The sequence below is a fragment of the Anopheles marshallii genome, chromosome 3 (assembly GCF_943734725.1).
Source record: "Anopheles marshallii chromosome 3, idAnoMarsDA_429_01, whole genome shotgun sequence".
NCBI lineage: Eukaryota > Metazoa > Arthropoda > Insecta > Diptera > Culicidae > Anopheles > Anopheles marshallii.
In genome coordinates, this window is record NC_071327.1 from 36,647,109 (window position 1) to 36,719,197 (window position 72,089).

A 72,089-nucleotide genomic window follows, 5' to 3' on the forward strand; every position below is an offset into this window, starting at 1 on the left:
CACATCATCCATCAAAGAGAATGCTTAAGTGATGTATATTTACGCCAGTCGTAAATGTGGTCTACCCGCTTCTAAAGTCTCTAAATTCTAAATTCTAAAGTCTGTCAGAATTGTGACCAAAGCAAATTTATTGATCAGCATTAAAGGTTCCATCGTTCAACCATTTATCCAATATAATAGAGTGTATGGCAAATTTCGATACATTGTTCTGTTTTAAAATTGATTTGGATGATTTTTTATTCGTTTTCTAACTGTATTTACTATGCTCGTAAGAGCAGACGGGAGAACATTTACTGTTTGTTTATGTATATAGGATTACATGAAGCGATCGAACCGAACTTTGAGAGTTAATCTAGCTCTTTGATATGGGAATAGTGGAAATAATTACGAGTTTAAACGTTCACTTGGTTCCGGTCGGAACTTAGTTCTCAAGTCGATAAGTGAGGACTTTCCGCGAACCTTTGTTTTGAATTTTTTAACAAGGCGTAATAAAGGTGTCCGGTCATATCGCGTCAGGGTGCTATAGAGGAAGCAATGGGTCGTTATTTGGGGACATTAAAGACATCCCCACAGAGCCTACTACGATGAGGCCTTCACGACTTGAGGGTGCGTGTTCAAAAATGTGTTGATGGAAATGTAAAAGTATTGATGAATGTATTCTAAGTGCATTGGTTTAAGATAAATAAGGTTTGTTACTGATCCGTTTAATAGTTCCTGTCTAGATCCTGCATATGATATAATTTTTATGGATATTGGATATTATTTATTTATATAGTCATAGACATATAGCCTGTGTATACATATTGAAAAATATATTCTAGAAATATTGCATTTTAGATTAATGTCAATAAACATTAATTTATAAAAATAATTATTTTTAAAAATATCTCAGGTATATATCAGGATATCAGGATAATTAAAGTCTCCATTTAAGATAGCAAATCAATTCAAGTATTGTTAAATATTCGAGTTCTGAAGCGCTGTTTATTCATACATTCTCGTCAACTTTTATTAGACAGTGCCGGCAGACATGCCACACCAAATTCAATTAAACTTGCTTGGTGAATGTACCAGTTTTTCTTTTGCAAAGCGTAATTTCCCACCAGCCAAAACACCAGAGACTGTTCATCAACTGTAGATACAACTACAAAAAAAACCCTTGAAACGAAATGAAAGTTTCTTCCATTCGCCTTCGGACTTATGTTTGCTCTGTGTTTTGTGATTGCAATTCTTGCACCCCTGATCCGATTGCTACGGCATTAGCGAGTAAAACATAGTGGAACTTCATCTTCATCATCACTACCGCTGGTGCCGGAAAAGGGAATACATCAGATCCGTTTGTTTTATGGTGTTCAGGAGGTTCTATTCCAAGCGCCAAAGCTGCCCAATCTTTCCATGGATCTGGTGAGCCCCCGAATAAGCACTAAACAAAAAGTGGTGGATAAAGATTGCAGTTGCCAAACGTTTGCTCCACGATGCTGTGCATTAGTACGTTCTCATTTGATGGTCGAGCGCTTTAGTAAACGAACCGAAACAAATGCGGGCTTATTGTGTCTTTCTTTCAAAATTGATTGCTTATTTCATCAAGCAGTGTTCAAAAAATTGGCTTGCACTATGCAGTGTAGCAGCTTCCATTGAGACTGTTGGGTTAACCTAATTAATTATGTACAATGTATAGAGCAAAGGCTCCAAATGCTATGCGATTCTCCCCCATTAAAGCTGTACCTTTTTTTTATTTGCAGATAAACAACTACTGAATAAATCTTCCATTTATAAGATTTTTCTAGTCAGGAGGTAAAGGAGGAATAGCTGATCTACGTCTAATACTATAAGAAAACGGGTGGTAAGTATTTAGTAAGTTTAATTTTATTAAAAAAATATAAAATTTTTTCGTAATTCTAATTGTAAGTAAGTGTAAGACCAACCGGGTTCGAGTCCTATTGTTGAAATTTAAAATTTCCTATTCAGCTATTTATCGACGGTTGATTCAGAATCTCTTTTTTTAAGTTTTTGTGTGTATTTTTGGTGGATTCATTCAATAATCAACGGTTGAATTTGTGGAAAGCAATTTGTTCCTGTTGAACGATATTCAAATTTATTTTTTTTCTCACGAATAAACTAGCACGAACGAAATCCCATCGCTAGCTTTTTCCATTATGCCGGGAGTTCGTCTGATGTCCTAGCCATTGAACCAGAACAATGCTAGGTCGTTTGCGATTTGAGAAGCTTTTGGATTATTTTTATATGCGACGGTTGATGCTTCTGTCTTTTTGCAACGATTTTATTTTGTCTATTCTGTTTGATGTATGATAAAGATTATTTTAGCGTCGAAAATCGATTGCCATGGGTTGAAATATTTCGTTTAAAAATATATAGTGTACAGCAAAATATTTGTAATTAAGCTTAAGTATGTGATATTTCAGCTATCATACCTTTTGAATAATTTTTCACCACTGAACATATTTCACAGTGGGAACTAGGCGCATTTATACTAATAAATGTATAGGTATTGTCATTGCAATGAGCTTGCGGGCTTAATGCACATCGAATAATTATTTATGTTATAAGCTCCGCGTTGTAACCGTGAAATTCGCGTAAACGAAAGAATCACAAACTGATAAAGTGCCTTTATTTTTTTTCCTCCGTTTTATACAAAAGATATCTCCAAAACATCGGAACATACTCCGTAAAAGATTCCCGATCGCTTTAATGGTCTTCCCAATCCAATAAGCCGATTCTTCTGACCAGTCGGACAATTCGTGACATTTTAACCTGTAAGAAATAAATTCCGAGTTGTAGATTTACACGTGTGGCGTGTATTAGGGTTCATCGGATACGAATGAAGATGATTCGTTTGGGGACGTTCCCTAATCGTCGTGAAGTAGGATTTTCATGACTTTTTTTAAAGTTCTGTTAAAAGATGAGTTATAAAACTTACTCGAGATGTTTTAGGTTAAATTGATATTTTGTTTTATTTTCAATAGGAACGGCCAGGTCGTACTGCTATGTTGATATTTATATAAACGGTGAATTGTTAAAATGTTTAACTTCGAATGAAACATCTATTGAAAATATAAAATAATGGAAATGTATTAAAATCCGTTGGTTTGACTTAAGGCTTAAATATATATGTTTTAAAAGCCATTTACCAGTTATTGGACAGCTGCTTATCTAACTTAAGTTTGCTGAAAAAAAAAATCATGGATCAAGGTGTGTCACGGCGTGGATGGATGGATGTGGAGACGCCGGGTGTTTCTTATTTGGTTGTGGAGACGCCTGATGTCTCTTATTTGGTTGTGGAGGCGCCTGGTATGTCGCATTTTATGTACTTAGTTAATTTTCAATTATTACAAATTGTTTTTGCAAGTGCGAGCTACTATTTCAAACGATTCATACTGCTTACCTAATCACAAACTTCATGTAAAGTGTGTGAAGGTGATAAAGAAATCAATTTACATGGCATTATCAACGGCATGGAAAAATCAAACCGCGAAGCTTTTTAAAGATTGAAAGATTGAAAGAGCTTTTTTCCTTTCATGCTTTACTCATATGGTTGGTTATATTCGGCGACGGCGATTGTTGTTGCTGATATCTTTAACAAAAAGGTTATTTTTTCTTTTCCGGCTCAAATTGATGTTCCTTCTGCCCATTCACTTGCGTACGTTTTTAACAAATGTGATGTTTTATATCTCTTTCCTTGAACGTTTCGGCAGTCGCATTACTCACAATAACATACTACAAGTAGATTGTAAAAAAAATCCTTCCCTGTACAACAATTTATCTTCACAACTGCTAATGAGACTTTTTTTCATCTTTTCTTAAACATTTTTTTTGCACATTCTGTGTATGCTGCTCGGTGCGTTCCTTCCTTCACAAACGTTCAGATTTATACGCTGCACATCCGATATAGATGCATTAAGTTAATGCACACATTGTACTCTGGAGTGCAATCGCGGCGCAGAGTGAACGTTTAAACGGCCAGCGTACCTTTTGCAGGAAGTAAATTGTACAAGTTTTAGCGCTAGCTTTAAGGCGCAACGGTGAACGGTGGGAGAAAAACAATCTGCCAACGGTGGTAAAACGCTTTTCCGGGTGTCCATCCGGAATATCATCAGTATTACTAGTGCTATAACTATACCGTACATAAGGCTGGAATCAACGACGACGAAGACGACGCACGGCGAAACACTGAAAATACGACATCCAATAAATTTGCTGTCTTAACTGTAAGGACATTCAGAGGAAGCATCAGAGGCAGCAGAAGCAAAAAGGCCTCCAGAAAGAAGGAAGAAAGCACGAGTGGTCGTTACAATCATTTACGGACGCCGCACAACGGTTGACACTTCCATTATCGTCGATAGACGAAAAGCTATCCACCTTCCAAACCGAACCCGTCGACCGAAAAAGGACCCGGCAACGGGTGGCAACCAGCGAATCTGCTTTCGGTTCGTGTTAGCTAAAGGAAAGCACCAGGCAGCAGTGTGAAACAAAAGCGGTAACTGTGTGTAATACCTCCCTGCATCCATCGTCTGTTCATCGCCGCTTAACTGTGTCATGATGACGAACGGAATCGCTGATGCGCAACAAAATGGCGGTGGCCAGGAAGACTCAAAGACCAATCTTATCGTCAATTATTTACCGCAGCAGATGACCCAGGAGGAGATACGGTCGCTTTTCTCTAGCATCGGAGAGGTGGAAAGCTGCAAGCTGATTCGGGACAAAGTGACTGGTAAGTGGGCACGTAGAAACGTGTGGTGTAATGTCCGTGCGACGTATACCGGATTGACTTACACTTACATTCGGGCGGGTGATTGCTTACAGGGCAAAGCCTTGGGTACGGATTCGTTAACTATCAACGGGCTGAGGATGCAAGCAAAGCGATCAACACACTGAACGGCCTAAGGTTGCAAAACAAGCAAATTAAGGTAACGATTTGAAGCGTTTGATTGCGGTTTGGAATGTGCATCTAACCATCGATCTCTTGACCTTTCATCCCCAGGTATCGTTTGCACGCCCAAGCTCCGAAGCAATAAAGGGTGCGAATCTCTATGTGTCCGGTTTGCCGAAAAACATGCTACAGGCGGATCTGGAAGCATTGTTCAGCCCGTACGGACGCATCATTACGTCCCGCATTCTGTGTGACAATATTACAGGTAAGAATTTTTCGTTTTTTTCACAAAGTTACAAAGCACAATAACGCTAGTAGAACCTGATGGTTTACGTAGAAGCGTGTTGTTCATCGCACAAAAATGTCCATACGATATGACGTTCCTTGCTTAATCTTCATTGGCAGTAGACCGTTATGGAAAATAAGTTTAAGTTGTTTTAACAGCGTCGAAAAATATTTGTCGTTCTGGTGTGTTTAGAACTATTAATTTAGATATCATTAGCAACATTTGTTATTTTATATTAATCAACGGAAATCATAATCCATCAAATAGTCAAATAAAAAATCAAATAGTAATATTCTAATTGTGAATAGTCGCAGAGCGACTGTTATTTTGCTGAGGATTGAGATACGAACTGTCGCACAAATGAAGCAAATTTTTTCGTTGCGCTTGATTTTCAATTGTGTGTGGCAGTCTCCTAACAGTTTTTCTCATCTTGGAGTAGATCTCATTCCATGGGCCCGTTTTTTGCTTTGATGTGACAGATAACATAAACCTTTCCTATTGAGAGTTCTGCTGGAAGGAACTCTTTTATATCGCGGTATGCCTGAAAATTACGAAGGAACTGTTACAACGCCTCCCTTAACTGTTCGAGGACACCGAGGACTTCAACTTGAGCATGGAACAAGGTGTAGATTGAGTTTGTAACTGAACATGTTTTTAAAAAATTGGAACCCAACGATAGCAATTTGTGATAGTTGTTTGTTTTTTCAAAAAGAGTAGTATTTCCTGAACTGTCGTGCTGTATCATCAACTTTATTTGAAATCGTAGTCATGATATTATTTATTTAACTTGAAACTTCTTTTTTTTTCGATATGATTTATCTATTTTCTTGTATGATTATTCCTTTATCTTATTATTTTGTCTCTTGAAGCACGACAATACAGCTCTCCAAATGGTGGTGAAAATGGTAATGGTATGTATCGGTCAGCTATACCACGTAAAAATGTTTTGTTTTCCTTAACTAAACAAATTTAAATTTCGATAATAATTGTACGTCCGAAAAGCTCCCAACAAGTTTATACTGATTGTTTTGTGTTATTGGTTCTTTTGTTGTCTAAATAGGTCTTTCAAAGGGTGTCGGCTTTATTCGCTTCGATCAGCGCATGGAGGCAGAGAAGGCAATTAAGGAGTTGAACGGAACCGTACCGAAAGGTTCAACCGAACCGATCACGGTCAAGTTTGCGAACAACCCGAGCAGCACGAAAACGGTACCACCGCTCGCGGCCTACCTTGGTCCCCAAGCAGCTCGCCGTTTTCCGGGACCGATCCATCATCCGACCGGACGCTTTAGGTAGCCATTGCGTTTTTGTCTGTGCCAGCCACATGCTAGGAGCTTCATCTGGTATTTACATTAACATGTTTGTTGTTTTTTCATCCTTCAATACCATTCCGGGTACGGGTTGCGATCCAAAGCAGTGCCATTCCAAACTATCGATACTCGCCGCTGGCAGGAGATTTACTGGCGAACTCGATGATTCCTACTAATGCCATCGCGAACGGATCCGGTTGGTGTATTTTCGTCTACAACCTCGCGCCGGAAACGGAAGAGAACGTGCTGTGGCAGCTGTTCGGTCCGTTCGGTGCCGTCCAATCGGTTAAGGTTAGTGGATATTGTTCTGGCAGTTTGATAGATTTAGTGGCCGGTTATGGTTGGAACGGTTCGTATTCGTGTGCTGTAGGCAAGTGTTTACTTGCGGGATGTTGTTCCTTATTTAACCATTCTCTCTCCAACAACTATAACAAACTTTAGCAGAATTTATTGATGCTATGTACTTTATCGATCGTCAACCGCCAAACAAGACGTTGGCCTGTTTATATTTCTATGTTGAAGATGATTAAGTCTTTCTCCTATCTGTATTCTTCCGTAGGTTATCAAGGATCTGCAAACGAACAAATGCAAGGGCTTCGGGTTCGTGACGATGACCAACTACGATGAAGCAGTTGTCGCTATACAATCACTGAACGGTTACACGCTCGGTAACCGGGTGCTGCAGGTCAGCTTCAAGACGAACAAATCGAAAAATGCGTAAAATCAAGCGAACCTGCCACCGGAGCTGTTCGCCCACTGGCTGGCTCAGCTTTCGATCGTAGCCGCGGCTCGTAACAACATCGGTGAGCAAGAGGATTCATATCGCCGCAAGACGATGGACGAACGGCACCGGCAGCAGGATCTACTGGGATTGGCGCGCCGCCGACAAGGTACTCGCGATAGGGATCTCGCTGGCATGGTTGATCAGCGGCGTGCCCTCGATGGATGGATGAGCGAACTTAATGAGCTGCTGAAGATGCGTCCAATCAGATAAGATCCGTAATAGTGGACCTGTTTACTTATTTATTAATATTATCACCATTCTCGCATTTTCCATTCGTTTGAGGAGGGTTGCTGAAGGAATGCCGAGACAAAAAGAATGGGTGGTACCAGATAGCAAACAAACCAAAAAAAAAGTGTGAGTGAAGAAAACACACGGTAAAATAGAAAAAAGAATGTTAAACAAACACGGACAGTCCAAAGAAAAAGAAGATGTTTACACACACAAATCACAGTTCCAGTATTTGTGTAACTTCTTGCTTGGGGAAATGGTGGGTGTTGTTAGTTGTTCTTTGCACGTTTATTTCTCCACTGAAAAAACAACATGAATGAAAAAATACACACACAGCAGATCATTTACAATATGTTTACGCCTGTTGTCGGCGTAAAAAGCGGAATGTGCAAAATAGGAAAATAGGCCTTTGGGAATGGGACAACAAGTGCAATAACAGCAACAACCCGCGATCCCGGAGCTATTTAGTCAGGCTGGAAGCGTTATGCAAACCCGAACAGAAATGATAATGCTAGAAAAGAACATAATAAAAAACAGTGATACAGTTGTAAGCGAAAGTGCGTCATAATGGCCATTCTCAAAAGCGGCATCGCCTATTTCTGGTCGCCAAGCTCCTCCAAGTCAGTTTTGAGCAAATCTTAAACGCTCGCTAGCCGAGGTGGATTATAAAGGAGGTGTAATAGGGGCATAGGGGGGAAAACACGTGAAAAGAAATGAAACTTGTTCGTAAGACATTGTAAGGAAGGCAAAACATTTTTAGAAGAATTTTACACAAGGTTTTACACACGAGTAAAAAAAAGAAGCAAGAATCACCAAAGCGAAGGGAATAGGATAAAGTAAAGGAGGGAAAAACAGAAACGAATGTTGGAAACTGATTGAAACTGAATGAGGGAAACCAAACCGAGAAGCACACTTCACCAGGCAATGGGTTGTCGACATGTATGCAGTACGCCAGTTTAAAAAGGAATCGGAAACGATGATGTCACTATTGCCTCGAAACAGTCGTTTTTTCACTACCATTTCCTCCTGTCTTTCCGACACACACACACACTTATACACTTGGAAACGTGTGTGTTGGTTGGGTTTTGCGCTCCAACAGCAATCGATGTTAGACCATGTTAGATTAATTTAATTAACTCATTTTTGTTCTTTTGTGCGTTTGCGTTGATGTTCGATTTGTGTTTCTACTGTCACGTCAAAGTGGAACGAGTGGCCAGTACCGTTTTATTATAAGTATGTGTAAAATTTGCCTTTGGTTTTATTAGAACATTGTCCCTTCGAGTATGTTAAACGTTCACGTCAAGTGTATCACATCACATGAAGTGTAATTAATTTTCTAATGTTCCTTACTGTTTGAGTATATGTCAGTAATTATTGTTCGCTTGTTCACACTCACATCTGCCAGTGCGTGGGGCACGATAAAGAAACTAGCAATAATTTATGTTCAAATTTATTTATACAGCTAAAATTCACTGTCGGTTTACCATTGAAATAGACACTCTCGAATGTTAGTTATTGCGCTTGCTGGATTCTTAATATTCGTTTTAAATTGCATTATTAGTTCATTTCAGTTGCAAATACATGTTTCGCGTGTGTGTTGATGCAAGTTTAACTGAGCGATGTCCACACAAACAACAGAGAATATTTAATTTAAATAGCACGTGTTTGAGTTCGTTTGTATCATGATTTTGTGTTAGAAAGGAAAACCACTATGCAAGAAGCGTTATGGTATAAATTAGTTGCTTAATGATTTTGTTCAATGTTTTTCAATGGAAATGCTTCGAATCTAGGAGAGGGAGAGAGAGAGAGAGAGCACCTAAGCAAAGAAATGTAAATGAAAACAACTACAAAAAAAGTATCAAAACATTGATTCAAAACCAAATTGTTTAGTCTTGTTTTATCTTCATTTGTTTTATCATTTCATACATGATTGTTTGGTTGGTTTATGATTTTGTATTTTGTATTTTATATTCCGTATTTTGTATGATTTTTAGTTTATAGCAATCTACCCATCCAAACAGCACCGAGCAGTCTACGTTACCTTAGCAAAGTTTGTCAATGTCCGGCCCAAAACCACCTTGATCTGCGTTTCCCGTTTTCGTTGCATAGAATGCGAACGCAAACTAATTGGGACCATTGACCAAGTCGTAGCGGAGCGTCGTAGTGTTCGTGCAAAAACAATGGTAGATGTTTAAAAAAATACAACGTTTAAATCACTACTCTAGCACGCTTCCTAGCCATCACACGCGTATCATGCAAAACTTGCTGGACTATGTAGTCTTCTTGCCAATTCCGCCCATAATTGTTCGTAGTTTATACAACACAACAGGCTGTCGTTTTTGCATTCACGCTGGTAAACGGTCGGTTTACGGTAGCAAAGAACGACTGCGACTAGCAGACAGTGCAGTGCAGTGTGCAGTATCTTAGCATTTTCCGTTAGCCTTCTATTGCCATCTTTACTCTTCCCATTTCGTTGACAAACTGTTCGACAACCTCTAGTACACCGGAAAGTAGTGAAACATGGGCAGATTTTAAGCCTGAAATTCCATACACCCAAATAGAAAAAAAAACGCTCGAAAGCGGTTCCTTAAATCGATCGATGGTTAGATGCAGAACTATTCCAGTTGTGCTCGAACTTTCCCCGAAATGACGAGAAACTCTTTATTGCTAACACAAGCTAAAAACGACGAACTGCTCAATCGAAGGCAATGAGTAAATAAATTGAGGTTGTGCTAGTCGATACGATCCCCGGAGGAACCAACGTGAACGGGTACTCTAACCAAAAGCGGAACGCGAAGATGCAATACTTAAAGTGTAAACCCCGCAATGCAGTCACAATGGATACTATTGAGGTACCATTGGGTAGCCATACTGTGTTGATGGAGAAGATCATTTGCTGGGGGAGAAACTGGTAACACTATGATCCCTTCTGGAACCTGATCCAACGGACGATTAAGAATCCGAACTAGAACAAACAAACGAGAAACGGATCATAAACCGAGTGCGAGAGTCTACGATATTTATATATCTATACACCTATATAGTGAAATACTTTATGACGCTGTACAAGGAAGTAAGTAATTATATTTATAAAACTCTCTTCCGAGAGTGACTCGGAGCGGAAACAAATTCGCAAAACAGAAGAAGAATAAAACAACAGCAAACACGGAACAACAACAACAACTAATATTAAACACTACTACCGTACATTTGCTAGTAGCAGCAGGTGAGGAATTCAAGCAGAAAACAATAACAGAAGAAAAAAAGGTAATACGTTATTACAAAAAAAGAACAAAACTAACTAGTCCAATAGCATTATATATATATACATATACATATAATTCAATATTTACATTCTCAGATAGGAAAAATTAATGCATAATCGGATAAATATAATGCAAGCAAAAACGTTACGATTGGCCATAGCATCCGTAGGCCGTCGGATCAAAAGTGCAATAGTTAGACGTGTGGGTGAACGGCCGGACTAACGGCCCTGTTCTTGATATTGATTGTCCATCTTTATCATATTCACTGCATTCATTTGATGTTGTTTAAATACGCTAAATACGTATAGTTCTATATCGCAGAATTTTACCAAGTAACGTTAAATTAATCAGCCCTTAACAAACAACCAACCAGCAGGCACAATTCCCCACACAAAAAAAGGTGTACATCCATTACATTATCTATCGATGCATTACCGTTAGGTCCATATGTTTCTGTGTGATTTGCCGGGAAGAAAGCGCTAATTGAGACACAAAACCACTACCGCAAAAAAAACATCTTCCCCACAAACGAACTAATGATCGAATGAACTAATGATAAAATGAACGAACCGCATCAGTATTATTGTAATAGAATGTATTTCTGCTTTCTACTGTTCATGGTGCAAGAGGAAGTTAAAATAGCGAAACTAGAGCATACCTTAAACAGCAAACAACACTTCCCAAGCAAGCAGCGAACACGAAAAACATGGCGTACACTAATTTAGCGATAAAACCAATGAAACGAAGTTAGAATTGTAGCTATAAATGTTTATATTATTCAGAATATTCAATTATGTGTCCGCTATTCTTATTAAATACCTCTCTTTGTAATCACTAACGTTTCGATTTAATGATATCTCTCGTTCTTATTTACCTGTGAAACAGCTCCCTGTAGCAGCAAAAATTTATTGACATTGGAAATTAATGAAGCAAAGAGAAGTAGCAGAATAAAAAAAAAACAAACAGGCAGGAATTTATAACCTGGGAATATCTAACGCAAGCCATTATGTTGCAACACAGAGCATAAGTAAAAGAAAGGAACGGCGATAGCAATATGTTCTGCAAGCGCCACCAAAAAAATGAGAATATTAGTCTAGAATAGAACGAAGTTTAACATAATTTGTATTCTTCTTCTGCACGTTTACGTACGACTTTCTCTTCGAAGGACAGTTTAGGATCCAGTATAGGGTTAAACAAGACACCGCTCAACAGTAAGCACTGCAATACGGAACGACAGCAATGAGATAGGCAAACGGAACCTTTAGATAAATAAAAATACACTTGGGGGTCAGTTTAGCGTGCGATATGTGTGTATAAGGGAAGTTTTCAAGCTAATCTATTTTACATGTTTAGCAAACATTTTGCTAGTACCGTATATATTGATATATTAGTATATATTGATAGGAAATGTTTAACGATGATGCAAACAAAAAAAAACCGTAAACATAAGTAGTATTACAACCCCGGAACAAACCCAAAACTGGTCGGATTGTGTGGGGACCGGTGAAAAATCAAACCCAAAGTATTGTGTATCGATAGCTGTCGATAGAAAAGAAAAATGTGATCCCACCAATGTAAAACCAAGAAAAAAGTATTTGCAAAACTGTGTAAGAAGAACAACAAAACAAAACAAAAAAAGCTAACAATCTATAAGAAAGTATTATGAATGTGTAGCAAAAAAACACGTAAAGAAACGACAATTTTAGTACAGCAAAACAAAACAAAACAAACAGCAGAAACAGAAACACACATATATAAACAAAACCAAACGCTGCAAATAGCAGGTACTAAAACAAGCTCTACCCCAGCGAATCCTAGTGAAGAAGCGACTGAATTGAACCGTAAAATACTGATCACGCTCTAAGCATTTAGGGAACTAAGAACGAACAGTGCAGCAAGCAAAACATATTATCCCCAAAGGCAAGCGAACCATTAAGGAAAGGATAACGTTAACGTAAATGCGTCAAACGCGTTACTGGTAGACAGAAAGCATAACAAAAAAAGAAAACAAGCGGAAAAAAACTAACAAAATAGGGGCAATAAAAAAGGTAAACCAAAACAAACAAAACAAAACGAAAAACTCACAAAACATCTATTGAACAAAAGACGGTAAAAAATGGAAATAAGAAATAAAACAAAAATGTTAACATTTTTGATATTAACTTGTAAGCAGAGTTAGAAAAAAACGCAAAAAAACCAACCAATTTACCATTTACACGTTGCAAGAAAAAAGAAAAGTAAAGTAAAAATAAAAATAAAAAAAACATTTACGTGTAATAAGTGTAAGGCAAACAAACATAAAGGAGGGAGAGATTTTTAACGAAAACAAAATTTAGGAAAATAACACCCAATCGAAATCATCCTGCAAGGATAATACAATTGATAGAGAGGTAAAATAAAACGAGCGGTCAGTAATCAGTGCGAATGGGCTGGAGGAAGCATTAGACAAAATTTAAACAAACAAATACACCCATCTTTAGCGAATTGAACGTTGGTGGGCGAACGATAAAAAATTGTTAAAAAGAAAGCAAACGAATACTCTGGTGCAATTTATTGCCTGCATAATTATGTCATTACACTTTCCAAGGTTTAGTCATTTTTGGTGTGTAGAATGAATTTGAAGAAAACATAAGAAAACAAAACCTAGTTACCATGCGGAAGCAAACTAACGAACGGAAACAGAAACACACACTATGAAGCACAAGTTAGTAAGTAAATGAACTAATAACGTTATATCTGGTTATCTCTTCTACTTGCACCATTTTTCGCCGTGTCAATGTTTTTTGCATCCGTTCCGTGTTTTTTGCGATTAGGTTTAACCTAAAACCGACCCACCCCTACCCCTACTATCCCGGGGTAGAACCGAACCGCGATTCCAATACTGATCGCCACCAATGCACAGATCTCCGATCGGTCAGTAAACAGTTAGCTAACAAAATGGTAAAGAAACGAAGAACAAACAGCTGACTCTTCGGCACCGTAGAGTGCAGCAAAAACAAGCAATAGCAATCAATTTGTCATAGCAAAGATGGTTATCAGTTGGATGAGACAGGTTATAATAATCGGAGCGAAAGGAACACATGACCCTCGGTCCGTGGAAACAATCCCAACAGTAAGCAATACAAATATCACAAAAAAGAAAGCAAAGAGGAGCTCTGCGGGTGCGGTATATACGATGTGTAAGCATTTTAATCTAATCATTATCGAAATCAGCAAAATAAATAAGTGTACCGTGTTCCGTAACGTGACGCCATTTACTAGTCTCGACGCAGCAGTAGAGCCATATATAGTTTTTATCTTCCCACGGATGCGATGCGTGCGTTGCATTAATTTAATCTCACACTTCACACCAAACAAATGCAATTGATTTATTTATCGAAGAATAACATCAACAAACGTAACGAAAGAAACAAACACAAAAAAACACAATTAGCTTTAGTTACTCACTAGCCGTAAGACATATCGTAACGTATTAAATTCTCGTATTATTGTCCCTGTTTATCGAAAACCTCGAACAAAAAAATGTTTGCAGCATATTGATGTCTGGCTAAAATCTGTCTTTTACAATTATCACGTTGAAATACAAGTAACACAACAACAAAACAGAAACAAACATGTGGAAATAAACTAGAGAGCCAAAACAGATAGAAATGCACAGCAGTACCAATAGATCCAAAAAAAACACACACACACACAAAGACAGAACCAATCAATGTAAGCAAAACAACGACAACACACATACAAAACAAGTAGAAGAAAAAGGAAGAACAACAACAAATGATTATAATAAACAAAAACCTTTATATTGTGGAAAAATACTACTACATTTTGCGTGGAGTTGCAAATGTGATGAGTTCGGTAAATAAACATCAAACCGAGTCTCTCTCGTATTACTAACACACAATCAACACTAAACACACGAACGAAACACTAACACACACGTACACACTCACACTTTATTGAATTTAAATAAAAACTGGAAAAGCAAAGAAGCAACGGTGTTTTGTTTATTGATCTTCTGCCAAGTCTAATGCCGAAAAAATAGCATGCGCGCGAATGTGAATATGGATATGGATTTGTGAAAAACTGCGCTGTTATTTGCTGCACACTTTGCTAAACGAATTGTTGCCAGCAACACTATTCGATGGTTGCTCTATAGTTCTGCTGCACATATCAACGCCATCTTCTGCTCAATTCAGTAACTCGAATATATGCCCGAACAATATTATATTTGTTATAATAGTTATAGTATATATAGAATATATATAGAATTATATGTCAATATAATCCCCGTAAACCCTGGCTGGATATGGACATGCTGTGCCTCACTAACTCAGTATGGTTTGACTAATTGGAAAGGCAGCGGGCCGTCTCCAGCATTCGAGCCAGTGAGTTCTCTGTAGGACTATTTATCCGGAGTCTCACATATATAGCAATGACCTTCATTTCTGGGCTGACTTTGAAAGCTAGGTGCGAAGAATTCTGTTGTGAAACCTTGAACGCTGTCATCGGTATCAATGACTTAAAACTAACACACATGTGACGAATGGGCTCAACTCTGAATACATATGGGTCTGCTACAGGGAGGTGGAGGTGGTCTACTACTTGGGGGATCCGATCATGGAGGGCTAACCTCCGGATCCATTTTCAGATGTTGACTATTTAAAGTCATCACTGTTAGCTGCTCACAGTTTTCGGAGCACAAAGGACGTTGAAAATACACCGTTCTGGCTTTTGAACACGGCCATTTGTCACATCTCGGATAGGCAACGTCAAAAAGACAACAGTTGTAGTTAACTGGTGTATTCTGTGACAGGTGTACGTATCGATGTCCATGCTAATTGAATGCTGTTAGTGCGCTCCTCGATTAAGCCGACTCTCGGCCGTCTTCAGCTCCTTGTGGACAGTTTTCGATTTGTATAATTGTCGATTTGATGTCATCGTGGTATGACATCGTCTAAGTAAGGATAAATGTACACAGAAGGCCTATTGCTGACACAAATGTCTTAACGGACCATCCGGCATAATTTCTGAGGCTTGATGAGTTGTTAATCCGTAGGCGCATCTTATGCTTATAAAAACGTTTCTAGAAGTGTTGAATGGACTGACTCATTAATAAGATTTAATTATTTACTTTGTACACTACAAAGTATCCTAACATTTTGATTAAGTTAAATTGATTATTAGAGGTTTGCTTGATAAAGGTACAATAAGCAACGCAAGGTAATGTAGAATTACATATAACTTCTAAGATTTAGGTGTTATTAAGTTTTATAGGAGATGTGTTTTATTTGTGGTGTATGCCACAAATGTGCAATATCTTGCTTTTTCCAACTGAAATGTCATATCAAGAGGGTTTTGTCATGTTTTGTATTTCTTTCTCTCACGCATTGCAGTTTTTTCTGCATTCAGAAACAGATTTGTTTCCTTGGAAACTAATGTGACATTATCAATATATGAAGATGTTTTTATACAGGTACACATATGCTGATTTAGAAATTCGAAGTTTATATAAATAATATTGGAGTATAATTACCCCTTGGGGAACAACAATTATTAGTTTTTTTTTATAGTTGAGACCCAATAAGAACTTTGAAAGAGCGAATGCTGAGAGAATTCTGTATATACGGCGTAAGACGTGTATTAAAATTCCACACTTTTTTAGTTAATTGATGATAGTATATCGCCCTATTCTTTCAAACGCTTTTGATAAGTCTATGATGGCACAGTCCATTTGAAGTTTTTCATTTGATGTTTTGGTTAATATTTCTTTGAAGGAGGCGAAAAATGTTGAAGTACCTCTAACCGTTTTCGGAAACGTTGAAGAATGCAACTTGAAAAAAAGAAGTTAAAAAAGAGAGAGTTAGATTTCATACGCGAGAATGTAATGGGTTAATCTAAATCTAGTTACACTAATACTCCCAGGCCACAATTCTAATGCTATAACTTCCTTCTGCATTGTAATTTTGTTAACAAGACAATCCAAAACGCAAGCCTATTTAGTAGATAAAATGTTCTTCCGTGAGAATGGTCTGACCGTATAGCCATGCAGAGATAATTGTCATGAATACCAAATAACTTGATCATTCTCTAAATTTGCCTTACTACGGTAAACAAATCGTTGAAACAGTTTTGTACGTGAAAGTAGTTTCCAAGCATGGAAAAAAACCCGCAGCCACACTGCCCAATAACTGGCGCCGATGTACAAAACCGTTCCGTATTGGTATGGCTTCTGGCCGAACCATCGATTGATTTGTCTTGGTGGGTGTTTTAGACCAAGCATGTTTATTTATGGGTACACTTTCCCACCGGACTAATCGACAAACGACTTCGGTTCCTAGTGCAACCGAACCCCAACTGGTATGTATTACATGATGCTTCCCTTGAGGGAGAAAAAGAAATCTTACAAGAGTCTACATTTTTTCATAACTTAATTCAATTACCGTAAATGTATCGGAAAAGTCACGAATACCAAACAGCTAATGGTGTAGGTAGATATAGGCAAAGAGCAGTGTATATGTGCAACTACCGCTTGGGTGAACTTTCCTACTCGTACTAGTTAAAGTCCACTACGAAGGCTCGACAATGGATGAAGAGCAGGTCGTTTTTGTTTTATTTTCGAAACTACCATAGCGAGCCCATGGTTGGAATGCAGGCCTAGCAGGTTGCACTTAGCGTATGGCACACTTCGGTACATTTTTGCAGCTAATTCAATAGAGAAAATCGAATTTCCTGTTTCACTTACCGTTCGTTCGGCGTTTATCATATGCCGTTGGTGAGTTTACGCTTATGAGTGGAGAAAAAAGGCATTAACACGGACCAAAGGAAGTATGTACAGGGTGTGCATCAGGAGAAACATGATGATGCATTGTTTGAAGCTGAGGTAAAAATGGTAACCGGTTGAAATGTTTTCCAGCCCAACTCATCAGTTCAATTGATGTTTCTGCTAACTGGATGTCCAAGTTTATTCAACCCAGTAAAAAGGATGAAAGACAAAAGTGTTTTTTTTTAAACTATCGCAAAAAAAAATCTAACGATAGTTCGGTAAGCTGTTTGATATGAGTGCATGTGTGAAGCATCTGCTATAAAAGCTGCCCACCTGTTATCAATGATGTCGCGTTGTTTTGTGTTTTTAAAAAAGACTGTTTTAATATACCTGCTAGGTATGTCTTGTTATATGTTGTCCCAGTTACAACCATTTAAAACAATCCTGGATGACTCTTTGCAGCAAAACAATAGTTCCTAATAAGGACTTTCATTGTAGCGTTCGAACATTATGCGTTCGAACAACGCTTATAGGACTCTATTTGGTATAATATTGTCTTCGCTTTACTCATAAAGTGTACACCACCACCACCACCAGTCTGGTGGATGAAATGAAACCATCGACCACAGAATTCAGTTCAATGTTCAAAGCATACCTTTGCTGAATCGTGTATAAAGTTTAGAACACAGATACAAATAAAAGGAAGCAAAAAAAAGCACTGCTTGCAAGTTGCAGCACATTCGTGCAGGATACGAGCATATATTAGAATCGTTTGCTTAGAGCGTGCCAGGCGCTCAGGAATTCGCACAGACTACCAATGCCGTCCGATGGTTGCTGACCCAGAGTAAAAGAGAAACTAAACCCTACTCTCCATCTATCTCCAGCATCCAGAGGTGTGTAGTGTGATGTATATGTTCTTTACGTACATGCCCTCCTCGTTTACGTACGTTTACGTACATCCTCCTCCTCCACCCCCCCCCCCCCTCGTTTTGTTACGCTGAGCATCCAATGTGTACAAGACTTCTCATCTTGCCACAAGCCAAGAGAAGCACGTGACTGGGGCGTGCAGGAAACCGAGTCCGAAGCATGTCCTGCCAGTGTTCTCACTTGTTAGCTCGGTTTTAAAGGTAGTTTTTTTTATCGCTCTCGGAACAAAAGCAGGAACAGCGGGAAGGGAGAGAAGCCACACGAGTGCTTGAAGCAACAACCATAGAAAGCATTGGTGTGGAGATGTGGGAGCAGTAACGCCTGCATGCGCTTTTGGGTGATGCAATTCTCAAGGGTTCCGTTTCCGTTTTGGTTCAGCGTGTAAGCGTTGTGAAGTATAGCCAATACACGCAATCAAAAATAGTGTTTTTCGTTATTGCATAATTGGGATATAGATATCTTCATCAATTAATTTCCGTAATCGATTTTAATTAATAAAACATCTTTCGTTGCTGACAAAAGATTTTACCTTAAGCAGTCATCTTAGTCTAGTTTTGTGTCAATTTCACAAAAAATAGTTAATTTTACCTACTGCGAATTTGTGCACGTTACTTCATTATACCATAGTTATGGATGTACAACAAAAAATTGAACTACCGCACATATTCTGTCCATTAAAAGCTTTGCCCAAATTATGTATTATGTAGCTTTTTTATCTTTTATCAAAAACAACTTGCTCCGTACTAGGTTATCATAACAAAACCGAACAGGGTGGCCTCCAAAATAGCTTCCTATCTGTAGTTGTCTGTTTGCTAGACAACTTTACCACCCGCTTGTCTTGCTCGATCAAATGCTCTATCCACCACACCGTGTACCGTTCATTGGTCTTCGCACGTTTGTGCCGTCAAACGTATCAACGAACGTTCCCGTACGTTTATCTTCGAAAAGCGGAAAGCGTGTGTCTGTCGCCGAAGCCATCCGTTGACGTTGCCGTTCGGTACTGCATACGGGGACTAGGTCCGGTCGGCCAACACAGTAGAGGCTTTTGTTCCCCCCTCAAACCCAGGTGCGAGTGAATGCGATGGCACAAGTGTGTCGTCCCAAGTCCATGACAATGCTGGGCACTTTGACACACCTGTCCTGATAAAGTGTGCTTCAGGTGGTCAACTAGAAAACATTCGCTTCGTGTTGTTCGTCGTGATAGGTTCCAAAACCGCGTTGAGCATTAAAACGTTCAGCGGTGAATATTTCGGATAGTGTTCAACTACAACTAAAAGGATAGTTGTACAATTTTTGTTTCAACGTTTGACACAGTTTCTAACTATCGGATTGTTGCAGAACACAGCGGAAGTGGTCGCAGAGCTGAGTGCGATAAGAAAGCTGGGGTAAATAGTGATAATATAGCGGAACTGTTGCATTTTAAACTAAGGTGTGTGCAGTAGAGTATGAAGCAAGTGTGAATATTATTTGATCATTCTTCAATATCAGAAAACTAGAAGTAATACCACAAGCAGAAGAAAATCTCCATCGTGAATAGTTTTGACTATAGTTCATCAACCTCTTCATCATTAATTGTGAACTGTTTGTTAGTAAATGGATAACCAAATTTTAGTTTACATTTGAGGTCACTAAATTTAAAGCTAACGCTAAAGTTTAATTTACACTCGAATCGTAAAATGTATTAAAACATATGGTGCTCTAAACTCTTTTTCACTGGAAAAAGATCACCGATCATTTGGTGCTGTTGGTGTTTGGTGCAACGAGCTATAATTACACAATTCTCTGCTCGCAAAGAACATTCGAGTTTTGCTGCCAAATTTATTTTTCGTAACAAATTTGCGAGTGATATTGTTTTTTTTTTTCGTGCACCGGTCAATAATTTAACCTTTCCCATCGTAAGCCTAACCCACCTAATTGGCTCTCATCCGTCACGACATTTCTGTCTGTTTTCTTTTCTCGCTTCAACACTTACACGCGAATGAAGATCGAGTACAACGATCATGCAAATCGACAAACAAACACATCGTGGAATCTCACGGTACTATAGTGCTCCAAGTACCTATAGTGAACACGTGAACTGTTGAGAACGTTAGGAATGTGTGTGAGTATTGCGGTGTGGTTGTAACGCGTTCGAAACCGACTCAGCTCCATCGACAAATTGCAGTGGCACGGTGCAGCATGCAGCATGCAACCGTACCAAACCGCATTCGCTCCAAACCCCGCCCGTCAAAGCTAACTTTGGTCTAATGGCAGCTAATTGTTTTCATTTTTGTATTGACTTTACCTTGACACGATCTCTCAATCTCGTTTGGTTGGTTTTATTTGATCGTCTACGGATGCACCCGTGAGGGGAAAAGATCGTGCTGCGTCTGTGGTTAACGAGTGGATTTCATGCAATGATGGAGTTAGGTGCATGAAATGAAGTTGATGAATTAGATGAAAGATTAGATAAAAATAGTTTTGTGTGAAACAAAAAGTTTTGTGTGAAGTGATTTTGTTAGATATTTTTTACGAGGTTTCCATGTACTTTTTAAACTATCAAAACTACATAATTTAATTAATTGCAGACGATTTTTCCCAATTTCAATTTGTTGTTCAGATCTCGTAATAAGGACCAGTTTCTTTCAGAAACCTAGCTATTTCTCGATTTCTGATTATTTGTGTGATTGTACAACATCGATCTGTTGCTCCAAGTCGTACTTTTTCCGCAATATCCGCAATATCGCAATATCCGTAAAAATCCGTGAGTAAATGCTGCGCTATCGATTTCAGACCACAAAACCAACATACTAAAGCTGCTCCCTTCTCTGATATTTACGTGTGAGTTAGTCGCGTGTGGAGTGTATAGTAACTAGAATGATTGAAAAACTAATTAGAAACTAATAAACCAATTCAAAGAAACGGCTACTATTATAACTGAACATTTGAATTCAAACTAACGGGACGAAATTCTCACTCAAAAATTAATATCAAACTTGATTTGATCGATTTATTCGTGCGCATGCTCCTGGCTGGGGAAATCTTCGCCCTTAAGATAAGGGTGTGTGCAGTCGCGACACAAAGGGCTCGATTGGCATACCATCATATAGTGCTAGTGTGAGCAAATGCGTGTGTGTTTGTCTGTTGCAGCAAAATCTAACCTCTGTCAAAAATTTTATCGCTCCGATTAGGCAACGCTTGCTTCGAATCGAAGGGCGAATTTGAGGAACGAAGCATGCGCACAGTTAAATGTCTCCATCGGCTGGCTAGTCGGTTTGGGTGCATGGGACGATGTAGGCGCGTTTACACATCGATTGTTTCGCTTCATTTCTTCCTAAATTATTGTTTCCTTTAAATTGAGTTTCATGATTCTTAATCAAACATTGCACTTGCATTTATGTGTAATTTAAAAATTCCATTTTTAAATAGTATAAAGTGAATGGTTTGTTAGAATTGTTAAATAAAATTGAAAAATAATCCTTGTTAATATAACGAAACTGTTTGGCTACAGATTTTGTTTTCAAATCGCCCCTTTCGTCGATTTATCAGAATCACGATAGAAACCACCCCTCCCAAAACAACGGCTTGTACACACGCACACCAGTAAATACGGGTTTTCTCCATCTCACGCGTTACATTCCAGGCACGATGGATCCCAGTATTCTTGCAACCATGGACCGTGACGCACTGAAAAAGCAGATCGAAAACATGAAGTACCAGGCCTCGATGGAGCGGTGGCCATTGTCGAAGAGTATCGCAGCGTAAGTACCCTATTCAATAGCCTTTCTCCCGCCCCAGGTCATAGATTTTTTTTTGTTGTTGTATGCTGCAAAGTGCCCTTTCCGTAGTGTTTTACGTGCGTTGTTTAAGTTACTTCCGTTGCATAGTTTATTACGCAAAGAAAAAAATGAAGACCAAGTGCTACTTGCAAATCGTGCACTAATCATCTCAGTTCAGGATTCATTAGACGAGTGTCTTCTACCGCGAAGCAAAAAGAAACTAAGCCCATTTTAGATGTTCAATTCCGTTTAGACATTACTAAGCGCAAGGTGGTGTTAGCCACTAGGATGGTGCCGAATGGCGAAAAAAAGGAAGCTTACGTTTCAGTCGATAATTTCGGGGTGTGTATTTGCAATAATGAGTCAGACCTGGGGCGATTGACGATGGACATCAGGCGCCCAAAAGTGACAAGTGACTGCAAGTGACTGTATGCGGTTGATGCAAACTGCAAATCCAACAAAAAAAGGTATTCGACCATGTGAGTGGATATGTGCGAGTGTTAAAAGAAGCAATAGATTTGGGATGCCCTGTTTCAATCTTAGATTAGTAAAACCTTTTTCTGTGCTTGCCGCACCGCAAACTACGTGGAAACAAACAACAAAGTTTTGGGCAGGAAGGATAAAAAGTTGGTGCAAATGGCCTGGCTGGTCTGAAACCGAACGCGAACGCGAAAACGGATGTGGGAAAAAATCGATAAAGAAATCAACCCTCATACTCAACTCCCGAACGTTTGCTTGGTAGGCACTGGCGGTACGCGTCGCATGCGTTCATGGTATTGGTGCTTGGATTGGAAGCATTACCAATAATCGTAGGAAGCGTGTAAAGTTGGAGTTTTCCAGAGTTTCCTCTCTCATCCTACGCTTTCCACCTGTCCCCGAAATATCGCGAATCAAGTTTACCTTCAGGGAGGAAACAAATTATTGCGGCCTCTGGAACAATGCGCTGGAGGGGAAATTGGTACCCATTCATCTGGGAAGTGTTCCAGTTGCGAATGTGTTAGTGTGCCACAGGGTGGTTGCGTTGGGTTTAGCCCACTGTGAACGCAGGGTGGTATGCTGAAGCTTCTATCCAGCCCGAGTGTTCTTATCTACCAACAATGAACGTTTATCTCTCGCTCTCGCGTGTTCAAGCATCACCATGGCGATGAGATGGTAGTAGTACCAACGCTGTGTGTGCATGTGGTGTGCGTGTGATGTGGAAAAACAGTGCCAAGGTAGACTGCGAACGTTCCCACCGGTATTCGTAGCTCTGACCGGTGTAGTGGAGACGCATTATCACCTTTAGGCGCGTTCTTGCCAGACATATTATAAGAGCAAATGGGATGGAAACATGAAGCCATGATAAAGATCGACATCCAGTGTATTTTTCTTACTGCGCTTGTTTTTCTTGCCTTTTGGTGCTTCTCGCCATCGAAATGTTATCGTAGCCCCTCAGCATTCGGTGTACTTCGGAGGAATTTGTTTTTTTAGCGAAACGCTACGACTATAAGTGGTTCGTTCTTTGATAGAGGTTTTTAATTGTTATGCTAAAGCTGTAAGTGTATAAGTAGTTGAGAATATGAATTTGTTATTATGTTGAACTGCAAGATGTAAAATTTTTAAACGTATAAACATGTTTTAACGAAATTAAATTTAAATAGCCATGAATAAACTTGAACAATCACATCGCTAATGTTAAGTGTTGAACTGAATTCTATTCCAAATCAACTGCTTTCAACGCTTAGAATCACTTCATTTGACATCTCGTGTTGGACGCTGGTTGATGTTGGTAAAAAAAGTGTTAGATATGATGAACTCCGCGTAATGCAGTAGTACATGAACTGTTGAATGAATGCCTAATCCAATTTCCTCTTTCAATGAAAATACTGGTTTATTATAAATTCGATTCACGATGTATGCAAACCAATAAAATATTAAACAGTCCACCATACGATAAAAATTAATTTCTTCAGGTATTCTATCAGTTTGAAGTCAAAATTATGTATATGTATGTAATATAGAATTTTTCGGGCAATATAATCAATTAAATTAAATTTATTAATTTCTTGAGTAACCTTATCAACATCATTGAGTAATTAGATTTTTATTATCAAATTTGTTCCTGTTTAGTTTGAATAGAAAATGTGACTGGTTTCTTTTCTTGTCAATTTTATTCAATATATTTCCTTAACTATTATTTTATATTTCATATTTGTTAATTAAAGTTATCTAGCTATCAAGCCTACATAACAATGACAATAACAATAGTAACAAATTACAAAAGTCTACAGGGAAGATGATAAAAAAGAACGAAAACGTAAACAGTTACAGGAAATGCACAAGGAAATACATAACATTGTATAATCGTCAAACTAAACTGTGCAAAAAGGTCCTGAGGTTGTTCAAATTTAAATTTAAATTAAAAATCAGTAAAGTATCAGTAAAATTATGTTTATGAAAAAAGTACATAAAGCAGCCCGCATTGACCTTTAACCGTTCACCAGAAACTCTTTTCTTCCACTTTTGCTATCGCAGCATCAATATCTGCACATAATGAGATGGACACTGGCACATAAATATATCACCTTGGGAACACCTCAACGCAATGGGAAAAGAAACTTATTACTCTTTTGTTTCGGGTTATATACCCACCAACACATAACCTGGGCTGGGTTTATATTGAATTTGACGAAGCCACGCAGCACCAAAGTAAAAGTTTTAGTCTCCTAGCTGAAATGTCACATGCCTCCATACATATTGCTGGATGTGCGCAGATCAGTAAACCCACACCACAGGAGCTCTACTTTGGTGGTGGACTCATTAGTAACGTACTGTGAACGGTACCACTTACCATGTTCTAATGATGTTCGTATGCTCAATTTCTCACAACTGACACTCGGGTCGTTTTCTTGACGTTGTGTTTTTTCGCTCCAAGTTGTCTACCATTACCGTTCCCTACGACTAGGATGACAAGTAAAACCGGCAGCATGGAGATCCATATTTGGAGACTGCCATGGAGACTGCCAAGTTTATAGATGTAGGTACATGAAAAAAGAGGCACCTCCACCATCTAACAATAGGGGTTTTTATATTTGCTTGGTTTGGAAGTGTGAAAAGGTTGATAAATGGAAGAATTATCAGAAAAAATAACTTAACAAGCTTAAGGGAATTCTACGCAAGAATGTAATCTTACAACAGCTTAAGTAAAAATTTACGATATGTCCCAGTGTTTCTTTGCTAAACTAAATCATTATTCCCTCTAAATATCAACACCCATAGAACAAATAGCTGAGCATACTGATGGTATTAGTTAGTGGTGATGCTATGTTACGAAGCGATGTGAATGAACATCAAAACCGTCAAGAGATAGAAAATGACTTCTAAGGGTAGATTACTGTTTAATTACGTGCAATCAAAACCGCTGCTAAATACCCGCATAAGATTTAATTACATGGCTCAGCTATGATTAAGTTCCTGGATGAACAAGACACATCACATCCTGCGGGTATCAAGTTTCCGCGAGCCCTACCGATAACTTCGTGATTTTATGCTTAAGATGTGTACGAATGTATCAAACTGAACGAATCATATATCATATTAACCACTAACACATTAATAAACTAATGTTCACTAACAGTACTAACGTTTGCATGCGAAAGATACTAATCCTAGGCTCTGTAAGGCATGATGTAGATAAACAATTAAATCAACCAAGTTGAACCTAACCGTTTCAAAACCCGACTTTGAACGATTACTACTAAACCATTTCTAAAAACACTAAGCCCACTTAACACCTTTCACTAACTTTTTCTAACCAAATGAAAAAGGGATAAAAGTGTCCAAAGACACAGTCCCACGAAAGTGTCCTGCGGCGTTCCGAGGCAAAATTGGCAATCCTTAGCATAAACAAATCCCCATACCGGTGGACAACACCCCACGTCACGGAGTGTAAACGGGTCATGGGGTGCGCGTGATTGAAATTTTAATGAAAAGTAATCACACCCGCGGTACTCAGTGGAATAAACACCCAAGTAAATGAAAGCCACCGACGGAAAAGCAATCTGAATGGGTTTGGAGCTGGGGAGACGTACAACTCCTATGCCAGGTAGGTATTACCCGGACTGCCGGCATAAAACGAAAAAAAAAAATACACTGCAGTAAGGCAGAATCCGGAGACTCTTTGAGGGTGATGATTGGAAAATGGATTACATTCTTGTCGGCACGTGATGTACCTTTACCCGGTTGTGTTCACAATGAAACCATACTGGAGGTTGTTGCGTTGACAAACATAGCGCTATTGCTTAAAGTTCAGATCGCAAGGGAAAGAGTGGTTCGTTTCTCAACGTGACATTTTTATTTCTTTAAAAGAAGTCTAGTTTTCGCACCGGTAGACGGAAAGCAAACCCGATAAAGCCAACACAAAGAAGATGTACAGAAAATAGTTCAAGTACATGAATATCTGTCAGCAACTAGAGAGGAACGGTAGCGATGCGAATACCAAGCAGCTACTAATTGGATTTCAATTAAAAAGCTTTCTCGTCTGGAAGTTTCCCGTAGAACATAACAGGATTAACGAGGACTATCGATTACGCTGTTTTATTAGCGTTATGGAAGTGATCCGTACACAGCAATACTTATTCATCGATACATAAATAAGACAGCAAAAACGATAAGACGCGTTTACTGATATAAGTTCTACTACTAGATTTTTCTACTACACTACTCTACTAGATGATCGGTCACTGAAATTACCTACCCATACGCGTGTGCTGTGCGCCTTGGAGTCACGGTCCAGTCGACGCTTAAATCCATCAAGCTGTTGTGTCGCGTTTTAGCAAATACTCTTTTTATTCACTTCTAATTTGTTTTATTCTATATTAGTTTACCTCCCGTGAAGCATTAGTTCATAAATGGATTTTTCATCCAACATCAACCTTAACTTGTAGCATTAATAGTCTATGTGACATACAATAATATAGGGAACAGAGAATCGACATCAATCGAACAAACTGTTCAAGACATTGATCGATCTTCGACGACATCTGCGCTTGGAACCGTTCTATCACAAACGAGTAAGGAAATTGATTGGATGGTTATTTGCAACCAAAAAAGTAGCAATAACAAGCCTCATTATATACTCTTGATTAGTTCGTAGAGCTATGGAAATGCCAATGAATGGAAGCCCAGGCGAATATGTTTCGCTCACTGTCAACACCGTGTCGGGCGTGTAGATTTGGTGTTTTGTTGCATGGAAAAAATGTGTACCAGCGGAATGGGAAGAAATTTAATTACAATTTTCTCAGAATGCGCCGGATGTGGGTAGACAAAGCAAATAACCTTCTGTTGCCGGTATTTCGGTAACGATGGCAAGCAAGAACATATAGAATCGGTAAGGGAGATACATCAATCGGGCAAAGCATATAAATCATGTTTGCTGACAGTGGGATGTGTCGTGATGATGTTTTCTGTGATCTTCTGGCTGGTTTTGATGCTGTTGATTGGATTATATTCAAATTTGTAAATTACGTTTTGCAATACGTTATTATGTCGTTGAAGCAATAAAGATCCGGAACAGCAAGGAAATTATATCATACTCAACAAGTTTTTGGATTGTTTTCTATTCGACTATATTCGTTACTAATTTTCTAATAAGCAATGTCTGTTTCGCGCTTGAATGAATTTGACGAATCAATTTACTTCACAGTATTCAGAATTCAAATGCTGCTAATTTAAAATACCTTGTATTTCTTGTGCCCACACGAACAAAACAGGTATCATCATCAAATAGGAAAAACAAGGTACCGATATGAAACTTCCGCGAACAATTCGTGATGCAGATGAAAAACAAAATACTTTGGAAAGCATTGTTATTGATTCTTGGAAGCATAAACTGACACTGATTGCACGTAGTGGGATGGAAAATTTTCTTCTCATTTGTGTCGGTTTTAACATGCTCGAACACACGTTTTCTGATGTTTACGTAGGAGGCAATTTTCCAATGTTCGCCCATTTCCCGTGAGCAATTTATATTGTTTTTATTCCATTGATTATATTAACTTTTACGAAGAATTCATAAGTTTATTCATATGTTAATCCAGTTCTGGGAGTTGATTTAATTGCAGCTACATAATTTAAATGGAATACATTACGCATTGCCAATTATTTTTTTTAAGTGGAATTCGTTTTAATGTTGGAGGATGAACATGAATAATAACATAATTTTACAATTTGTCAAACGAATATCTTATTTTCGATGGAGTTTGTTCCAACAAGCAGTTTACAAAACATGCTACAAATAGTCCATCTGGTACAATGATTAATTGTAAAACAGCCAGTTAAAAGAATTGTTTATACGATTTCCCTTTGCACTTTTTGAATCACTTGAAAAGGAGAAAGCATAATGCCTTAGAGCATTGAACGTATAGCAGAGTCTCGCTAATAAGAGAGCAATTAACCGTACTTTGGTTGTACAAGGTAAGGAACAACCTAAATATATAAAATAAGGAACTCTTGAAGAGAAGTAATTCATTTGAGACATCATTCCCAGTTAGGTATTGACTCTTGATCATTCGAGTGTACAGAAGGAGTGATTTCTCATTTGACGACTTATTTTACTCAGCCGTTACATATTAACTCCTTGCCCTTGTTGCTACTCTGTTCGCAATGCTGTTTGACGCAAAAGCAGATATGGATTGAGCGTTTCCTTCACTGTTCATACCGTTCGCTACAACGTTCGATCAGCTAGGACGAACATTGAAGGAAAATCGCGAAGAGACGACACGTGGAAAGGAAACGGTGAAAGTGGAAGTACATTTATGTGCCATACGGCCATCGAATCCATCCATCCATCCTTGATCCATCCTGCTCACATTGGGCTTTGTAGCTCGTTTCGAAATCGTGGACACACAGTTTGGAATAAAATCTTCGTCGCAACGAACGAATGAATCATCATTTCCATCACCCACGCCGCAGGGTTGCTTAAGTGTTTCATTCCATGTATGATGGCGGCATGAGGTTTATTATTTTCCCTATCCCAAAAAACCCAACTCAAAGCTCTGTCATTCGCTCGAACGATTTCGCATTGAGGTAGTGTTTGGTGATTTGGGGGCTAAGATGATAAAGTTCAGAAGCGAGACGGCATCTTTTTCCTCTGCTTGCAACTGTTGCTAGCTCGTGAACATTGATAACGGAATAAAATGGTTGGTTGTAAAGTGAGAAAATTAAATGAATGAATCCCAAATGTCGGCATCGAAATTTGGTTGGATATTTGAGATAAATTAATTTATTTCGAATCATTGGAGTATTTTGTTTTTTTTTTCATCTTGAAGATAGCTTGGCTTGTTACAGCATGAACGGAGGAAATGATTGGAAAAAGATACCTTTTCACTTTTATCTATATTAAAAATACATCAAAACGGTACAGCACCAACACAGCCCAGGCTTACAATGTTCAATATTAAATAAGCCCAAGGCAGTGGTGGACTTGCTAGGGTCTGCCAAACAAAGCTTTTATTAAGAAGTGACATGGTACTAAGAAGGTATTTCTTGGTAAATTTTTAGGTTTTTATGCTGGTATCTGGTAGATTTGGTCTAACATTTTCAACTGGAAGCAGCACTTTTCTTTTTTTATCGTAAACATGACAATCCGAGAGAGTAAGTTGAGAGTTTTAAGAAATTTTATTTCTGGAATAGTTAGCATCGCTCTTCAACCAGCGGGTAGGGGCTAGCGTCGCAAAGTAACAACCATTTAAAAAGGTTTGCCGCTAGCAACCGACACGCTTGGGTGGGATGTAAGTAACCTATGAAAGCTTCTGGCTGTCATGGCAACACATTTCTTTTTTAGAAACCACTAGAAAATCCTCTTTTTTCAAGGATGCCCATCGTTTTAACGGGTTGATCAAAGGGCATCTTATTGTAATGCGGCAAATGTTTTCGACCCTTTCGTAGAACCCAACTGTGAAGTATTATTTGTGTTTTCTTCATAAGCCGACGAACGTTGCTAACCAGCTAGGTGAACAAGGGAAAAGTATTAAATGGTAAAATATGGAAATACAGTCGGGGTTGTGGAATATCTGTACATGAAGAATGTATTAAGAGCAAATTGAACAATTTAAACACAAAGTTGTGCAAAACGGTATTAGTTGAACAAATTCATTTTTGATGATGTCGTTGGATGTTGTTATTCTTAATTGATTTCCATTTATATGAAATATGATGAAATTATTGTATGTCAAACGCAACAAAAATTAAGAATTAAGTAAAAATTGGTTCTGGGGATAAACATTTTAGCGAGATATGCATGTATTGGAGTACATGTTCTTTATTTGATAGGACAGTCTATTACGAGCTCGAGTGGTTTATATCAAACCATCAGAACATTTTGTATCGGATCGAGTATATTAAATAAAGCATAATTTTGACACCAACAAAAAAAGAAAACAAAACCACTAGGTAATTATATATACGCCGTGAACATATGCTCCAAACTTCATCTGATAAATATCAAAATCAAATATCACCAGACGACAAGTCTTATCCGTAACGCACTGTGGTTGTCGGATGTAAAACATAATTTATTTCACAGGCAAGCCTTCAATTTATCAATTTTTAATCGAATTGATTTGTGTATTGGGCCTAAAAACGAAAAGGCTTTTTATCAAGTATTTACTATACCAATTGCTATCAATCACAATCCAAAATAGATAAACCTCAAAATGAAGCATCTGTTTTAATACTCGTCTACTAGTTCCTGAAAGCTATTTTTTGCAACTGATGGCAACGAAATATATTCATTGACCAGCAGAGAATATATCTAGCGTGGCGTGCTCTACTTCGATATGCTTTGACTTTAGAGATGCAATTAGTTTGACTAATACCTACGACACATATCATGCAAAATTATACTAGGCTCATTGTTTACGTATTTAAATATTCAAGACCTAATCCATTATAACATTGCGTTTTTTTTTAATGCCTCATTACATAGTTTTTTATGGTTTTCTTTTCTATGTCGATTTTGATGTACCCGTATTTTTCCAACAGAATTATTTCCTACTAACCAACATTCATTTATTCCTTTTTTCCAGCATGCGAGAATATGTGGAGGAGAACGAAAAGAACGATCCACTGATTCACGCACCGGACAAGAAGAATAATCCTTGGGCCGAGAAGGGCAAATGTGTCATCATGTAAATAGCGTCCTATCTTCTACCGATACTTCTACTACTACTACTACTACCACTACCATTACCACTACTACTACTAGAACTACTTCTACACCCAAATTCAACTACTATTTTCTAAAACTTTCTACCATTACAACAAATGTACCGTAGAGGGAGACAACAGAGCCTTTGCTTCGAACCGAAACTATCAAACCAGTGCCATTTTATTAACACATTTTTGGTGCGATCCATTCTGAATCCAACTTTACAACCGACGCTGCAAAACTATCAAGCCTCATCAGCGCAGAACACATTTACCAATGCTAAATAACTTTCGTTTCCTCTACTCTTTCTGTTGGTTCAACAGATGTACGGGCCGCTTGTTTTCGTTCTAAATATCGTTTACATAACATGTTTTTTTGGGTCCAAACAAAACCAACGTGAAGTAAAGCAGGAACCAATTTAACCAATTGCGAAAATCAATCAAAAACAAGCAGTCGACTTGCGCGCTATTAAACAAAATCCACAGTTGTAGAACGTCACTTCATTGGTTTATTAGTGTTGTTTAGTAATTACGAATAAGTTCTTTCAAGATAGAATGTTCACACTCTGTTGTATCTTTAGTTCCCGTTTTATTTACTATTTATAAGCAAAACTGTTGGTTCTTTTACTGGTAATTTTAAATCCTTTTAGCAGATATTTTGCAGTAACGAAAAATGCTTAACCACCGAAAGCATGAAAGAGTAGAAAACAGAAGGAAAAGAAATTGGAAATCAGTAGCAATCAATGGTCGCAGCAGGGCTAACGTTCCATCTTGCTTTGAATCTCATTGCGATCTGTCCATTAGCTTTAAGTTCCAACCGGATCGGTGTGATTTAGCTTTATGTTTCGTTTCGTTCTGTCCGTCAGCAGTTCAATATGTTAGGACCGTAGCGGTATAACAAAATGCGAATGTTTGTAATCTCTCCGGTGTAAAACGCCAAAACTGCCGGAACCCGGACACGTCAAGCAGCGAAACTGTGCGAAAATTTGAACGAAGAATTAAAGAGAACAATTAGCTTAGATGGGGCTAATTGCAAAACCAACATACCACAACCATGCTATCTCTGTCATTGTGCATACCTTCGCCTGGATGTTGTTTTGTTGTCCTTTTTGTTTTCGTTTTCAACGCATAGGTGGGAAATTAACTTACACATACAAGCTTATACTCTAGCGTTCGAATAACACGGGAATGCAGTTGGATGAACATACCATGGGGCACAGTTTTGTACATTTGTCGTAAAACACTTCTCCATGTCTAGTTCGGTGTGCGGATCCAAGCTGATGCAATGGGACGATACTTTCCGTTTCGGGTCGGGTTGTATGTTCGTTTATTTTTACGTTTACTGGAATAAATCAAACACATGCATGTCCAATATTGTCGTTGTGTGCCGTCCTTTCTATTTTCTGGTGTTGTTTACTTTTGTTTGTTTTTTTGTTTTTCTTTTCTATATTGTTTGCCGGTAGTTGCTGTGCTACTAAATTAATTTTATTCACAACTTTTGTGTATGCAACATCGTGCTTGTTTTCTGTTGTATCATAGTCCTTTGTGTTTTACGGACCAAACTGACTTCACAACTTTAATCATACTTTCATGACACGGGGTTTGTCGTTCCTATGTTCATAAACGGAATTTAATTTCTTGTGTATATTTTAAGACACCACAATGGATTGAACAAAATTCACTTTACCGCTTTGGATTGTTCAAGTGGAAAATCAGGCATTGTAAATATACAAATTGTTTCGATCGTACTATAATATCTTCACTTTAAATGTCTGTTGAAAACAGTTTCGACAAGTGGTAGCTACTAACCAGATCGTTAAAACGACAACACTCTGCAATTTGCAATTCTACCTACCTACTACAATATCTTCACTTTAAATGTCTGTTGAAAACAGTTTCGACAAGTGGTAGCTACTGACCAGATCGTTAAAACGACAACACTCTGCAATTTGCAATTCTACCTACCTATCGACATTCGCCGGTATCATCTTACTAAGGCAAGCCAATGTGTGTCGTTTTGGCTATCTCTTTTTCTTTACTTCCACTCAACAGATAAAAAGAAGCACTCGAAGCTCACATTATCGTTAGCAATGCTGCGTCCCGTCGTGCCAGATAAAGGAACGAAAGCGATTGCACCGAGAGCGAATCGAGCATGACCATTGGTTGAAAGTCGCGGTGCACTTGGAGTTTTCGGGATTATGTTTGTAGAATTAACATTTATAGACCAACGGGATGTGTGGGTTTGGTGAAAAACGAACCAGTTTAATCCACAAATGCAGAACAGGAACCGTTCGGCATCCTAGAGAAACATGTCCTACCTGCAGAATCAAGATTCCAGAAGCCGAAGCAACCAAGCCCATGATGATTCTACGCACAATCCAGCACACACATGGATGGGAAATGCGCTTGAGTTTGAGATGAACCATTTTGGGACGGAATACATTTAACACGAATCTAGTCATAGCATTTTGTTGGTTTATTTTAGTTACCAACCAAGGTTTTTAGTAGCAGACATGCGTGCAGCTTGCGGCTAGGGGAAAGTTAACAGGCATGATATTTGTTTTTTTTTTTGTGAGGATAGTAGGTATCATAGCTAAGGGCAGGTTAAGAAAAATCAGGAACTAGATCCTCTTAAGTCATACCGATTCTTTACCAAATATTCCCTACTGAGCTCCCCATTGAGAGCTCGTGTGTTCAACAGTAGTATTGCGCATCGATCGTAGTAGCTACCTAGTGTTTGGGACAGTTTCTGTTTTACTCTAACTGGATTAGAACTGGAGCTGCGAATCAGCGCTCTTCTTTTTTAAAACATATGTACCGTAAGAGATGTAATGAACTCAGAAAAACCGGTGTGCTCATCGTTGAGCACCTAATTCGATACGTCTGTAATTCGTAATAGGCCTGGCCATTAGTAGCGCATTCGAACCTGAACGCAAAACTCTTCATACAACTTATCATCGTTCACACCGTCTCCTCCGATTTGTGCTACACGATACGAATGAAGAAGTTTCAAACCTTACCATGTGCTTGTTTAACCATGAACGCATATGTGCGATTCGATCGAAAGATGAGTACTTCATTAGTTTGTGTGTATAGAGAATCCGAAATCGAATAATCGCAGAGGACCGTGTGGATTATTGGTTTTTTGCTTTCCGTTTTGTTGCAGTACCATAAAATCTAGTGAACATTTAAAATAAAGTCATAAACATTATAAATCACAAATATTTAACTATGAATGAGGTAAAATTCACATTTCTTATAAATAAAATAAACAAAACTTAATAGTCTACGTCAGATGTGTAACTTTCATGAATACAACATGAAACGAGGAAATCTTAACAGGGAAATTTCCCCATTTGTTCTGCAAAAAAACCAAAACCATGGATTTTGTGGATGTTGAATCTTTGTTGGTCCTGAAATTGATGCTTACTTTGCAAATGACCGTCTCTCTTTGACTAGAAATACTCTACAATTAGGTTGGAAAGTACGCACATGAAGAGTCTAGACGCGATTTTTATCAAGACCGTTTTCAAGGGCCCAAGAGACCTGCGCACCATAATTGCCTCACGGCCAATTATTGTACTATTCAACCGAAACCATAATTCTCCACTGGTATGAGACAACTGGAGAAGGATTTGTATCAATTATTAACATTTGCTGTAATTGGTTAAACTATTGAAAGCCCAAACATTGTCGAATCAACAAAACAGAAATTCTCTTGGGCAAAATTATTGCGTACAACTTGCAAGCAAGTGAAGCTTCAAGTTTCAAATTCCACTCGACTTAAAAAAAGAAATCGACGAAACTTTCATCGAGTACAGCGTGTAATATATGCATTCTCTGTTCGTATCCATGTTGGTAAAGTACTTCTTAACCGTTTCACCCGTTTTATGAGATTGCATGGAAAGAAGTGACCACCTTGCCTTATGCCTTCCGTTTGAGCATGTACGGATACAAGGTCAGACACCCACAGTTGCATGAAATGATCCGACGAGCGTTAAAAGATCGATTTTTTTTCTGTGGACGAGAAAATTGAGAAATGCTTTGGCTAGTTGCAGTATTCAAATGGTTAAAAGAGCAAATAATACAACCAAAACTTAAATGCTAAACCGAAATGTAAATATCAAAGTTAATATTTCAATCAAAAATTCAAATAATATCAAAGTTAAAGTAGTAATAGAGTTAATATTTTTTAAAATGTGCTCCTCACGTAAATATGCGCAATGCGAAACTATTCGGAAAAATGGTTGTTGTCCGAACTACAACGAGCTTTCAAAATATTTTCCAAACATCACGCTTGAAAAACACTGGATGCAGTTAATAAATGTATTGAAATGTGTTGCGCGGAGTCGCATATCGAAATGCTCCTATTAATAAGGATGATTGTTTATTTGTTTTCGAGAAACTATTGTACCGATTATACGCTGATGTTTAAAATTCTTTTAATTTGAATCATCTCTATTTCAACGCATGCGCATTATGTGATATACTCGATTTCAAATTAGACACAACACCGTTATTACTGTGGTACGAATAATTTTAGCCAACTGACACTGAATTAACCAATTGATTCTTCGATAAAATATCACACATCCGTATTCAACACAGGTGAAATAAAACTTCGTCTCGGTGAGCATTTAGCAAATACCAAACTATAATTCGTGATTGCTATAACTATAACTATAATGTGTGATTGCTGTCTATTTCACGGTCATGTCTTAAATGTTTTTTTTTTCTTACTATTTACTAAAGAAAGGTTACGTGATGTTTTGAATCTGTGTGCGAAATGAATGGTTGTTTCCCTTCATTATTTTTGACGACGCTGACGACGACGACAGGGTTCTGTGTACGATTTTTTTTCACATTTAAGGACACATTTTTTTTGTCTCGAACGAAGGGTGCAAAAAACTACCACCCGAGAGTAGCAGGGCTGTTCAGTGCGCTCATTTACGGGAAGCAGGTTGGTAATGAAACGCAAGGGAGGGATCGACATTAAACCGTCTACGGAACGAAGAAGGGATAGAGCGGGTCCCCATTACGCTGGAAATGAAAATGCTGAAGGAACTAGACAAATGATAAAAAATGAGGTCCACGGATAGGGATGGCAGGGGGATATTTTTTGCCCGTTTGAGTACGCATTTTTTATGTAGCTGGCGTTAGTGTGAGTTTTTTTCTATTTCTCCCGCAACGAAACGTGAGCGTAACGCTTTTGTCTTATTTTTATTACATTATGGAAGGGAAACTACAGCGAGGACATTATTTTTATTCCCACTGTATTCCGGATTCTTGCAAACTAAGGTACGGGGGAGTATTACATCGGCCCCTATTCTTGTCGTATGTTTTTTTTCGCATTTTGTTTCCTGCCAACGAAGAGTTTTAATTTCAGTTTTGTACCAATTGGAAAAACATAATTTTAATTTTACCCATCTATTGGGCACTTCATTTTTTTGTTGAGATTTATTATAACCTAGGAAATGTTTTTCTATGTATCGTCAAGAAAAATCATCATATCGGGTTGCTTTCGAAAAGATTAGATAGGATTAATGCTCATTATCGTACCGACAGCCCTATTGATTGATATGCATCGATGAACTTCGTTAATAAGTTGCGAGTAGAAAAAGATCTGAGAATATTTTACTCGATTTCCTACCCTTTCTTTGAGCCTCATGTTTCAATCATTTAACTGTAATCGACAGTATAGAATTGAATAATAATTAGAAAGGACTTTAATTTTAACAGAAATGAAACTTTAAAACGGACAAAAATCTTTTTGAGTATTTAATTAGTAAAAAGTAAAATACTTAATTGAAAACATCTAACTTTTAACGAACAATAATAAAAAATGAATTCTTAGCCACATTGCATGGTCTTAAATTTGTAGACACTATTTTTGACACAATAAACGAAAGATATTAATTGTTTAATTAAGTTAATCATTTGATTGAAAAGCCACATGTTTTTCACGAATATATGAGATCGGATCGTTAATAACATTTTTGAATACAGCTTTCTCTGCTCCTTTTTATGCTTTATCCTTTTAAGCTACCCAAACAAGCCATAAACCACTAACACACAAGCAGTTGCATAATGTCGCGGAAATTTTATTTGTTTTTCACCTCATCTAAAAGAATGAGCCAAAAATGGCAAAACCAAGTAAAAAAACCTACCCTACCTGGTTAAAGCAACCGAAACGACAACATTTCGGAAATCGGGTAAGCTGCTACGCAAGTGTGCGTCAGCGAGACTGTGCAATGTTAGCCCTCACAAAAGTCACAACAAGCATTTAATGCAAAACCGTACAGAACAGGACAGGACAAGAAAAAACGAACACAATCGAAGCAAAAAACAGGGAATACATGCTGGAATGGAATGGGATTCCTGTTTAAAAAAAAATTCCCGGGTGTTGTTGCACTTGCGCGCAAGCAAATTGTAGTGCACAGGATGTGCATCGTTCGCTTATTTCTATGCCGAGGCGTTTTGTGTAGTTTTTGCAGAAATTTTTGTTACATTCTCAATCACTGTTGTGTCACTTCGTCAGTACGGTAGCGGTTGCTTTCTTTCACTATCTTTCGTAAAGAAACAAACACTGAGCAAGGCTGGCTGAACTGGCCGAACCAACATTTTCCGAAGTACAAACGACAGCACGAGAAAGTGTCTCAAGTGTGTGACTGTCGTGAGCTCAATTTTCTCATGCGAGCACGTGGCAAGCTCACTCTCATTTCGTTTCATTTCGGCCGCCACACTCTTGGATGGTGGGCTTTACGTTCCGGGTTTTCTCCTGCAAAACTACAAGCGCAGGATGGTGGAAATTAATTGTTCATTTTTCTTTACGTCACAAAGGAAAGAAGATTGGGAGACTCTTGTACGCCTTTTTATGTCTCGATCACATAGAATGGAAACAAAAACCATATCCAACGCGCCAACGAAAAGGGAGGAGCATGTCACCGATTGGAGCAGTGAGCAAACGAAATTAATTAAGCTCATTATCATTAGCTCTCCTCGCCGGTCAACACTTTCCACACGGTTAGCATTTATGTAATGAACGCTAAATGTAGCCAGTCTGGAAGGAAACAGTGTCTGTGCGCAAAAGCATCATCACCAAGCTTCTCCGATGGTGGTTCCACAAACCAAGAGGAGATTTTATGTGCCAACGGTTCCAAGACAAATGAAGGAGAGCAGTGATGAGGGTGGAAAGAACAAAAAAAAGGAGGAAAACCACGTACAACCCATTGGCTTATACATATTTGCAATTTTTCGCACTTGGCAACACCCACAAATCAGCGCCCAGGCGCTAACGCCTGCACTCGACGACGGACGACTTTTCCCGGGGACTTTATCGCACACAGATTCCCGATCGTCCGTTTTCCTCATCAAGCAGGCACGTTTGCCCGTCCGCTAATCGGAAAACTGCTACACGGAGGCTGCGATAGCGAGCGAGCCTCGTACCTTTACTGCTCGATGGGAACGAACGGGACAGGATGAACCAGTTCGGAATGAGCGAGATGGGTGAATGAAAATTAAATAATTATTCTCATTGTTTCTCGGTTCACCTTGTTTTCCGTTCGGCTCTCCGTGCGCTTCCGGTTGCGCCGGAGGGGCAAATAATTATGAGGGTCCTGCTTCGAAGTCGTGTCATCCACTATGAAGCAGGATAAATACCGGAAAAAACGAGAGAGACGAATAGAAGGAGACGGAGAATGCTGTGTATCCTTGTTGTTGGCAGGAGCTATGGTGAATCATTGAGAGTAGCTCAGTGAGGGAAATGAGTCTCAAACTTAGATGAGAGTAAAAACAATGAATGTTCCACCATTCCACTTACTAACACCAGCACAAAGAAAAGTACTGCGCAGCCGCATGCACCGGGAAAGCATCCTGGGGAAATGATTTCTTGACATTCTGGAGTAATCACAAGGGTGTTAGAAAACGGCACACAGTAACCTTACCGCTCCAGTATCATTATGTACATACACCCATACATACTACGTTCCAAAACACACACATACTCACTCACCGATCGATTCTCATTAGCCAATGAACAAACGCGCTTCTAATTTTACACAAATGAGAAAAATCATGTGCAGGAAGGAAAATGAGGAAAACGAGAAAGGAGGGTATGCTGTGCTCGAGATGGAAGAGCCACCGCGAGCGAGAGGGAATAATAAAATGCAACCGAAACACATACCACACATTCGCACACATTTATGCGCGGGGGTTTGCTGAGTAAGAGTGACTAAGTAGAGTTTTAAGTAGCTTCGGCGCGACTTTTTGTAGTAAAAGGGAAAAAAGAACTTGTCGGTGTTGGTCTGTTTTTTTTGGTCTTCCCTTGTTGTTTTGGGTCCCGAACACTGAGGAAAGCATTTTACGCGCACACTCGTCACACGTGTCCTCTTGGGGGTGTGTGCAGGATATGGGTGGAAAGGTGGCAGCCGTCTCATTGTGTTCTCATCAGCATAGCGGTGGCGCGATGTTGTTACCCGTCGCCGCTCATTTCCTAAGATATGATGGGTATCGGGTGTCGCGACCGTGTTGCCAGGGTTTACCACAGCTTTTAAAAAATTATACGATTATTGCAAGGAATTTGTTTCGTAAATGCGTGTAAATTATGTGACTGTTTATAGAACAATGTAAACATTTCTTCTTCATTTTATAGATAACCATTCATAAAAAAGCTTTATAAAAAATAATTAGTAACATTAGTTAATTAGTAACATTTTTAATGTACTATAAATTACAATATCGTTAACCTTTGTTAGACTTGTGGCATGCGATAAAAATATTTAAAATTAATTATTTTAATTAAAGTTTAAATTAATTCAACAATTTTGAGATTAAATTAAAAATCACTCATTTTCTCTTCTTTCATTCGGTTATTCTTTTTCATTCAGTAGTAATTAAATTGGCTTTATTAAAAGCAAAAATAATAGCAACCTATCTAGGCTAATTTTACAACACGGCCAACAATTTAGTTTTGCGGCACTGAAATTCGAAAGAATTTGGCAAGGATACGCAACGAGAGAAAAAGGAAACAGTAAATATAACTCAACCCCTATCTCGCCTTTTCCGTTCCAGGATACGGCACACGGAAAACTCAAACGCCGGGAACGAACGAACGAATGCCACTCGGGGGTTTGTTTACCTTTTACGTAAATTTGCTTGCCTTCCCGTTCACTCTCCCGCTCACTCACACTCACCCACACACATCCAAAAAGCACAATTAAAATCAGCTCTCTTAAATACAAGCGTTCGAATATCATATAAAACAGCAAATGTAAGCACGGGCCAGAAAGAGACAGAACACAAACAGCACTGATTTTCCCCTCTTTAGCCACACTCACACATATGCAAGTCAACATCAAAACGTGGTTTTTCCAGTCCGTTGTTAGGAACATCAACCCTTCGCTCATTGTGCGGCAGAAGTTGCGCGACGGATGGAAAAAAATGGCACAGCTACCAACATTATCTCGCATTCGTACGTATGACCGTTGTGGGCTAAATGTGCATCACGGGTAGGGTGGTGCGGGTGGCTGGGTGGTTACAAATAGCGCGTGAAAAGGACGAAGTAGAAGGGTATTTAATCGACACGTGTCATCTCGCTTTGACGATTTTACCGTCCAGGGTGGATGGTAAAACGCACATTAGCGAACAGGCGAAAAAGCCTTCCCCTCCCGGGTGTGACGCTCGCGCGTTTGTGTGTGTGTGTGCGAAACATTTACTACCCCTGTCGGCCAGTATTGTTGCGCCAGTGTTGGTGTGTATGTGTACAGGCGAGAGCGAGAGGGCTAGCGCCTTAATTTGCATATATTTTCTATATATGAAATAATTTTTCCTTTTTAATATTTCCCACTCGGTGATAACTTCATTCTGGTGTGAAATAATTGCTCCGCGGTAACCGTTTTTACATCATTACGCCAGTCTACTTTGTTTATGCATGCATACGCGTAGCAGGCGGCGTCGGCAGCAGACGGTTCCTAGCAGCGCTGGTGCTGCTGTTGCTGCTACTGCTGCTACTGCTGGTGCGGCTGCAACGATTTAGCGGCGGCAGTAGTAGCAGCAATGCAGCGTAACGGCAGCAGCGGCTAACTAGAATGTTCTTCGTTTAGTTGGCCGCACAACTACAGACCACGGGCACAAGTTTGTTCGCTGCTGTTGGTGTTTTGCTGCCGTCTTCGGTTGGTGCTGATTTCGTATCGAAGCAACCCCTTTGCTGAAACGTACGGCACAGTGTTGTTCGACTCGCAACAGTTGCTAGCAGGATACAGCCGTCATGGTCAGTGGCGTGAGTGTCGCGAGTTTGCAAATTCTAGCCCGGACGGGAAAAGCGAGCGTGCGGAATCGTGCGTGCTAGTGTATGTGCGAGTTCAAGTGGTCAGCCGGGTGATACGCGCAAAAGAGTGCAACCGGCCTGCAGTACGTTCGTTCCGTTGCCGTCAGTGCGTTTGTTCGATTGGGAAAAGGTTTTTAAGCAAACTTTGCCACACAGCAATGATCGTAGCAGGCAGTTGGAAAAGCGTATCAAAACAAACCGCACTCACAAGTGATGGTAGTCGTACCGGGAGAGCGAGTGTGTGTTTTCCTTCTCCGAAACCATGACCGGTGTGAAATGTGTCAGTTTTTTCGTTTGTGTATTATCCGGTGACCCTGTCAACAATAAACGAGTAGTGGACAACGCCGCCCCACATCACGTTCATCGATGACGTGGTAACATGCGTTCGGCGAAGTGAATGGCATTCCAACTGCTATTGCAGCAGTAGAAACCCGCCAATACATCCTAGTGACGATGGCGTGCACCTTTCGGATTGGTCAACAGGATATGTGGTTATGTTTAATTACACATCCGTACGATTGATGCTTTAAATCCACATCCAACATCACACAGCGAGCAACAAACGAAGTGGTTACGTTTATTGTGATTTTTGAAATACTCTCTCGTGCAATTGCTTTGCGTTTTGGAACCGTATTTTGTTAATTTTGCTCTCCTAAACAAATGTAAACAAGCATATGAAGCATAAGTTTTTCCATCATCATTACCAACTTCACACTTGATACAAATGGATCACGAAAAGATATGCCGTACAGGACACACGACGAAAATATTGAGTGCACTCTCTCGCTTCAGCGATGATAAGCATAAAAGTGAAATGCGTAGCTCAGCTGTTTGTGTTGTACCGGAACAGGCCAAATCGTGACAATGAATCATCTTTTCCAACGCAAATCAGCTTCGTGAACGTATTTCAATGCAAACCGAGCAAGAATGAAAAGGTCACTTGTACCATAATTTGGTTACTCTTAATTTTGATGGCCAACCGAAAACAATTTCTTACGGACAAACACCTACGCAAGAAAAATGACTCCCGATGATGACTGTGTGCCAATTCGTTTCGGTAAGTATCTGTATTAACGGATTTTAATTCATATATATACCCACATTGTTTACACTGCCTAACAATCATTTGAACTGTGTGGATTATATTATACCACTTTCTAACAACCTGTGCTCCAAACGGACCTTTTCTGGACGATATTAGTTAGTATGATAATTAACTATTGCTCGCTATTGATTAAACAATGCTCCGACCATACGCCAAACAACATACACGAAGTCGATGCAGGCAGCTCAAAGCATCGACCGGGTTGGTTCATTGAACTTATCGGATGAATATTTCCAACCCCTACGCCGGTTGTTCGCTACGCTTTAACTCATTTCCGGGGTGCGTACGAGAAAATTGAGTTGCGTATGGTGTGCATGTATGTGCTGCACATATGGCTAGTTTGTGCCGTTGCTCGCTCTATGCTGTTTTGAAAAGAGCATCGTTTTCGTTATAGACGTGTTGCATAGAACCTGTTGTTTGCTAGTTCGTTTTGCGTAGAAGAAGGAGCCGCTTATAACAAACAAAAACTTGAACATTCGATATGAAGCAAAAGTTTGTCATAGGGCTGAAAATATAACTTTGAAGGTTGTGGTACTCCTATTACTTTTGTCGATTATGTTTGTATAACTAGGCTAGGTAGCAGAAATTGCTACGCTTGGCGATCCAGTGGTGTAGAGGTAATGGCACAGAACTTTCACACGATAGAACCAAAACCAAATCCTATCCAGATAATTCTTCCACACGCTCGACTAACTACTTTGCTGCGAATGATAAATAACAATAAAACACTATATACAGAAGAAAGCCTACAACTACCTGTCTTTAGTTAAACGATAATATATTTCTTTTTCTTTTTTGTTTTTTTTTTTCAGAATAAAATGGCTCCTTGGCTCTGTGCTTCATTGAAACATAAGCGCATTTTCTAATCGAAAGTTTGGAAGAATGCTGTGATTGGCATTATTGCCGGGGTCGACATTTTTGAGGTATGTTTTGATTACATTGTTTATTGCTTTTTTTTTAATAAAAAGATGGGTGAAAATGGAAAATCTTATCCAGCTATAAGTTGTTTAGCTTGAAAAAGTTGAATTATAATAATAGTTTGTAATACACACGATCTGACCGTTTTCCAGTCAGTAAAAAAGGATTTTTTGAAACAATTAAAAACAGCCCAGGGCAGAAACTATTTAATTTTCCTTCCATGAGTTTATGATAACTGCAATCGAATGCATATTTGTGTGCTTCAAACTTTTCATAGCTTTGAAAAAGCAGAGATAAACTACTACCTAGTTGTGTTCAAAACTTATTTTTGTGATTATTAAAATCGTGATTAATTTATTAAACAACATTTGGGTAAAATGCTTTTTAAGGATCATCAAATGACGAAGCGTTCTATCAAGACCTATTCTGTGTAATAGCTACTTGGCTGTTGTTTTAAATTATGGTTTGGGTATAAAATAAAAATTTCAATATCGAACATATTCGATTTATAGGTGTAGTTTTTTTTTCAAATCGGATAAGAGTTAGTGATTAAATCGTAAGTAGAAGTACGAATTTAGACCTGAATTCTATATTTTTCACGTCGCAACACAACTGGACGTGTACTGGTAGCGGCGCCGGTCTTCACACGGCAGGACCGAAACAAAAATACAATTCAGGCCGTTCCTCCGTAACTAGGACTGACTATCCGGCTTCGTGGAAAACTAAGTCGATATGGCCTGGCCGTTCCAACGAAAATAAAAATTCACTCAATTACTATCGGTCTTGCTTTTTCCAATTATAAAGATTTCACAGGAAAAACAATGTTTTTGAGTAACATCTTGCCATTTTTTTACCGGTTTACAGCAACAATTTCGGTACTATGTACTGTTGGTTAAACTTTTCTTATCCCGACTAAGATAATAATGTTTTCCGAAGATTTGAAAATTGCTTATAAAATGTACTCGGTCATTATCATACTGCAAAGCAATTTGACTTGTTGTTAGCCATCCAGACAGATTGCACTAAAGGAATCCACTTTTTGTACCAATTTGCCATGTTTAGAATGCTCTCACAGTAATTTGCTATAGATGGTCAGTATGAAAAAGAATAAACACTCGGTTACTTCAGCCGGGACGGCTGAATCCTCACAGTAACATTGCGAAGCTTTTCGTGGCTCGTCGCTAGCCAAACCACATGGTGTATGGTACGGTGGACAACCGAAGATGATCGGATGAATGGGGGAATGGGAGTGAAATTTTGGTCAAAATCATCGTGTCTGCGTGAGCGGCGAAGGTCAAGGTTTTATACTCACACTAAAAAAGCCACACACTCACAAACCCCACAGTGAGTGAGCATTCCGAGACGGTGCTTTCGTCATCGAAAGCTGTTCCATCGTTTTCTTCTTCACCGTCGTCGTCAAAGTCGTACTCGTTGAAAAGCCTTGTTGAGGATATACAATAAAATAAAAGTGCGGCACATACCATCAACCGGTAGGTAAACCTCTGTTTCAGCAAAACAACGCCGGGGCAGTTTGATTCACCGTTCGCACAAATAGTGTTCGATCGAAGCGGTGGAAACGATTGCTCCGAAATTGCTTCCGGAAAGAATATTTGGAATGAATTTTAATGTAATTCCTTTATTGAAACGACGTGGCATAAATTATGTTCATTGCAACATTTGCAATATTGGTTCTATGGCAAGGGCGTTTTCTTAAATTCACCACCAATTACTGAGAGAGATTTCTCCCAAGGTTGATGTCCTTTTTACTACATGAAAAATGGCCAGGCCGTATGGTACAATTCACATTAGTTTGGAGTTATTTCCTTTTCGCGGGTGTACTCCGCCAAATTGTATTGTCTTATTGATATTTGATCCTCATTAGTGTCAATAGTATAGTACATAACTATAACTATAGATAATTTAATTGCTGCCTCATGTATGCATGAACAGATGTTGCAGATGGAAAAAGCATAATAATTAAATTTGCGTAGTACACCCTTTTTTTTCCAAGTTCTCTCATTAACGTAATTGAAATCGTTTCCATCAAACCACACAGTCAGTCGTGGACCGGAAACGCCCACATTTAGCTAGCAAAGGACAGGTTCTTTAGGATCGAATGTGTGCACGTGTGTCAACGACACCTCCAGCTTCCTGTTCTTTTTCGCCTTCCGAACAATCTGCCGTGTGTGGGAAGAGTTTGGGAGTTTAGCATAATTTCAGTCGACTGCACCGCTTCTCTCGCCCAGGAAGAGACGCTGGTTGGGTGGACTACTTATGAGCATCCTTAATCTCTTCGTCCGTCGTTTGGCCCAACTAGCTAAGAGAAGGCAAAGAAGTGCCAAAGCGCGCGTGAAAAAAGAAAGAACGAACATAAAACCCTTCGGAAAGCCATCTCCGAATATCCTTCCGTTACCATTGTCGTCCTCAGAATCCATCGGAATCTACTCATTTTCCTTTCCCCGGTAGGGGATCTTTCTCTTTCAGTCTCTTGCCATATTATACACTTTCTTACTTTTCTCTAATCCTCCGTCTCTCTTTCTCTCTGGCTCTCCATTTTTTTCTCTGTCTTATTTGTCTCACCCTGCATACATGCCCTTATCTCGCACACCAAGGGCTTGCTCATCATTAACATTTTCCAATTCCAATTTTCCAACAGCGTTCCTTGCCACTTGTTCTCCACTGGTTCCATATATGGCTTCTTTTTTCTTCTTCTTCTGAAAACTCGTCCGCTGCCATTCGTGGGAGACAATATACATAAATTCATGTATGCTATTTTCTGTAAGCGCGCGCGCGAAATCGCTCCACGATCGGTTCGTCCCGTACATGACAATGGAAGCGGTGAAGGGTGGGCGGGAGGAAGGCTTAGCCCATAAGCATATTCCGTCGTTCTTCTTTCCACCGAGAGCACCACCCATTAAGATCTTGTAAGCGTGTACGTTCCTCGTCGTCGTCTTCGTCGGCGTGTTTGCTGGCACAGGGACAAAACTTTCTCGTGCACACTTCGCGTACGTGTGACATTCCGCTAAGCAATGATGGAGCGAGTGCAGGCAAACGGAATTCCTGTCCTCCATTTCCCTCCTTCCCTTCTGATGAAAATCACCATTTGCTTCCACTCCGTTTTTTGTTATTTCCTTCTTGCTTCCTTTCGAAATACGCTTTTCTCAATTTTTCCTAGTAGTTAGCTCACATATGTACACCGACGTCACCTTACCGCAATACATCTGCTAATGCGTTCTCTCTTTCTCTCCTCGCCTTATTAATAAATTCGAGTGAGCAAATTTCGCAAAGAAGATGGCGCAGTGCGGGAGGAAATGCTGAAATAAAAAAAAGGTGGTGGAAAGAAAGGAAAATCTCGGGATCTTAGTTATGCTTTTTTAACAGGGGTGTAAACGAGAGGGAGGGAAAAAAGGAAAACGCAAAACTGCCATCCAAATTCATACACCCACAATCACCACCCAGCATCCTGTCACACATATGAATGTGTGCTTGCTGTTGTTGTTCGATTCGTTCGTGCTTTTTTTTCTCCCTGTTGTCCTGCTAACCATGTTTACCACGCCGTACCATCACATTCTCGGGGCCAGCTGCCAACGTCGTTAGAAATATCAAACACCGTTCATAGCGCTTCTTGTTACATACATGCACACCATGCTCGCTGTACATGCCTATCTTCATCTCGTCTCATCATCAGCTAATCTCTCGTTCTCGCTCTCGCTCATTCTTGTCAACTTCAGCACAGTGGGTGGTGGAATTTAGAACGAATGGACAAGAGGGAGAGACCTGAGATGGTACAAAAAAAGTCCTGCTCGTATTAAGATCACTTTTTTTGGGTTGGTATACTACGATAGCAAAGGAAGACGGAAAGACGATGAGTAACTTTTAATGCAATGCAAAGAAAATTGCGCATTCGGTTGCAAAAATTTGAAAAGTAAGAAAAACTAAACGAATTTCTTCTTTTAAAAATATGTTTTTCACGTAGCCTTTTTCGATTATTTTACTACCTAAAATTGCATCTCGATTTTAATACAACTTAATAGAACTAGCTGATCCTGCATGTTGTTCTTCGTGTTACATTCTTGCGGTATTATAATTGATCTAATTAAATAATGAATTATATAAAACAGGCGATGGGGGCGCCCAGTGGTTTAGTGCTAACAGCGTTCGTCTTCATACGAGTGGAACGATATCCAAACACATATGAACCGTTTCACGTACGGAACTAGCGGTAAATAATTACTAGGAACGCCAAAAATGTCCTACTTCTATTCAAGTATTGAAGTTTTTTTTTGGCAAAAACGAGAAGAAATAAAGAAATCATCTATTAGTTCTTACATTTTATAACTTGCAGTACAATATGTGTAAATCATATCACTTAACGTTGAAACATTTGATAATAGCATTCATGTAACCATTGACAAGTTAATAAATTATCAAGTTAAGCTTGTTTTTAAAATTTAAAATAGTTGTTTAAGCCCCATTAACTTTCATCATATTTATCATATTGTAAATAATTAACAATGTTCAATCATAATTACATTCAGAAACAAACAAGGGTTGATTGTTAAATGAAAACTTGTTAAAATGAAATGAGATGGTGGGTAAAAATCTTCAAACTTATGTTTTTTTTTTTCATCGCAGCACCTATTCCATAAATTTGTAAAAGTCTGTCCACAGTTTCTCAAAGCATAATTCACGCTTTGCTGAGAAGGACCTGTGTTTGAAAGGATTTTTTATGCATGTCAGACGACTCATATTTCCTTGAAACTAGCTGTGCATTCAGATGGCATTTTCCCCGCCAGAAGAATTTCCCCAACTTTACTATCATACATGTTGGATGTGGGGAGAAAAAAACAACCTCCACAAAAAGGGGAAACTTGAAATCGTGAAGAAAGGAGCAGCAACAACAAAAAAATACGTTGCGCTACATTTTGTACAACGAAGATGAGAGGGAGCATATTTTGTGAACGAGCGAGTATAAAAAAAAATCATATCAAGTAGGCAACGTGAGAGAGAGTGAATCGGGTGAGCACGGAATTAGGGATAAAAAATGCCTCTTTACGAACAGGATAAACGTTTCGGGTGGTACATGTCTCGGAAAACATAAAACCACTACCACTGCTTTACTCCGAGCGGTTCGGTTAAATACTATCGCTAGCTTTTCCTTCCTTGTGACTGTCCCTTTTTGTTGAGCTGCATCCCTCTCCATCTATTTCACAGTATACGCGATGTAATCATAATTACATAAACAATCTTGAGCTTATCATTGGTGTTTATTACGATCCGCAGCGTACGTGTGTAGTAGTGGACCTGCGGCGACTAACCTCACTATATTAGTATTGGTAGAAACATTAGTATCAACCATCCTGCTGATACGAGCACATGTATGAAGTAAATGAGCCCGAAATGAGCCGAAGAAAGTGTGAGAGGGAGTAAAAATGACGATCCTCTGTACTGCTCACTCCGGTACAGATGCATGCACACGGGATCAGAGGGTTGCATGTGTGTAGATTTTGCGCGAAATTTGATTTCGCAAAATATGAAAATCAGACCACATGTACGATGCTGGGGCCTTGTAATTGGTTGGCCGTAACGAACCGGTTCGTGTCGCCGAAGAATGAAAAATCGAAAGTCCTGGAAGATGGTTCCCGGAAATGAAAAGGAGTGCCGATAGGTGTATGTGTTTGATATTGGTTGGCACATAAAGGAAAAAAATACTTTAGAAAGCAAAACGGAGATGTTTTTAAGTAGTTTTACACACTACTATATAACGGTGGTGATTGTTCAAAAATTGAACTGGTATTTCAGACTGTGTATGATTGGAATATTTTCAATGGTTAAATTATTGCATAAATTGTGTGATGAGTAATTAATGCTAATTATCAAGGTAAATTATGAGTACATTGATTAATTTTGATTTATTCATAAAGAGCGACCTGTCCGTATTGCTCTAATGATTCCGTTTTGTTAAAAGCGTAAATTAAACTTTATGTTTTTACATGGAAAACTCATTGAAATTTGCATCTTGGAATACAACCTACACTGTCAAAAATGTTATGTTTTAATTTATGAAACTATAAGCTAAAATAATATTAAAATTGTTCAATGTTTCAACCCGTGAAAACTAGCTGCAAACAGAAGGCATTGAAAATATCTTTGCAAATCTTTTTCCCTTCGCAGCTCTAAATTCAATCAATAATGTTTTCCATTTCTTCATTGGTAGTTGTAATTGCTGCCAGCCGAGACAATGTTGCTGGCTGCGTATATTTCATATATATATTTCAGCATCAACAACAGCAACAACGAAAACCACTCTAGCGCTTCGCGTTCGTGTGTGCTTTCACATTTTTATGCGCTCTCCATCTCTCCCTGTCGCACCGTCCTCGCCACACAAATCATCATCGTATTTTTCATCTTCGATTCCTTTCCAATCGCCTTCCCTTCGATAACCTCCAGCGCGAAAACCCGGCGGTGCTCTACAGCATCCGGTGGAAAACGTAGTGGGATTTTCTTGTATTAGTCACCCTCTCTATAGCATTTTTTTTTCATTATATCGCGAGAGTGAACGATGAACAAAAAAAAAACTGCCAACTGTTTTCCTTCCCTACTTCTCCACGATTCTTACCGTTCAAATGGTCGCCGTAATTTATTGCATATATAATGCGAATGTGCAAGTGTGTGAGTGAACCGGTGAGAGATTCGCCAGAATCAGGGAGGCACAAGGTGGAACGAGGGTAACCTCTACGAAAAGGACTTCCAGCTGCGAGACGAATAAAAAAACTGAACCAGGGGTACAAAAAAGAACGTAAAAAGGAACCTTAAAAATAAGACAAGGGCAACGAAAGATGTTGGCAAATGGATGAATTTAATGGGGTGAGCCGTTAGCTGCCGGTGGTTGAGAAAATGAATCGCCGGAGCAGGTTTAGAGAGCGAAACGATTCTTCGCAAGCAGCAAGAGCAAGACAGAAAAGATTCACAACAGTTAGCAGAACGATAGTACGTATGTGTGTGTGTCTGTGTGTGTGTGTGTGTAAAAAAAATAGATGCAACCGTTGAAGGGCTCGAGAATGTAAAAAAAATGTACGGTAAAAATCGATATCACGAGCTGCGAAGACGAGGGTTAAAAAAAATCTCACCTCTGCCTGGAGGAGCTTCAAGTGAAATGGACAGATCGTAGCAAAACGCGAGAGAACAACAGAGAAAGAAGGAAGGAAAAGTTTTTAGTTGTTGTTGTTTCGCATCACTTGGCTGTGTGCGCGAGTGAGGTTCGTGAAAAACAAATATGAGAAGCATTCGATGTCCTCGTGGAGAGGAAAATGCTCGTACGTTAGATACGGTAGAAAAGAAATTAGTGAAATAGCTGACAGGAGAAGATCGAGTGCATTGGAGTTGAAAATAAAAATGCAACGAGACTTCAGGAATGCTGATAGAAGAGAAACACATATACAGTTGATAACATTTTAGAGAAGTAAGCGAGAGTAGATTTTTATTCTAAACCTCTATAAGACAAATGCATCCTCTCCGGATGAATGTGCTGGTAAATAGTTACAGCCAAACACGTGCATACATTCGCGATTGTAAAAGAAAGTACATATTCCATTCTTGTGGAGTGTCACTCCTGAAGAAAAAACTGGTGAACATACACTGTTCATGTCATAGTCATTCTCTGAGGGCACCTACAGGACTAGCGTGTATGTAGAATGCTTATTTTAAAACCGTCTCCGTCGGCTCACATGTGCAACGACCTAAAGACTGTATGATTTTTCATTAAAAGTTGGTAGAATTTTGTTTAAATACATATCGAAAAGACAAAGATGCTTATAAAAACAAAACATTGCATTTTCATTGTACACACAATGGGAATTTTTAAATATTTAATGGTAAAGTAAGACAAAAGCGAGACTTCCAATTTTACAAACGTCTCCTTCGTTTCGTGCAAAAGATTGGAAAAAATACACAGCATCTCATTCGTAAGCGGTCGTCTTTTGGCGTATCGTAAAAATTTACAACACTCGAAACCCATAACAAGCGGACAACGGCAGGCGCTTGCGAAAAACGGGTGAACAGGGATGATAAGAACGACAACCTACCCTGGTCCGATCCAGCTACCTTTCGTGCCGTTCGGCTGGATAGCTTTACGGATGCCGCCTCTCAGAAAGAAAAAACCGGAAGGTGGAAAACCGAAATGGATGAATGAAATTGCGTTGGTCAGGATGCGTTGTTGGCGATTCACTATTTGGCAAAGCTGCTTGTTTTCAGTTTGAACAGTTTGCCGGTAACGCATCCCAGCCGGAATTGGAGTCGTAGCTAAGGATAAGGAGAGGAAAAGTAGAGATAGAGAGATATAGAGATAGATAGAGAGATATTGAGAGAGAGAGAAAGAGAGAGAGAGAAAGAGAGAGAGAGAGAGAAGCAAGTAAAGAAAATATGGGGTCACTTTGACGGTGCTGAAAAGACATACACCGACTTAGAATGAATTGGTCTAGCGGAATGTTATTATCGAAATTTCTAGTTGTTGCTTACCGACACTGCAAATGGTCAATTGTGACTGTCGATTGAATCTAATTCTAATAATTGAGGATTATTCAATATTATATTGTTTTAATTTGCCAAAGTGTTTTAAAATAATTGGTTTTAATAATGTTTTAAAGAAACATTTTACTTACAAATATTAATCCCACTCTATTCTTACATAAATTTGTAGCTTTAAAATAACTTTCGAACATTGTTTTAAACAAATAACCTAAAGAAGCCATTGTACATTGCTTCCGTACCGTACCACTCCACTTACATGTCACACTTGCTAATCTGTGCCTTTTTTACTGGCATTTAATTGTTCCGTTGAAAGTATCGCATGTAAGTGCTTCAACATCAACCCTGCATGCTTCAAACGAACTGGCCGTCTGGATACCGGCGGCGAACAAAACTGTTCGATTGTAGCAATAAAGATAACGAACACGCAAAGTTCATGTTCCAGTCGAATGTGTGTAATGTTGGCATGTTTGGAGTTGCTTTTGCCTGCACGCTTCCTTCACAGCACACATCCAATGTTTCCCTCTTGGAAGCGTATTCACAAGACTTTTTGATCCGGCTGTTTCTTCTCTTCTCTATTCTTCTTGCCTATGTTCGTTGTTTTCCCTTTAACGTTTGCCTCCCAAGCGTAACTGGCTTCTCTTGCAATCTTACTCACACTCCGTCAAACGGTACGGTTTGACCATTCCGAGGGACCATGTTTTTATTCTCACACTCGTCAAACCAGCTGGACGCACCGTGGCGAACAAAATGTTCATTTCCTTTCCGTTTGCTGCGAGCACCACTTCATCGTGCGGGCGGGAAAATCGGGACACCAACCTAGAAGCGATTTTCCGTGTTGTTGTTTTGGTTTTTTCGGTCTCGGTCGTGTCAATGCTCACGTTGGCGTCCCTTCCGCGGCAAATAGAACCGGAAAAAAATACAAGCCACGTGACAAGGCCTGACCGGACAGATAAACATCGAACCGTGCGAGAATCTCATCCGCGCGGAAAGTGCTGGAGGAGTGTCTTGGTCTGCTGACGACCGATGATGGTAGCCGATGGCCACTCGCACGATTTCGAGGGTTTCCAAGGGTTTTGTTTGGGTTGGATTGAGAATAGATGTTGTTTTATTGTTGTTGGCTTTTTTTGTATGCCGTATGTTGTGAATGTCGACCCTGACGTGCTAGTTTGTCTTGAAGTCGTCTTCGGGGGTGATTCTGAAGTTTTTCCCAATGTTTTGTTAGCCCGGTTGCGTAGAAAGACAACGAAAATATTGCGGCTTTCAGTGAGCTTCAACTTAAGGGCCTATGTCCGGCTGTGACGTGAACGCTTGTTGATGTGTGTCGGGTTTTTCATTCACTTTTCAACGTTTTATTGCTACTCTGCTACCGATCAGATGCCATTAGCTGTGTGATGTATCGAAATGCTTTTTGTATTTTTAAATTGCATTTACTTGCACTTGATAATAAATTTTGTTGAGGAAGGTGAGTTCCAAAACTAGAATCAATTACCAATTGATTGACCCTCTCTTTTGTCCACAGCTAAGCCTCCGAATGTTTAACCAATTATAAATTCTATTTTGGTCAATAACATTTCAACCATCACTATAAAGTCTAAGTTCTGGTGTTAAGATTAACACTTTCTATAATCGTACAAAGTCGACTGCATAAAACACACATTACGCAATTGTCGCTCATTGTTCTGGTGTCACACCCCATTCTTAGAGTAGCTTATTGACCAACGCGGACACGTGCCTTCGTACCCTTCTGCAAACAAAACGTTCCATTTCAAGCCCGTAACGAAGCCGTTACGCATGTATAAATATGATTCTAATTAAAATAATATTTCAACCCTTTAAACACGAACATGCCGGAAGAGAAACGCTGTTGATCAAGCCCTTCAGCAATACGCTCGTTTGTCCAGTCCCCCGGGCTAAAGGGGCGAATAATCTTGCAAACATGACTACTGGTGGCTGAAGATCATATTATACAGGCCGGCATAATAAGGCACTGTTTTGCGGTGAGTCGGGATTTTAGTCTTCCTTCATTGTGTGTGCACGGGAATACGAACATTTTCCAACACTAATCAGCGTCCTTTTATTTGCCGTGACTTACTCCTGCAGGGACTATCGTTTCGGTGGTGAGGAGATGAAATCAAGGAAATTACACCCAATTAATATTCTTGCATGAAATAATCAGTCCCTTTTTCACCGAGGATGGTGTAAACCATTCTTCATCGCGGACAGACGATGATTTCCGTTTCGTTTTGCTCATCTCGCAGGATAAAAAGGGTTACTGCCGGAAGCTACGATACGACCGTTTGCGGAGGTTAATAAGGCAAGTGGTCGTATCTTGAAGACAATTAAGCACGACAAACCGGATGAAGCAGGAGTAAGAGGATCATGAATAAATTATAGGCCTTCAACACTTTATTCTATCTTCGCAGGGTTTGGGATGGAACTAATACATTCCTTTTATGCTCGTACTCTAGGAATTTAGATGGAACTGTGATTTAATTTGAAAATCGCTTCACTCGATCATCCATTTTTTGTGATTGATGTTTGAAAATAAAAGTGTTAGGGTTACACTTGTGAATTGTTTCATATTGGTTTCTCAGTTTTGTAAAATTACAACCAAAAAAAAAACTATCGATTTACTCATTCTTGGTTACCAGATACGTGAGTTTAAGTGACTGCTTTCATTTTTGTTTCTTGAAAGTTGTGAATTTTAATTCCATCTCTCGACGTTTTGCCAGTTTTCGCCGTGTCTCTTTTTAAAATATGATAGAAAACCATTGAACGCTTAGATTAATTGATCATTGTGGAATTTTAATTTTTTTTTATTTACACTTTGAACCATTTACCTTTTTTTTCTTATGTATATGAGACCAATCCTCTATGTATAAATATAAAATGGCCCCGCTGCACATATCGAGGAGTTACAGTTGGTTGGTTAAGCAACCGCAAATGAGTGCCAACTGAGTTTTTAAGTCTGCACTTAGCTTAATTGTCTTTTGTGTCCTTGTCTTAGAAGGGATCCAGAACTTCTCGTCCAAATTTGACCACACCACAGCTTTGATTCTATTCAGCTGAATAAACTAAAACGCCACTCGTTGCTCTCTATTATATGTAAACAATGTTTAATTCTTTTGTACAAATAATCACCTATTTTTACGCAGAAAAATTGTGTTAAAAGGAGTCTTTTCTACAAGGACAAATAAACCATCAATTCGTCAACCAGAGATAGATTTTTATATTTGCTATTAAAACCATAGTGTTGAGCTACCTAACAAATGTTTGGAACAATAGTTGATTGATGTTCCAAACATAGGACCTGTGGTCGCAATTTAGCTATTTTTGGATTAAAAATTAGTTTGAACGAATTAAAAATGGAAGACTGAAAATATTTTATGCGAATTTGTCAAAAAATGCTTATTTACTTAAGCAATAGAAATTTGTATTGAATGAAAGAGCTTCTTTAGTATAGCAAAAATGAGATTTACAGAAACATTACTCTTAATGATTTGGAATACTGCAACGGACAAAACTTCCATTTAAGCTTGTATTCAATGTAAAAAAAGAAGGAAATAGATTGTTTATTTCAAATATATTAACATAACTAATAAAAAAACTGTTGTTTGTACAACTCTTTCAATTTTTTTGTGACCATGTTGCAACAACTATCTTTGTGTGAGGAAATTTCAAACCCCTGAAACAAACAATGGTTCAATTCATTCTAAAACTACTTTTGGTATGCGACGATGGTTTCGGTGGTTGGAAATGCAACGAAACGGAAACAAAGAAAGAAATGCCATTGCCACGCTCGGTTAAATGTTGGTGGTATTTTTGTTTTCCACATCCGTTCTCATCAAACATCATTTTCATCAAAGTCCAATACGAAAATCCAATTTCCTACCCTTTTAGCATACTCGCTTCACTTTATTCTTATTTTATTCTATTTTTTACAAAGAATTTCAACTTATGGTCATAGTCAGACGCGAAAAGTGAAGGATAGTTTTGGTTTAAACCGAACAAGTTATTTTTCGTTTCATGGTTGCTGGTCCTTTGGTACATAGAAGAAAGTAATAATAAATAAACTCAAACAGTGTGTCCATGTGTTCTTCTTCTATATCGTTTTCTTTGATTTGTGTAGTTGCCCTATTCGAAATACAATTTTGTAATAACAGTGGAAACAGTCTACCCTGTACGCACACTTGTACGGTGCATTTCGATGCATTTCGACAACCAGTTTATTTCGCTTTCGTTGGATTCATGATGAAGTTAAAAAACTGATAGACGAGCTATGTTAGCGACAGTGTTGAAAGGGGAAATTTTAATTTTCTCTCGTTGTATGCCGTTTTCCATACACCTCAACGGGTGGTGTTGATCATTCCTTTTTTAATCTCAATGCAAAACATACACAACTTTTTCGTCTTACCCATTGCGATACGTTTTAAATAATCGCAACAAAGGATAATTTATTACAGTTTATTTATTTTATATCCCTCTTTTTTACTTACCACACTTGCATTGTTTATGCTTTAGGTCCTTCGCACTCTCACAAACAGTTGAATCTATTTACCAACCCATCGTCAAAGTTGGCTCGTGCGCCTGTTTTCTTTTACTGTGCAATAATCTATACGGCATTTTTCATCGTTTAGCAAAACCCCAGGAGAAGCAAGAACGATGGTTTGCACACATTGCATTTTACTTGCCTCCGAGTTCCTGCTTCTTTCGTTTCCTCCTCAGATATCAATCGTTTCATTACTGCATTTTGCAATTTCTCCATCCAAAACTCCATCAGTTTCTTTGTCTTGGCACGCGTTTGATGCTTTCCATCATATTGCCACCACTGTTAGGGTTTCGTTCTGTTCCACGGCTGTAAAGCCTTGGGTTTGGGAAGTGTTTTGTACCGAATGCCAAACCCAACCAACTACCCGGTGCACTGTCTGGAAGGGAAATCTAATCCACTCCCTCATGTAGTCATACGTGAAAGTGCATAATAAGCTTTTCCTTGACACCAAACGCTCCGCCGTGGCTCGTTTCTTCCTCCTCTTTCTGTAACTTCACACTGGAGGTCAATGTTTATGCAGGAAATAATGCAGGATTATTATTACCTTTATTATTACACGTATCGCGTGCGTTCGAACTTCGTTGAGGCTTCGCAAGGGGGCGCCGGGAACTGTTACTTATGGCCTCTATTGATCCCTGTAAACAGAGGTTCATTTTTCAGACAGATACTGGCCCGATGCACCTGCAAGCGATGCACCGCTGACTGTTGCAGCAATGCATCAAGCACTTTTTCTTTATGACGAGTAATTTACTTTCTAAACACCAGCCGGATGGAGCTATTGTGCAGTGATCGCACGGGTATGGTGCATTTGTTTTCGTAGTTGCATCATAATTCCTCGACTCGATTCCGCCCAACAAACGCGCTTCCACGTTTCATAAATGATAGAAATCGATACGATTTTTGATAGAAATCTAAATGAACTGCATACATTGGATGCATTTGCTTTGTACCACCACCAGCCCGCTGCCTCAGTGCATGCATTATATGGATGGCCCAGTGCAACGATGTGTGCTAAATTCGTTCGTTTATTATTATGTAGCTTCTTGCCAGGATTTTTGGGCTTCTTTCGCCTCCGATCCATATTTGTGGCGCTTTTGTGGATGGTGTACTGCATGGCGGGCATGAAGGAATCACCTTACCCGTACCGAAGAAGCATTGCATAAATTGACGTTATTTATGTCAGTCATTTTTATTCCACCGCATCAGGAGTCGTGCTGTGCTGTGCAGCCAAATATACACTAAGTTGTTTCGCTAGGTGCAGTTTTCATGCATATTTTTGACGGTACCGAATGCATACATTTTCTTAGCATTTTCTTCTAATGTGTTTGGTTTCCGCTTTTTTAGCTCGGTTCTACATTGTTTTTGTTTACTCCAAATCCAATGGCATTTTGAGAGTTTGGCTAAAAATGATGAGCAACATTTAGCGAAGGCTCACACGTTTTGAACACCTTCAAATACCTATATCGGGGAGCTAATTCTGCTGTATGATGATGGATTTTGGCGTATAAAGAACACCTTTTTCATCAATTCTCCAAGTTATCCAAATACATGTACAAGATCATGTCTATTTTCGTCCGATGTTTTAATTCATCGCTCATACTAAATAATTAACAAACGCTATAGATTAATGTATCTTCAGTAGCCAATACGTTTTTTTTTGTTTTACCAAAATGTTGCTGCATCAAATAGCTACAATATCAAAACCAAGTCCTTCTTGCTAGGGCGAAACAGTACATCGATTCGGAAAAAAGACACACGTGTGCACGGTGCGTCGCGTAAATCCAATTAAAAATTATTTATGGATTATGAGCTGCCATAAAAATAGGTCATAAAACCGATCGTACTACTCCGTGTTTGTCTTCTTGTGCCATAGAACCAAATATAAAACCCGGCGAGAATTGCGGCAGAAAATGAGACTGAGAGAAATTTCGCCCCCAAAATGGCGCCCTCTGCGGAAGCGATAAAAAACAATCAAGACATGCTGCACATTGTGAACGCGCGTACTCCAATTAGGCGCAATTTTTCCGTTGATGCTAGCATATTGCAGCTTCCTCCGACCGGGGACTGTCCGGAGGGACTGTGACCCGGAGGATGGACTGTTCCTAAGATCTTTTCCGCTGATAATGCACACTGCCACGAACCATAAATGCTGTCTGAAGCATGTTCCAGGGCATGAGGAAATTTCGGGCAAGGATTCCACTCCCGGTAACGAACTTTTATCAATTGATGGTTCTGATACAGTTACGGAAGCAAGCCCACACGAAACACGAGCTCATAGTTATAGGATTGCCGTCCTTCTTGTTCTTTTCCCGGTACTGCTTCATCGCTATAATAATGCCGTAATCATATTGATAAAATGAACTGAAAAAGTCTCATACGTATCATTTTCATTTGGGAAGATGTAATGAGATTTTTATTTTTCTCCCATCGTCGTCCAAGTTCGTGTTCCTCTCCTCTTAAAATCAGTCCTGAAACAAACTAAAAAAGTTGTTGAAATCCTGTTATATGATAAATACTGTTCGTACAACCTGCACGTTGATGATGTTTTGCTGTGCGCTTTTGTTGCCAACTGCAAAAATCGGTTTGTATCCCTTTTTTATGTTTTCTACATGGTCAAAACGTGCAAGCGTTCACGGTCGAATGAATCTGAATGAAGAAATTTTGAATATGATGAGAATTTGATGTACCGTTTTTTTCGATTTCCCACCGAATGTTACCGTATTTGGAACAGTACTCGTGACGGGTTGGACTCTTTTGTGTGTGTATGTTTTAACTGTAATTTTTTAAGCATTGGTTCGTAACATTCAACATCATTGAAATATAAAGTTTATTGATGTTCTGTTCGTTTCGCTGCATGGCTGCATAATTAATAACCAACTAATCCATTAACAGCCATCTGCCCGAAAAGGTTCTGTATGTATGCATTGCTCATCTAATTCATTTGAAAATTATTGTTTTGTTTGCAAAACTGGTGAATTTTAATTTAATTATTTAAAGCTGGTTCTGATGCAGCTATTTCCAAATCTTCCAATACGTATTGCTAAGGCATCTAAGTAACACAAAAAAGAAACGTTTTTATTTACGTATGTATTTGCACCCCGAATCATCGATCCAGCTCATATAATAAATGAAATCAGAAAACATTGTCAAGCTTCCACTGGTAGCTGCATCGTGTTAGATGTTGACTCAGAACGGTTTACATTATCTTGAGATTACACATTACACATGGTGGATTGTGGCCAAACAATTCGGCTCTAATTTTGCGCATTCTAATCAACGAGTTTCATCCCAAATTTGATTACCCTTTATATATTTATGAGCCGTGTGACTGTATCATCCCGTATCGCTTGAAGCAACCACGTACTGACCACGTTTAGTGTGTGGGGGAAACCAGATCTGGGTGGTCTGTATTTTCATAGGGTTTTATTCCAATAATCATACTTGTTTTGGACGTTTACTGAACAACAGTATTGTACGAAAATGATTAGGGTTTTTTTCTCAAAAATAAAATTAAGAGTGGTGATTGAATTTGAGATAGTGTTGTAACATTCAAGAACGTGAGCTTACGCTTTAAACAAGATAAAGAATAGATTGGATATTGTTTTCTATTTTATTCTGTAACTCATTCAAAGTTGCTTTAACTTATTCTTAAAACAACATTTTCTTCCAGCTTCACCATATATTAGTGTATTCTTGGCAATCTTAAAATTAACACTTTAATTTCCACCATCTTCTGCTGAAAATTTTGGGCAAACAAACTTCTAACCCTATTTGTTTTGTGTTCAATTCCAGGTAACTAATAACTTCAAAACGGTGAACAAATGCTGCCAAGACTATGTTTGTAAGTCATTTTATCTCGCAGTATCATCCAATCATTTACTATTTCAAACAATTCGTACACGAAGCGACTCATAAACATGGTTTCAATGTTACCCAACACAGGTACCCAATTTCGGGACGATTTGTTCTTTCAGCAAGACGTAATAATGCTGGCGCCAGTGTCTATTTACGTGCTCTAGAAGCAATGCTTTCGCATTAAACGACAATTACGAGACTCAATCGAGGGTGAAAATTGTCATTTCAACAAAGGGCGTTCTGGCGCTAGCTTAACCGAAACCACCAGTACCGGAAATGCAACCATTTTCCGCCATCTGAACTCACCCGGTTGCTGGTTTTAGGTTTTCGGTAGAACGTGTTCGCGTAAAATGCGACCCAATGTCTTCTGTCGGAAAAATACACAAGTCACTATCGACGTCGCCACGCTGCTGTTTCTTTTAGGGATGAGCTGCTTTCTCACACATACCATAAAATCGATGACTTTGTTGATCTCGAAGCGAATAGGAGTAGCAAGAAACAATAGAATAGTGCGTGGGAGTGAGATATGAGTTTTCTATTCGGATTCAGATAAATAAGATTCTGGAAGAGAGCGGGTGATAAGATAGTACGCGAAGTCGTACATCCGCTATAGAGAATCTGAACATAGAGCACGGATTTGTTTACATTTCATCCATCATTGAGCCGCCAAAGATGGATAATGAGACCGTCAAGCAAATCTGCTAAGGGGAAAGTAATATCCGATTTTGTGTGTCTGCATGAGCCGAATATTGTTTTAATTGTTGTTGATACTCCAAAATCTGCAGCGTAATGCTCGTGCTAAGCTCTTAAGGCCTATATTCTTCGTCAATGTCTGTCATCTCGTTCACAAAAGCTGTCTGTCACTGTTTGCGATACCGAAATACCAAATGCTGTTGGTATACTAAAGCGAGCGGACGACAACATCAGACACAATGAGACATCTTATCGATGGATTAAATCCGCGATAGTTGCAATCTCTTACTGGGTTTCTAGATTGAGCTATGAGAAGCGTTTTTCCTGCTGGAAATAATAACATATTTTCTCCTCCTCCCTCGAACCAGTAATCCGTTTGAAACGTTTACTCGGAAGCTTGGTTAAGTAATATTATGTGTACGAGTTTCCTGGATGGTGTCTGGCACTCGGGATATGTTACCATGAAATGTTTGTGAACAGAAAAGAAATTGTGAATTTAATTAATATGTCTGATGATATAAAAACATATAATTATAAACTACAGTAAAGAACGTTGTAAGGGTTTATAAAAATAAAAGCACCGTCCTATTTCACCATTGAAACGTTCCGCGCATTTACCCACCTATTAACCGACCCGACAGCAGCACATGTGTGGGCGTATGCAAAACAGATTTTTTCACCATCCTTCCATTGCCGATTATGCAAAGACATTTCAGGGAACCGTTCCCCTTTCTTTCCTTGGCAGCTGCAGCTCGTTAGTAGAACCGAATTGTGAGATGTGAATCCAAACGCCGATTGCAGAGAAAAAGGACTCGTAAGAAAAAACTTAGAATCAAAAAATCTTCTTCGAAGCCGGAAACCGGGGAAGGTGGTGGTATTATGCTGCAAAAAAAACCCACAAAAATAGCACAACCACATATAAAATGAGTCCAAGAACGGCACACACTGAGTACCGAGAGTGTAACGACACTTTGGGAAGCAAACGGATTTCCAATCGAATGTAAAAAAAGAAACTCTCCCGCGCTGGTACATACATTCATGAGCGTCACAAACACAGAAGGAGTGTACAGCAGCACGGGAGGAAAGATCTGAGGTCGTCCTTATTACCTCCTCACGAGGTGGTATCATCACCCCTTGGCTTTCCTGTATTCGAGGGAAGCGGAGACTTGCTATCGACTTTCTCTCCCTTTGACTTTTTTTCTCCACACAGTTCCGATTATCGATAGATCTTTATGTATTTTCATTAAAATACAATATATGCTAACATGGTGTGCACTCGGTTCCGCTCGTACATTCGGTTCGTTGTTTCAGTTCAACGCGCACGAACCTATCTTATGTTCCGAGTGTGTGGAAAGACAAAACGTCCTGGATGGAGAAATGGAGGTAGACGTACTGTTAGGAATAGGAAGAGAAGGAATGTGACAGAGTTCCTTTTGTTTCCGAATTATTTAAGCATATAAGGTTTTTGATATAGAAAAAATCTATTCATACATAAGTTTATAATAAATTAAAAACAATTATACTTTAATTGCGCTATTATATTAATCCAAAATTTAGGAGACTAAAGCTCTCAAACTGCTGCCATTTACAGTAAAGTAATAGCATGGATTAAGTATGTCCCAACGCAGGTAAAATTGATACCGTTTTACTTCACAAAACGAACACTGTAGAAGTCTGGTGGTTACAAAATAGTAAGAATAAAATTACACACAATTTTATTCCACCACGATAATTTTCCTGCTGAATGCAAGGAGAACAAAAAAACCGAACAAAAAACGTGAGCGAATAAGTGATGTGGAAGGATGCCATCTTGGGTTTTCCATCTCAAAGACTCCGCAGGAGTCTTCCAACACCAGTGCGGAGCCTGTTTGGTTTCCTTGGTATTTCATTTTCATTCGCTCGCTCCCGTCTGTTGCTGCCGGTTTTTCATTCTTTCTTCATTTGCGTATTTTTTTCCTTCTCGGTGTGTCCCTTCATTTCCATCAGCCCGCCGTACGGGAAGCGTTTCCGATCGAAACCCCAAATTCTACGCGCACTTTGCTGCGGTAGGAGGCTGGTGAATGGTGCAGGACCCGTGGAAGTGTGCAAACACACATACACTCCGAGCCTCTCTCCCGCCACCTCTAGCCGTTCATATGAGGTTCGTGTGTGGGAGGATATGTAAATGGTGCACACTATCTCACCGTGCTGTATGTGTGCTAGTCCTTGTACGTATGTGTGGGGAAAGATATTTGCGTTTTAAATTGCGCTTTCTTTCTCTTATCGTGAGCAGCCGAGATGATAGGACATTTGTTTTTTTTTGTCGCTGCTCCCTTGCTTCTCACCGTAGATGAATCCCCTACGAATGTGTTTCGGTTGCTCCTCTCGTTAGAAGGATGTGGGAAGAAGTTTCATCCGACTGTTGCTGCTGTTAGTGCTTCTGTATGCTCTTAATTCCTCACGTTTTTTTTTGTTTCATGCTTTGCCACATTCTTAGAAGCACGATTTTTCTTAGCTTCCTTTGTATTGCTCTCCATGTAAGAGTTTGAATTTGTTCATGTTTTTTTTATGAAACGAATCGTATTGAACCTTTTTAATGGTTTGTTATTTTCGTTTTATGTACCAAATAAACGAACCAAATAAATAACCAAATAATTAAACTTTTTCTTTACATTTGTGATACTTTTTACAAATTCCATAATACATACAAGTTGCCTGTCTTTGCTGTTAATTTATACTTGCTTATTTACTTCAAATTTAACACGCTCATCTTTCGCCGCTAAATTATTTTGTCTGGTAACATCGGGCCCATTGCCCAACAACGGGTTTTCCGTCCCAATTTATCTCACGGCCCAGCAGTACCCAAGGATTAATGTTGATATAGGAGAGAGTGACGATTGGAAAAGATGCACATGTTAAAAGAAAGCAGGAAGAAAAAAAAGAACAACAACATCGCACAGAAGTAAATTTTGCACACAGACCACATGCACATACAAATAAGCGCGTATGTGTGACGCGAAATCTAATATATCGTACCCTCGCAGATGTAAAGAAGGTTTGCGAATAAATTTGCATACGTAGAGAATAAATATCGAGCAAACGCTCCTTTCGCAAGATATGTACTTTTGGCACAGGCGGTGCGACTGTTTACCACTCATCCCCTTTCGCAAATGTCGCTACTCGACGTGTAGGTAGAGGAGAGTACCCAGAGGCAACAAAAAAGTAGGAACTTAGTTTACCTTCTTGCTCTGGTACGCGGGAACAACAGTCGTACGTTATATTTATCATCTCAACTCGCGCACAAAACACATGCGATAAGGAGAAGCGTAGTATTGGTAACACTCAGTCTTCTTTTACTTTCTCCAGTTGCATTCTGCTCGGTCCAAACCTCATTGCAAAATTTCTCCCCGCTCAAAGCAATTGTATACCGTGTCAGGGCTGGAGGGCCTTGGAAGGGTAAAATCGGAAAAGATCTACTCAACTGGTATTTGTTTTTATTTTTTCGGGTTGACACACCCTTTCCGTAGATATGTGTGGATCATAGCAAGACGCCAGAATAGACCCGTTCAAGCATGATTAATGATTCTAAAAAAAAAAACAGTTTTGCTCTTCTACTCAGCGTTTGTTTCATTTTTCGTGTAAATATTATATTAACATTACTCTTAGTGGTTACTACATATTTTTAAGCGTTACTATGATTGTTACTATCAAATGCACTAGTAAAAATGAACACAGATGATATGACGGTCGTCGTGCTGACGCTGTCGTCAACCATTGCACGAAATATAATTTACGGATTCCATTAGTCTGCACTAATTCCAAAATAAATTGTATTCCCGTTCCACACCGTTCCAACCAAGGCAATCCATTCCCGAGCCGTCTTACCAAAGATATTAAAAACCGTCTCTCCAGATGCTCCGTTTCTCGCGAAGCTATGAATGCTGTGTAGCATTTTTGCTTCGTACATTCGCTCGACCCATTACGGCACGGTATGAAATTACAATTAAGATTAACTTCCTGCTATGTTCGCTCCGAGCTCGTCCGAAACTGTCCTTGTTGAACTGCCTGCGGTCTAGATTCGGTGGATAAATGATTTTTCCGTTTCTTTTGTCTCGTACCGAGATTCTTTTATGTGGTTTAGCGTGTGTGATGGCCGTCCATACACACACCAAGCATAAAGCGCACAAAACAATGACACAAAACCCGTAAAAAAGGAAACAACAACAGCCCACAATGAGACGCGGCATAAAAATATGTCTCTACTCTTCGGAGGACAACCTAATCACAATCTTCCTTCAGTTGCGTTGTGTGTTTGAAGCTCTACTGCTGCCATCCCTGTCCATTAGTTTCTTATCATCCCCTTAACACGAGCACATAATTCGTTTTGGCAATATCCACTAATAAACGTATCTCATGCCACCCGTGACTTCCTTACCATGCCCGTTGCGTTGTCCCTCTAGGCGAGTGTTATGTGCACAAACGCACCATTACCGGAAGGACTTTCGCTCCATAGGTGGACGGCAGTTTGCCGAAAGATATAAATTTTCATATCATATTTCCACAAGGTGACTTGCGTGGATGCTCTTTGTGAATAAAAGATGGCAAAGTCTTGTACCGGCAGTTCAGGCGACACTGTGTTTAAACCACTACCTTGTATGAAATTCTGGAGAAATTCGTGCCATTGTGCATGCACTTTTGTGTATATTTGCACTAAGTGTGATTAGCTTGCACTTTCATGTCGTACAAAATCGTTTTTTCGTTGATTAATTTATATTTATCTTCTCCACTTCTAGAGAAATACAGATCAGGGGTAGTGACAACGTGAACAAACGACACGTGCAAACATTTATCCATAAATAAGAAAGCAACAAAACACCCACAACTATTCTCTTGAATTGAAAGGTGCCTAGTCTTATTTATAAGAAAGAAACAGGACACACACACACAGATCAACATCAAAATGAATTGATTCCTTATTGGGAAAATATCGATCCAATGTATGAAATATAAGCTACCGCGTGCAATATCCATTATGTTTTAGTTTCATTTTACATCCCTCTCCATTCTTTGACAAACTGGTCAAATTTTGTGTGCGGCGAAAGAGGATATGAAAATACACGAAAAAAAACTATAGTTTTCGACCAATACAAAGTGTAATTAAAAACATTACTCCATTGTTTTTTTTGTTTGGCAGTATTAGTCAAACAAATTGTTTTTAATTGTTTCCTAATATTTTTTAATACAAAATTGGTTTTATTGTCATGACTAATTTATCTGTAGATCAGTAGATTAAACTATAATATTTTAGAAAATATAATTAAATTTACTAAATAGATTTCAACGAATTAATCAAAACATAAATAGGTTTGTGCTTCGTTCGCTTGGTTTGTTCCGTTTTTTCTTATAATTATTCTATTACAATATTATACTCTAATCACTTGTTATGTTCTTGTGTATGTACAATATGTTCTATGCACTGCGAATTTAATAAATTTATAACTAATTCACTCGGCACGACCGGTTCAAGTCCTCCGGTCCAAATCCCATCTGAACAGAACCTCCGTACGTAGGACTGACTATCCGGCTACCGGTAAATAGAGTCAAAGAAATGCCGACCTCGTGGAGTTCACATGCCATGAAAGTAGATAGTAACATGGAAAATAACGAAAATTCGAACATTTGAAGAGAAGTCAGAATGTCTTCCACGACAAAATATAGTCAATAGCATATATAATGTCAACCAGGTTTATCCTAAATTTAATTAAAACTAATGATATAATTTACATTTTCATGAAATGTTATGCATGACATCCACATATGGACATTCGTGAACTGTAATTTGCAAAACTCCTCATCTCGAACACCACAGAACCAATAAATGCCATTTGGATATTCGCCTGCTGGCGATTTTTTATTATTAACATCAGGTTTTTTTTCTGGGGTAGGATCCTTTTGCCCTGGCTACAATGTTCGCGAACGGTCTACATTGTGACATAAGAATTTCCATTAGAGCGCACCATGTATGAAAATTTGATTCAGACACCTCTTCGCCCCACGCGCTACCCATCGCTCGGCCCTTTTCTTTGCTCATGAAAACGATGTTATTTTCTTTTTCATGAAAAATTCTAACATCCTTCCTCGCAAAGCTATCCATACAAGCTCACAAACATACACACATACGCGTACATAATTCTTGGATTTGGCCACATACAGAGCCACATGTACACATATCGTAACAACGCCACCGTGCAATCCGATCCAAGCCATCCATCAAGCGCTGTCCGTCGTTCGGGTCGTTCGAGTCTTCTCCGGTGGCCAAAGTATACACAATTTCTTAATTGTGTTATTTCAAACAAAGAAGGCGAAAGAAAGGATAAACATTCACGGTCTGACCTTCCTCGTCCCCGGGGGTGTATGCTTTCGTCGCAGTCGTTTTTCCTTTTTACGCCGACATACACACGGATACACGCGCTCATATATACTTTAAGCTCTAACGGTCGGCTGGTGCGGAGGGGGGATTGAGAAAAAATGAAAAATACTTTTTTCTTCTTCGAAAGTCTTTTTCCGCCATTCCCCTCGCCACTCCCACTTGCCTTCACAATGGTAATAGTAGCGAGGCAATGATGATGGGCAACGGAGGGCGACGGAACATTAGACTCCCAAGCGTCCCATATGTAGAAACACCACGGGCTAGTTCCCAACTTCAGCATGCTGATCAACATGGTTACGGCGAAGAAAGAACAGTAGCGGTGGTAAATGAATGTGTTTGCGCTTTCGTAGGAGGCAACAAAAAAAAACTTCAAGCGTCTCTGTGTATGATAAGCAGCAGCAGCACTACTTAGAAACCAGCAGCATCCTTTTCGTTTGGGATGGGGTAAGGAAGCGTTGTGTTTTTTTGTTGGTCTTCGCTCGAAAATATGGCCAAACAGCGAAACACACAAAAAACTCGCCTTTTCTCACACATACACTCATATGAGAATAGCGGCTGGCCACCCACGGCAACCCAACACGAACCCCCGGTACACAGTTCGAGTGGGAAATGAAGCAAAAATGATGGGTAAAATCATTTCCCAGGCAGTGTGGTTCGATGAGGAGGAAAAAATAGAAGAGAACCAGGGTTTTTTTTATTTTTGGTTCTCCACACACGTCTCTAACGTTCGACCACTGTGCCTACTGCTGTGTCCCATGCTGAGGGAGTCTTCGACACATGCTCGACTGTAGAAGCGAAATGCGACGACGTTAAGAGATCGAAGGACCATCATTAGATGGTGCTGATGCTGTGTGTGATCCGGGACGGTTGTGGTAGAGCGAATAAAAAATTATCATTATCATCCAGCTGAAGGGAGGCTGGCAGCACGCACACCAAAACCAACATTTATCGAGGGCCATTGCACTTGTGACGAAGCAACATTATTTTCGATTTTTTTTCACCCACCCACAGTGAGGGTGGTTTTATGTTTTTCATTTTTGTTTTTTGCTGTTGCTTTCTATTACTTCCATTTAGCTAGACCTTCCATGGTGTATCCACAGACAGCAGCTTCCTTTTTTAATTACGATCCACGAAATGATGGTGAATGTGGAGCGAAAGTAAAGATGAAGATGAATAAAGGGATGATGAGAATTCCCGACGGATGTAACCGGGCAGTATCTGTAGAATGGAGGGTTGTACGGTTCAATGGTAGGAAAATCAAAACTACCCTTCGAACGGTTTCAGCATGAATCGAAACCATGCCTCGATCAATGTACTCTCCGATGACCATCAACTAGAAAGAGAGAGAGAGAGAGAGAGAGAGAGAGAGAGAGAGAAAGAGAGAGAAAGCGAGAGGAACAAAGGATGGAAAAAAGGTCCCGAGATCGTGCTTGTGAAGCGGTCCCGTTCGGTTGTTCTGTCGGGTGGATTTTCTTCCAAAAGGGGCGAGTGGCATCGATTGAAGTAATAAATTATAAATAAGCAACAGCAAGACTAGCAGAAAGTTTTTTATGCCTCATGTCGCTTTTCTCTCTCCGCCCATGGCCATCGTCTGTACGGTCTTCGGGGTTATTGGTTTTCCGGGATTCGAAAAATTTATCTTAGGGGGGTAAAATAGACCGGATTTTAATTTTCCGTTGTACTAAAAATAACAGCCTTTTTGCTTTGTCTTTTAAATTTGTACAAACAAGCAACTGAATGAAAGGCGGTTAGAACGGTTCTATTAAGGAATGCTGTTTTTAGTAATATGCTGCTGTATGTGTGAAGGTTTTTGTTAATTTTAAATAGCTTGAATTAAGCCAAAAATGTATACCCCTTCCATATTTTCGATTTTTCGCCAGAAAGAAGAAACAGTAAAATCAATAACTATTACTTTTGCACCGAAACCAAAGACCTCCGTGGAATGAAAGTAGGAAAAAATCTAACGCAAAAAACAGATTTTTGCCGTATACCAAACTCCATGCTCTTCTTGCACCGAGCTCGAACCCATCTACATTCTATCATCTAATTTCTTGATTACATCGACTATACAGCGTCCTGGGCACGCTTGCTTACGCTTAGAATATAGTGATGAAAATTTCAGTCTACCAATACACACACACAGTTCAACACACCTTCCATCGATGACGGCTATTTTTTCCGTTTGCGCTTGTGGATTTCCCGCGGGAGTTCAAACCGTACCGCATGTTCGAACGGTGAGACAACAAGCAAGCGAAAAGCGAAAAATGTGCACGGGACCGGCAAGATGAAGATGAAAATTATGCGATGCCTCATAATACCGAACCATCCTGCGGAGTTTGAGGTGATGCTGCCGGACGCTGGTTTTTAGCTTTCCTGTCCATTTCGTTTCTACTGCTGTGATGATTTTTACCTATCTTGGTATAGCGATGATTTTGCGTTACTCTTTGCCCAACCGTAAAGCAAAAGCAGTTTGCCTCCATTTTCGGCTTTTCTTTGCACTAGCGAAATATGCGAGGCACTGGAGATAATAACATAATTCTGTTTACGTGCATAATTTGACCGTGGAGTTTATTGGAGGCTAAGCGTGGTTCATTTTTTGTGTTTGCTTTCCTGTTGCCCATCTGTCCGGTAACATTCCGGTTTTTTTTACGGACATTGGACGACCGTTCGTACACCACTGATGCACACCTGGTTGACCCCCTGCTTAGTTGCTTTCGTTTTCCGAAAAAGGTCCGATCCAGATCCACGGTTGATCCTGGTTGAAGGATAGTAAGACAGAGTTTCTGCCACGACCCATGGATTCAGCATAAACGAGATGGTCTGCACCTTCATAACGCTTCGACTCCCGCTGGGATGGAGCCGCTTTCATATTTTCGCTTTTCACCTTCCACCGCGTTCTGCTCAGTGTTTAGGTTTTGATTCGTTACCCAAAACAGGAAAAATAAATTCAATCGGGCAAGATCTTTTCAGTATTTGATATCAGAAGGCAAATTTGCAGCCGGGTAAAAAACATTGCTAATAATTTAATAATAATGCATAAAAAAATCTCAACTGCTGGTGCGGAAATCGTCGGTCGTCGTTTGGTCTCGTTTTGGTATTATTTTGTGCCTTGTGTGCTTCATTATAGATGCAAAAAAATATTTTTTTTAAGAATAGAACGGTCGTAGTTAGGGTATGGTTTATGAAAAATTATGTCTTGATCTGTGCAGATTACGTAGGCAATTAGGGATGCTGTACCGTCAGTATTTTTAACCCAGCTAGGTTATTGGCTTTCATTGTATTTTCTGTATTAAAATTATGGAACGAAATTAGTGGTTATGGTTTAAATTTTATAAATCTAAATTTTACCTTAAAATTTATACATTTCTACAAAAACCTTACCTTACATAACCTTACTTTTCTACAAAAAAGAAAATATAGACAACTTTGATGTAATGAGTATAGCACAAAAAGTATTAATCCATACCGTAAAGTGTTGGCAGCAGGCCAAGACCGCGAAGCGGTTACAACGAAAGATAAGTAAGTAAGTAAAGTTGGATGGATTTGATTAAGGCCCTTCAATAAAAATGAATTTTGAATTAAAGGCTGTGAATCTCTCAGTCTGAAGAATGGCGGTTCCTTAAGATGAATGTTTAAAGTTCAATGAATCCTCACTGTTTAGTTCAGTGACATATTCATTGCAAAGTCGATGACGGAATTAATTTCAAAACTTATATTATAAGATAAAAAGTGTTTAAATAAATACTACATTTTTTTGCACTTATCAATAACAGAGTAGAAATAATTTATACACTTAAATTAGACCTACCCATCTTAAATAAGTCCCTGAAAAACACTGTTCTTCTTATACATTGATTCGGAAATACACGGTTTTTTGTAAATTTCACAGTTTTATTAGGTTAGCACATGAATAGTATACAGAAAAGTAAAACATTGATAGAAAAAGCTTCTTTTTTTTATAGAAAAAAATTGTTTTAATTTTTGTTATTGTTTTATTTCAAAAAGTGAACTGCATTGCTGAATAAATAAAATGCAGAGAAGGAAGTCGATTATGTAACTTCTGTAAACGATATTGCACCATAATTCGACATAAGCGGAAATTTGCGATACGCAGAATTTTTCCGCATAATAGAGATTCATTTTAATAGTGTATCTCGGGGATGTGCCTGTGTCTCTACTAATAATTATCACAACATGAAATCTTGCTTATTATCCGTGATATCCGATTTTGAATAAATTGAATGACTCTTCTTTGAAGATTCTTGGACACGAAAATTATAATTGATACCTAAAGTTAAAACCCGCACAATC

At 39.1% G+C, this 72,089-nt stretch overlaps 2 protein-coding genes across 2 annotated transcripts; both read left to right on the forward strand.

Annotated features, from left to right (window-relative positions):
* The first annotated feature begins 4,554 nt into the window (after positions 1–4,554).
* On the forward strand, positions 4,555–7,383 carry LOC128714178 (ELAV-like protein 3). The gene is made up of 7 exons (XM_053809053.1): positions 4,555–4,729; positions 4,822–4,925; positions 5,000–5,153; positions 6,044–6,085; positions 6,235–6,463; positions 6,586–6,772; positions 7,041–7,383. Exons 1-7 carry the CDS (start codon positions 4,555–4,557, stop codon positions 7,200–7,202), a joined length of 1,053 nt encoding a protein of 350 aa, XP_053665028.1. The 3' UTR covers positions 7,203–7,383.
* Positions 7,384–22,079: 14,696 nt separating this feature from the next.
* On the forward strand, positions 22,080–31,428 carry LOC128710997 (guanine nucleotide-binding protein subunit gamma-e). The gene is made up of 2 exons (XM_053805863.1): positions 22,080–22,192; positions 31,276–31,428. Exons 1-2 carry the CDS (start codon positions 22,080–22,082, stop codon positions 31,379–31,381), a joined length of 219 nt encoding a protein of 72 aa, XP_053661838.1. The 3' UTR covers positions 31,382–31,428.
* The last annotated feature ends 40,661 nt before the right edge of the window (positions 31,429–72,089 follow it).

What these genes read in the sequence shown, in the direction of transcription:
- LOC128714178 (XM_053809053.1), top strand. Translation starts at nt 4,555, where the DNA reads ATGATGACGAACGGAATCGCTGATGCGCAACAAAATGGCGGTGGCCAG. An exon ending in GATTCGGGACAAAGTGACTG is followed by an intron (nt 4,730 to 4,821) that starts GTAAGTGGGCAC and finishes GATTGCTTACAG; the next exon opens with GGCAAAGCCTTGGGTACGGA. An exon ending in TGCAAAACAAGCAAATTAAG is followed by an intron (nt 4,926 to 4,999) that starts GTAACGATTTGA and finishes TTTCATCCCCAG; the next exon opens with GTATCGTTTGCACGCCCAAG.
- LOC128710997 (XM_053805863.1), top strand. Translation starts at nt 22,080, where the DNA reads ATGGATCCCAGTATTCTTGCAACCATGGACCGTGACGCACTGAAAAAG. An exon ending in TTGTCGAAGAGTATCGCAGC is followed by an intron (nt 22,193 to 31,275) that starts GTAAGTACCCTA and finishes CCTTTTTTCCAG; the next exon opens with CATGCGAGAATATGTGGAGG.